The sequence below is a fragment of the Nesoenas mayeri genome (assembly GCF_963082525.1).
Source record: "Nesoenas mayeri genome assembly, chromosome: 22".
Lineage (NCBI taxonomy): Eukaryota > Metazoa > Chordata > Aves > Columbiformes > Columbidae > Nesoenas > Nesoenas mayeri.
The window spans coordinates 6,687,152-6,751,254 of NC_137572.1; the positions used below are offsets into that span (position 1 = coordinate 6,687,152).

The following is a 64,103-nucleotide window of genomic DNA, read 5'->3' on the forward strand; positions in this document are numbered from 1 at the left end:
GTTGTACCTGGGCTCAGGCAGGCCTGGGAGCTCTTCCCTTCTAACCTCAGTGGCGAGGATCCTGGCCAGCATGCCAAGCACGGCTTGCTGTCTGTGCCAGGAGGTCACATTGATTTTTATGGGCAATGAAAGTTTTGATGGAGCAGCTTTCTCGCAGGCGGTGGAGGCATCCCATGGCTTTTCAGGGGAACCCTGTCTGCCATGTCCATTAGGGCAGCGGTTCCCAGACCAGGTTCCAGACGGGCTGCAGGGGAAGCATGGGGCTGGCAGCAGCCCGTGGGGGCGAAGCCTTGCTCTGGGCCCTGGGCTGGGTTGGGGGGCTGTTGCTGCTGGGGCTGGGTCCCGGGTTGCACAGCCAGCATGTCTCTCAGTGGCTCTGGGACCCCTCAGCAGGGGGGCTTGTCCCAGGGGACCTGCAGGGGCAGAACTTGGGCTCTGCTGGTGCAAAGTGCAGCAGCTTTGGGCATACGGAAAAGTAACGGTGGCAGCTGGTGTGGCGGGTTCAGCCAGTGATCTCCCAGCCTCCCAAAGTGTTTTCCTCTGTGCTTTATTTAGTGGTAACAGATCTCTTCTGTCTTCCTGAGACCACAGCGTGATAGGAATAAGATCAGGCTCCATTTACCCCACACATTCAATTCAGATTACATTCATGGCTCTGTAACGGTGGCAGACAGGATTAAAAGTGTTAGAAGCTGCAAGGAATCGTCTTTCCTGTAAGCAGCTGTCCCCTTGCAGCACCCTGCCTGCTCAGGCGTTCCTGCGGAGCCAGGTAGCAGCGCGATTCCCCAGGGATTCCACAGCCCCTTCTGTAGCATCCCCAGGGCTGGTCTGTGAGCCTGACAACTGCAGGAGGCTTCCATATGGTGGAAACCACTCCCTGACGTTAGCTGAAGCCTCTCAGGCAAAACGAAAAGTGCTTCTTTGTAAAGTTAAGTAACTCCTTCCCTGCAGTGCTTGCAATGCAGCACTGCAGCAGGGCCCGCAGCCCAGGATGCAGGGCTCTCGGGCTTGGCTTGGGCTGCGGCGTGCCTGAGGAGCTGTTAGCACAGGCACGTGTGGGAGAATAAATCAGCGTCTGAAGCGGCTGCAGAGAGATGCAAATCTGAAGCTGAAGGCAGTGTATCCAATTTAAGGTGTCAGTGGAGCTGGGACCAGCTTGTAGCTGTGGGAAGAGCTGTGTCCCCTTGTTCTGGTTGTCAGAGTGTCCAGGGAAAGCTTTGTAGGGTTGTCTGTGTCTCTTCAGTGGCTGAGGTCTGGGAAGGGGGATTTCAGTGCTGGGTTGTATTGCATCTTGGCCGTACCACATCACACAGCGGGACAGGGCTCTGGTGGCATGGGGATGGCGCTGCGCCCCTGGCCTGGAGCAAAGTGTCCCCGTGCCCCCAAAAGGTCTGCATGGGCGCCGCTGGCCCAGCGCGGTGCACAGGAGTGCAGCGCTGGTCCTGGCGTGGGATGCGGGGCGCTTTCGGGCACGCCCTGGGCTCTTGCAGCCAGGCTCATGCCCGCTCCTCGGTGCGTTCCTCCCTGCTAGCGGGGAGGAGAGGAGCGAGGGAGCTGCGTTCTGCACTTTGAAGGTCATCTGCCAGCTCCAGCGGGAGGAGAAGCGCTCTGCCGCGAGAGCCCTTGGCCGGGGTGGGGGACGCACGGAGTGGCAGGCGGCCAGGACAGCCATGCTAATTAGTGCTGCAAATCGCTGCTTGAAGAACAGAGCTCTGTGCTTCGCTTTGGGCTTTTTTTTCCTCCCTTTAAGGTTTAGCTGAAGGCTTTATGGATAACGTGCAAATCAGGGCTTTCATTTGCATACTTTATTCGTGGTGATATTATGGTCCCCTTTGAATCAGTGCTGTGTCTGTGGGTGCCAGCCAGCCCCTGCCCTCCTCCAGGAGCAGGTCCCCTGGCTCTGCTGAGCTGTCCTGGGGCTCAGGACAGGCACGTTTGTTCCTGCCATGCCAAAGGGGACGAGGGGTGACAAGCTCTCCCTGCCCCGTCTGCTGCGAGGGTGCGCGTCCATACCAGCGCCATGTCCTCACTCTCCTCTCTCCCTGCCAGGTTTGCACATCTTCGCCATCGCCTTCGCCTTGGAAGTGACGGTGGGGAAGACCAACACTGTGACGGCTCTGAATAACTCCGATGTCCTGCTGCCCTGCAGCTTCACCACCTGCACAGGCTTTCAGGACCTGGTCTTCACATGGTATTTCAACTCGACAGAGATGGTGGGTGCCCCTCCAGGCTTTCCCTCAGTCTTTCTGGCAGGGCCTTTGCAGTGGAGACCAGCACTGCAGTTCTCATGGAGTTCTCGTTCTCCCCTTGCAGGATGCCCTCCTCCCGACTGTCTCCAGCCCTGGGGAGACGGGGCTGTGCAAACAGGGTGGCTCAAATATGCTGGCACGTCTGTGCTTTTGTCACAAAGCTGCTCTGGGCTTTCTGCTGCCCACAAGCTCGTTTATTTTCATAAACTGGCTGTGCAGGTGCAGGTGACATATAGTTAGTTTTCTCCTCCTGCACTTGCTCTGAAAAACTAAAGGTTTGCTTCCTGCTGGGAATATTCTGCTCTTTGAGTCCTTAGCAGGACGGCTGGTTCAGAGCAGATCTGCCCTCACAGGCTGACCAGCTCTGCGTGGCTGCAGAGCAAAGGGACTGTCTCTGCCCTGGGCTTCTCTCATCTTCTGTGTGCTCTGTGACAATGCTGCAGGGCAAGTCTGGTCAATCGGTTCCTTCCCCGGTGGGCTGTGCGTCGGGTCCCCGCCATGGCTATTCCTGCTTTAATAGGGGTGCTGGGACATTTGGCCATGCGTATCTGTGCGTGCAGAGGTGGGAGAACTTGAGACCCCATCCTGTGTTCCTGCCTCTGCAGATTTACCACGGCAAGATAAAGAGCAAAGCCTCGGAGCCCTTCCTCGTGGGACGCAACCCACGCGTGGAGTTTGTTGGCTCCACCACCGGGAAGGAAAACAACATCTCCATCGTCCTGAAGAACGTGGAGTTCAGCGATGCTGGGAAATACACCTGCCACGTCAAGAACCCCAAGGAGAAGAACGCGCAGCACAACGCCACCATCTTCCTTACGGTGGTCCAGAAGAGTAAGTGCTGGCTGGGGGTCCCGTGAGTGGCTCTGGGGCGGTGGAGATGCAAACTGGGGCTGACTCACCTTGGCTCAGGGTTGTGGTGCTGCACGGGCTGTCCTGGCTTCCTCGAGGTCGTTGGCATCCCTGAAGGGCAAGGCTTGGCCTGTGCCCCTCTGTGCTGTGGGGAAGGGGGGCGCTGCTTTTCGGGGGAGCCGTGCAGCTGGGAGCTCCGGCTCCCCTCCTGAGGCCCCTCAGCACCTTCTCTCCTGCAGTGGTGGAGACAGACAACACTCTGACGCTCATCATCGTGGGCGTGGCGGGGGGGCTCATCGGCCTCCTCATCCTCTTCATGCTCATCAAGAGGGTTGTCCTGTTCATCATCAAGAAGACCCAGGATGGGAAGTGAGTGCAGATGTCGGTCCTGGCACCCTTTGGTGGGTGCTGCCGCGGGGCAGGGCTGCGCAAGGTGATGGCGAGGGGGGCCGGGGGGGCCGGGGGCTGTCAGCTGGCCGTGTGCTCTCCCGCAGGAAGGAGTGTCTGGTGAGCTCGTCGGGGAACGACAACACCGAGAACGGCTTGGCCGGCTCCAAGGCGGAACAAAAAGCACCACCAAAGGCATGAAGCAGCGGCACCTCGAGCCCCAGCCCGCCCGGCAGCGGGGAGGGTGGGCAGGGGGACAAGCCTTTCCCTTTTCCTTTCTTTCCAAACTGCCAACGCTTGAGACATGTTTCTATTACACACGTGCCTGCAACCTGCGCCGCTTCTCAGAAAAGACTTCGGCTGCCATGGGGACTGGGAGCTTCTTGTGGACTCGTACTGGGACGCCGCTGAGACAGAGAGAGCTGCCTGCTCCATTGCAAGCAAAGGCAAGAAGGTGCTGGGCGGGCAAGGAAGGGGCCGGGTGCTGGCTGTACCCTGCTCTGCAGCCAGACGGGTGCTGTGCTGCCTGCGCTGCGCTCCGGGGGTGCAGGGTCCTGGTGTGCTGGGGAGGGTAGACCTGCGAGGAGCTGGGGGGTCTTGTCTGGTTTGGTGATGCGCAGCTGGGGCGGGCAGGAGCTGCCTGCCGCACGCAGATTTCTGGAGCAGAGCAGGGATGCACGGAACTCACTGCAGAGACAGAGGCTTCTGCCTTTGCTGCGTTGCTCGTGGGTCTGGCATGGGAGGGAGGAAGCACAGCTGTTGTGATGGGGCTCAGCTTCAGCTCTCCTGGTAAGCACACTCGAGAGCCAAAGCAGCGAAAGGCCTGTTGCTGTCAGGGCTGCTGTCTCTTGCCATCAGCGCACCATGCTCCCGTGGGCGGGCTGGCCCCGCGGTGCCTCGGTTGCTCCCGTGCAGGGCTAGGGGCCCAGCGGCCAGAGCTGGAATGTGCCAGGGCCACCGCTCCCCTGGGTATCTGCTGCTGCTCTTACTCCTCCTCCCCTCTTTTAAAGCTCGGCACGCAGAGCAGCGATGCTTTCGATGCTGACTCGCCAAGGCTTGACTCGTTACGTGGATAGTTTTTATATTAGACACCGGTGGGGAAAAACAGCTGATCGCGTTTTCCCTTCCAAGGAAAGCTGGCACTCCATCCGCGACGCGGGGCGGGACGCGGTGCAGCCCTGGCGAGGGGAGCAGGGGTGGGCTGTGCGCCCTGCTCCTGGGCCGGCCACCGGCCCACGAGTGACCTTGGGCAAGTCACTCTGCCGCTCCATGCCTCAGTTTCCCCATCTGTAAAATGGGGCTAATAATACTGCTCTACCTCACACGGGTTGTTGTGAGGCTTCCTTGGCTAACATCTGCAAAGTGCTTCAAGTTTCTCGGGGCCACAGAAAACCAGAGGGTCTTTGCAAAGGTACCCGCAGTGGGGACTCAGGCACGCCAGCCCCCTTCCCAAGGGCTGTAGCAGGACACGAGAATTAAGGGAATGAGCCGATCCTACAACTGAGCTTAACAATGTCCTTTATAATATGATTTGTTCCCCGTTTCTCCTTTATCTGTGGGTGTCTGTCCTCACTCGAAATCGGGAATCAGAGCTGAGCCCTGAGTTCCCTGGCTGCAGGGGCTTGCACCCCGACAGAGGTGCTGGATTAAATGTGGGTGAGGATTTGATGGGCAAGGCAAACAAGGAAAGGTTGGGTGCTGCCTTCCATGGAGACTGTTGTGGGAGAGCTTGGGTGCCACCTGCCTGCTTTGGGGCTGGTGGCACAGAGGGCACCTTACAGGGCTCAGAGGCACCCAATGGATTGGGACCCTGTGCTTGGAACAGGAGCCAAGTGACAAGTACCGGCATCTGGCGCCAGGCAGGGTTCCTTGGCTGCTGGTTAGACAGGCAAGTGGGAGCCGGGTCCCTGGGACCCTGGTCACCCGTCTGAGGATCTGTGGGACCCTCAGGGAAATCACTTGACTCCTCTGCGCTTCCATTTCCCCATCTTAGAAACAGGGACAGTAAATCTGAGCTACCTCACAGGAGGTGTGAGGCTCCCCGCATCGCTTTGTGAAATGCCCCAAGATGCCGGGCAAAAGGCACTCTGTAAACCAAAGTGCTGCTAACGTACCGTTGTCACACGTGAGAGCCTGGGCAGGAAGGCATGAGACCTCGCGGTTGCCCCAAGAGACCCCCAGCCCATCCTCGGACGAGACCTCCGGTGGGAGAGGACAGAGAGGGGAGGAAGGGAGTTTTTTAAATAACTATTTTTAGCTGTCCTAACCTGTTGGCCTTTTTTAGACTGTATCTGGACACGGTTCCACTTACCACAGGATATGCAATGCTGTACTATGCATGGATTACTCCTCTGGCTTGATGGAAAAAGTCAACATACCCAGTTTTTGGAATGTAACTCTATATGCATATGTGTGTGGGTGCTGTACGCAGCATGGGGGCCCTGGGGGAGCTTGTGCCAGCACTGGGGTCCCTGCTGTCACGGGGCCTTGGGGGTCTGCAGAGGCTTTCTGGGGCACGTGGGGAGAAACCCCTGACGGAGGCACGTGCTGTGACAGACACATATGTGTATAAGCATATACAATTACATGTAGGAGATACCTGTGAACAAACACAGGGTGTGTGCGACATGCTGTGTGATGACTGACAGCACATTTTTGCACTGTAGAGGTTTAGTTAGCTTTGCCCTGAATGAAATAAAGTTTATGTTTACTAGAGAAACTTGCTCTAGTTTGGGTTGCTGTGGGCGGCTGTTTAGCCGTGAAGCGGTGTGGGTGTGCGTGCTGCATTGCGAGAAGGAGCAGCAGTGTTTCGCTTGTGTGCCGAGCGTGGGCTGCGTCTGTTCTCTGCAGCTGCTTGTCTCGGCTCTGCTGTGTCCTGCCGCTCCCTCCCGGACACCCCGGGGCAGGGCTGGGCGCTGCTTGCCAGCACCCACGGGTGTGCATTGCCCCCTCCAGCCCAGGGGCTGTGGGTGGCTGGAGCCGGGAACCAGCCCATTCTGACCAGCTTGTCTGGCTGGGTGGCCGAGGTCCATGCAGCGCTCTCTTCTGTGTGCGCAGGAACAGCATGTTCACGGGAGCCAGCAAACAGAGCCTGCCTTGTGCTGGGAAAGCCGCCCTGGCACCGCACAGGGTATTGCGAAACATACCCCTGCAAGCAAGAGACAAAAAGCCCTCAGAGGCTGCATGAAAAAACATATACTTTCTTTTAATGGGGATACTCTACAGCACAAACATAGTTTCTCTCTGTATAACAGTAGTGAGTGAACAGCAGCTTAGCCCCACAGGAGCCTTCCTGCCGCGGCAGGGTCGGCACAGGGCAATAAATTAATCTCTCTCCGGAAGGGAGCTTGAGCTGGTCAGATTCCTTCACACTATCGGTGGCCGTCGCTCCGAGCTGCACTTTGCCTCCTTGGCTGTTCTCTGGCACACTAAATCACAGCCTGCCAGCCGCGGTTCGGGAGCCACCGCTCACCTTCCATGGCTTGAGATCCGTTTCCCAGCTGCTGCCAGAGCCGGGACAGCCAAGCGCGTATGGATGGGAGGGAGGCTCGGGGAGATGGACCTGTCCCAACAGGTCTCAGAGCTCCGACTGGAAGGATAGAGAAGGAGAGAAGAAATCACAAGCTTTGAAGGGCAGCTGAAAGCTTAGGGAGCTGGCTCAGCTCCTGCGCAGAGCCCAGGGGTCCCATCCCCGCAGCGCACCCTGCAGCGATGCTGCACCCCGCCGGGGCCGTTCCCTGCTGTGCAGAGCCAATGAGGGGGCCCTGAGCCACCCCCACTGCCCCCCAAAACCTGCGTGTTGCTGCAGCGGTGTCAGCAGGACGGCACTGACCCTCCGGACGGCGTAGATCCAGTTGAGGTAGGCACGGACGCTGGTGTAGACGCCGGGCGTGCTGGGGTCCCCGCAGCCCTGGCCCCAGCTGACGATGCCCACCACCTGCCAGTGCCCGCCCGAGTAGAGCAGGGGCCCGCCGCTGTCCCCCTGCCAAGGACAAACTGTCTGAGGGGGGCTCGGAGCCCCCAGCCCGCAGCACAGTGAGTGCCGGTGCTCACAGGTGCAGCTTGCAGCCGTTTCCCAGGAGGAGAACTCTTCCCTGAAAGGGACTATTTCATCCATAGGTGCAGCCCAACCCAGCCCCTCTTTCCACACCAGGCCCCCCCACCTGGCAGGTGTCCACCCCGCCTTGGGGCAGGCCGGCACACAGCATCTTCTCGGTGACTTCCCCGTGGTAGGCGGACAGGTTGCAGCTCTCCCTGTCTATGAGCTTCACCTCTGCCTGCTGCAGGATCTCCGACAGTTTTCCTGTACAAACGTGGTTGCTCAGAGCGGCCCCCAGAAGGCTGGGCAAGCAGGAACCCCAAAAGCCCCCACCTCAGGCACACAGCGCTTGTCCCGCTCACCGTGCTCCTGCGTGTAGCCCCAGCCTGTCACCCACAGGGATGTGCCAGGTACCAGCTCCTCATCAAAATAGGGCAGACAGATGGGCTTGCTTCTGTCTGCAAGGGAAAGGGGAGGTGGAGGTGTCTGGGGAGGCTCGCGGGTGCCACACCGCTGTCCGGGCACCCGCTCTCTGCTGCACCCTGGGTAAGGCACTGCTCGCATGTGGAGCGTTGCCTTCGTGAGATCTTGCTTCAAGGAGGCGCGTACCACGTCTCACCTGTGACATGCACCGGAGACCTCAGCTTCACCAGCGCGATGTCATTGACCTTGGCCGATGCGGATGTCGCCTCAGCCAGGAAGACCTTCTCCACAGCGAGGGTGGTGGTGCCCGAGAGGAGGTCGGAGCCGGCCTTCACGCTCCAGCTCTGGATGATGGGGTTGTTCCTGTGCACGGACATGTTTGCTACTGCTCTGCTCTTCCTCCCCCGTGCCCCTGCGGCGGGGACAGGCAGCAAAGCCCTGCCTGCACGCTGCCCTGCTCAGCATCACTCAGCTGCATCGGACACAGGGGCACAAAGCCCTGTGCAGGTGTGTGCATTACACAACATCTAGGCAAAGCGTGCCTTAAACCCGGAGTTTAAGGAGCACGTGGGTGCAGCGTGGGGAGATTGCCGACTCACTTGAAGCAGTGTGCTGCCGTGAGGACCCAGCTGGGGCCGATGATGCTGCCCCCGCAGATGTGCTCCTTCCTGTACTGCAGGCTGACCTGCCACGGCCAAGCCTCGATGGCGGCCGGGCTCCCGCCCAGCACGCGCGGCGCCCGGACGCTCTCCCCGCAGTCCTCTGCCAGGCGGCGGAGCAGCGACAAAGACACGCGTTAGCTGCAGCGATGGGGAGAGAAAGAGCACCCGCTCTGCCCTCCTCCGTCCTCAGGGTGAGCAGGGACAAGGCTCCCACACCTCCCAGGGAGAGGAGCATGGCCCGTGTGCCTCACCCCCCGCTCCGTGACATGTCACCCCTTCGTGGGACACTTGGCACACCCCCTTTGGTTCTCTGTTTGCACATCAGCCCCAGGTCTATTCCTTTCCTTCTCCAGTCCACCAGGCGGATTAGGTTAATTAGGGTGATTCATCAACAAAAGTAAACCCAACCAGGCAGCCAGCTAAGCCTCTCTTAGGTGCTTAATTTTTTGGAGGTTTACATTGGCTTAGCAAGAACGTTAGCAGTAATTAAATCTAACTTTTCTCATGCAGTGCAGGAACCGAGGCGGGGGGTATGCGGGGGGGGAGGGGGGAGAGGGGGCGGTGTGCGGGGGGAGGGGGGGGGGTGTGCGGGGCGGGGCTCAGACTCAGGGCCTGGGCCTGAGCCTGAGCCTGAGCCTGAGCCTGAGCCGAGCTCTTGCAGCTGCAATGCAGCACACGGGGCTGTGCCAGGAGCGGGGACCCGGAGCAGCACGAAGCCCTGCGTGCCGCAAGGTGCACACAGCCTCCTGACACTTACTGGAGCAAAAGAGCGAAACAACCCGTCCAGAGAGGCATTTCCTGCAAGAGGGAGGAAAAGGGCTGGTTTCGGTGGAGGAGACGCTCGTGCGAGGGGCACGGGGCCACTGCTGCACAGCCCCAGCACTCACCTGCCCGGCTCGGGCACCTGGAGGCTGCCATTGCTCAGCACGACCTCACGGGGAGGCAGGGGCTGCCCTGCGCCCACCTCCACCTCCCGGAACGTGGGAGTGCTGAAAGACACGGCGACACGGGTCAGCAAGAACAGCCATCCCGCACACTCCCAGCGCGGCACAGCTGCTGGGAGAGGACGGGCACTGGTGCCTCAGCACCTCCGGGAGCTGCAAACTCGGCAGTTTGGGCTCAGACTGAGCCAAAGGTGGTATAACCCAGTTCCAGAACTTCAGGACTGAAGCCTGACAGGTAGGTCCTAAATGTTTGTCTGTGGCCCCAAATTTGTGTGCCCTGTGGCTCCAGATTTGCCACTAGCTCGTGACAGCACACAGGTGGGTGACACGGAGCTTCATCACAGCTGCAAGGACTCAGCCCTGCCCACAGCTGAGCAGCATCCACACCCCCAGCCACCTCCTGGGGCTTTAAAGGGGGGTATGGGAAGCCCTGTGCCTCCCCAGCTGAGTTCCATTGATGGTGAGAGTCGGGCTGGGCTCTGCATGTGCTGCAGGAGGGGCTGCTCTGCTGAGCTGAGCACAGTGTGGCTGTGGGGACCTGCAGACCGGGATGTCCATGGGCTGGGGACGGAGCTCCTAGCACAGAGAGCAGCCAGTTCTGAGGGAGTCACTGAGCCCTCTGCACAGTGTGGGTGCACTGGAAACATTGCTGCCGAGCTCCGAGTGCTTTGTAGGAAAACAGAGCCCCACTCAAAAAGAGCTTTTATGGGAGAGGGATAGATAAAGCAGGTGAGAGAGGTGCAGAGAAAGGAGCCGTGTACCTCCTGTAGCCCATTTCCTCGCAGGCTGCTTTCGCCAGCGCCAGGTTGAAGTGGTCATGGCAGACGCAGAACCAGGCTCTGGTGTTTCTGTTAAGCACCTGCAGGATGGATCTGTCTTTGGAAACACGGGCTGGAGACAGACACCAAGTCAGCTGTGACACGGGTGAGTTTGGCAGGCTTGCTGCAGCAGCCCAGCCCCTCTGGGGTTCTAAGGGGGTGTCATGGACTCACCCCCAGCTGGTGGCCCTTCGCGGACCCACTGGGGACAGTTGGCCTCGTCCTCGCCCTGCAGACAGTCCACGTTCCCGTCGCACACCTGCTGCAGCGGCACCAGTTTCAGGGGCTGTTTGCAGAAGAAGTAGTGGTACTCCAGGTACACCTTGACTGGAGGGAAAGGGGGGCTCAGCACTGAGCTCCCACTGCCGGGCAGGCTCAGGGCTTGGGGTTCAGCAAGAAGGTGGCAGAGCGGTGCCAGCTGAGCCCTGGCTCCAGAGCTGTGTTTGCTGAGCCGTGGCTGTGCAAAAGGAGAGGGGAGAAGAGGAGCCGTACCCAGGAACCCTATTGAAACCAGGCAGGTGAGGGTGAGGACCGCTGCCAGGACGGGGACGCCGATCCGCTTGAAGGACTCCCACCTCGTGGGGGCTTTTCGTCTTGTGCTGGGACCTGCAACACAGAGGAGCGTGGCGCTGCATTGCCGGGTCCAGCCTGGCAGCACTCGCACCCTCAGCTCCCACGGGCATTACCTCCGCCATTCAGCCGTTCGGAGGCTAAATCCTGCAAACCAGAGGGGAAAAACAGTTACTGAGCTGAAACTGCAGCCAAAAATCAGGTGGGAAGGGTCTATAGCAGAGTGAGTGGCTGGCCCCGTGGTGATTCTCACACCAAGCACACAGCTAGAATGATCCTCCACCCCGGGAGGGCAGCCCTGAGAAAGCAGAGGGTTGTCTCAGCCTGGGCAGGTACAGAGGCTGTTGTGGTTTTGGCTTGAGTCCTGCCAGAAGCATTTTCAGGGAAACTGCCCCAGTTTGCATCTGAGGTAGCTTTAGAGATGCTGTGAAGGAGGTGGCAGCAGGGGTTCTGGCGTGACAACACTTGGCTGTGATTTTCCCATGGACACCACCTCTACAGTTCCAGTAAGTGCCTATTGATTACAGAGTTACCGTCATTAATGCACCAGAGGCTTAAAGTCACAGGCTTTATAAAAGAGGTGCTTTCTCATGTGCCAAGAAACCCTGAGTCAAAATACATATGCCTGCAGGGCTGTGGCACCCAGACATGTCACAATGGGGCTTATATCCTTCATCTGGCCCAGCGCAGGGTCAGAAACCGAGTGGTACAGCCCAAATCCTCCCAACAGACTGGCAGAGCCGCTGGAGAAAGCAGCCTGGCCCATGGGAACAAGTGCTCTCAAGGCAGGCGGGAGGGCTGTGCCGCTGCTAGGACACGCGGTAAACACAGCCCTGGTAGCAGTCAGCGCTGGGGCAAGTGATGAATAAGGCACTGATCCCTTTTGATAGCTTTGAGCTTATTTTCCTGCAGTAGCTTCTCATATGAGAGATGCCCAGCTGCAGTGGGAAGGGTCCTGGGGGCTGCACCAGCCAGACTTTTTGCAGGAGCCCCCCTTGTCCGTGGTGCGCAGATTGATGCTGGGCAAAGATCAGAACCCCTTCGGGGGAATTTCGGGTGGACGCTGTACGTTTCTTTTGCCATGTTTTGCAGCCACGCTTGTGCCACACTGCTGAGTGCTGCTTCCCATCGGGTTGCGGTTCCGAAGCTCCTGCCTTGCCAAGCCTATGGGAAGCGGCGCACTTGGGTGTCCCTTGAATTTGAATGCCCTTCAAGCCCCCAGCGACCTCTTTGCTGCTGCTTCTGAACTCTACGGACACAGGTAAGACTTGAGCTTTTCTGCACGACCCGTATCCAGCTTGAACAGAGGTTGGCAAGATTAAAAACACTGCAATAAACCCACAGATCCAGGAGTACAGTTCAGAACGCGTCCCAAACGAGAGCGGAGGCCCCTGTGCGACCTCGGGGTTGGGGTTTGACGATCAGTGTGCGGTGAGGGCAGTGATGCGGTAAGGCTGCAAAGGGGCTGTGCTCCAGCCCCAGGCTGGCGGGAGGGAGTGGCGCAGCCCTCCCTCGGCGGGTCACTGTGTTTGGGCATGTTTAGCCATGCACAAAGGCTCTACCAGCAGGCTTTTACAGTCCAGTGCCAAGTGATTCTTTCGTGGGTAAATACACAAAGATGGTTTGGATTTAGTGCTCTGCTAGCTCAGCCGTTGCCTCTTGCCCAGCCCAGCTGTGTGGCCCGGGCTGCTCCCCAGCCTGGCAACAAGAGGTGACCTGTGCAGGGAGGGATGGATGCCGTGGTGATGTGGCTGTGCCCCAGCATGCAGCCGTCTGGCTCTTTTGAGGAAATGCCAGGGGCTCTTTTCTGAACAGCCAGGCTCGTCTGGCACTGTTGCCCAGCATGGGCAAGTTGTGGTGAGCACCCAGCCCTTGGCTGGGCTCTGCATAGCCCCTTGGGGCTTTTTGCCTCCTGGGAGGGCACTGCAGAGCTGCCGGGGGACATGGAGCCTGGCTGCTGGGGGCAGGGAGCCAGGGACCTGCAGGGAGCAGGAGGACGGGATGGGGAGCATCTCCTGGACCTCCCATCTCAGCTGCCGTTCCCAAGCTGCCCGTCTGCAGTGCCCAGTGCCTGCAGGAGCCCTGGGGGTTTTGTAATGCTGGCCCAGCGTGCTCCCGAACGCCACCTGCATCCTCCAGCACAGCCAGCCGAGGGCACGCACAGCCAGTCCTTCCTCATGCTGACCTCTTGTGTCACTATGGGCTTGGGCCAGGCATGACCCAGATAATGGGATCCTAACGGTTCCCTGTGGGAGCGGTCCTGGGGCTGTGGGGCATGTCCAGGGCTCAGGCATGTACTTGTGCCCATCACGTTGCCAGGTGTTGGGCTCCTTTCTGACAGCAGATGGTGCAGATGCAGGTTTGAGGGATGATGCTGTGGTGCTGGTCACCTTCCCACATTGCGAAGGTGTTGCGTTTTCTTCAGTCCACAAAAGTCCTCAGTTTCAAACAGATTCAGAGCTTGGAGCGGCCCCGGGGGCTGCCTCTCCGTGATTGCCCACTTGCTCTCAAAACCACACGGCAAGCAGGAGCTGCACTGGTTAAACTCAAAGCAAGGCAAGAGCTGTGCCACCTCCTGCATGGAGTGCAAGCACATGATTTCCCGGAGAACTCAAGGCTACCGTAACTAATTGAGCTCCATTGATGTATTCTCTCGAAGCACGTTAATGCCACCATGGCCCGTCTGCACTCCAGCTGTGCAAATGCCAGCCCGCAAGCCGTGGACTCCCAAGGAACTTCTGCACCCACACCATTGGAGCAAGCTTGTGCATCCAGACTCGTGCCATTTGCCCTGCACAGCGTGGGGCTGGAAGCTGCTGTGATGCACTTCATAGCTGTGCCAGCTGCTCTGAATGACAGAAAGTGCAAAACTTCCTAGATACTGTGCAGACCCCAGCTTCAAAGGGTGCAGGGTGCTTGGATCCGTGGCTAACTCCTTGGCTGCAGGGGATTTAACCCACGGGTGAGTGGAGCCATTGCCGCCATACAGGGGATGAGTTCCCCACTCTGGAGGGGACGATGTCTCAGCGCGGTGCTGGTGGAGGGTTTTACGGTGCCCGGTGAGCTGGGCCGTGTGTGGCTGCCCCTGTTGAGGAAGCCTCCTTCTCCTAGGGAGGGACTGCATGCCAGGCTGGGGTTTGGTGGCCATGGCTTTGCTTGCAAAAGGCGCTGCAGGAAGCCGAGCGTGTCCCTTGTGCTGAGCAGATGAACAGGCAGTTCCGCAGTGGAAGCAGGGACGCCAGGCTCTTGCCCAGGCGCTGCCTGAGAACCAGCCCCTTCTCAGGGGTGATAAGATGTTCCACGAGGGCACATTCCCCTTGGCGAGCAGACTTGTGAGACACACTGCCTCACTCGTCTGTGTCCTGGTCTGGGAGAGGGCCAAGGCAAGCCACAGAGAAATGCGGCAGCGAGGGCTCGTGGGGACAGCCAAGCACCGTATCCAACAGCCACAATGGGGTGTTGAGGGAGACGGATACAGTCGTTCCCTGCCTGGGTGCTGAGGGGGGATAGGGGCAGGGAAATCAGCTCTTTTGACCCTGGGCTGCCCCATTGCCGGTAAACGGCTGCTGGCAGCCCCGGCACCAGCCGCGGGTGCGCGGGGTGCGCCTGCCTGCTCCCGGGGTGCGTGGATGGGGCTGAGGTGCGGGAAGGGGGCAGAGCGGTGGGCAAAGCTGTCAGCAACTCACCATGTTCATCGAGCTCTGGTGTGGTCTTGAGCCTGCAGAAACCTGGCGAATATCCTCCTGTTTGGCACACGGGGAGGCTGTGGGTGCCCTGGTGCCCCGGGAGCCCCGGGCTGGCGATGTTCCCACCTCCCCTGTGCCTGCGCGGCTCTGCCCGCTCTGCACTAGCACTGGGGCAGGACCGCCCAAGCACTCCTTAAAACCCACAACAGGAGTTGTGAAACAGGAATGATGATTTGTATTGTAATATAACACCGGTCTATCAGCAGCACCATCACCTTCCATAATCTCCTGAGCATCTGCCACTGGAGGGTGACTCACCTGCAGAGCTGCTGTCACAAATTAGCTTATCAGGAGTGAACTGACTGACAGAGCAGGATTTTTCCTGCCTCTCTCCTGATGATAAGAGGAACCACAGCCATTCCACTCTTTGTCCGGCTCTTCCGTGTTGCACCAGGTTGTTTTTAAGTGGAACCTTTAGCAGGTGGAGGAGGAAAGGGGAAGAGTTTACGCATGAGGTTACCGGGCCATTGCATGCTGCTGTGTCTCGGGTCACTCGGTCTGTGTCCCCGTGCAGCCCCAGGTCACAGCTGGCAGGTGCTCCTGGCAGTGCCAGGGTGAGGTTAATGGAAAATGAGTGGGTGCCCATGCCAGGTACGTGTGGGGCTGCCATGCAGGCTGGGGACATGCGCAGTGCTGGTAGGTGTGGGGCTGTGTGGGAGCAGCTGGTGTCCTGGGCAGGCTGTATGGAGCTGTTGCTGCCAGAGGTCTGAGCGTGGCCCCCCCAGACTGCCTTATGTGTCCCCTGGGAGAAACCTCCTCCTTTCTCAGTGCTGAGGCTGGGTCTGCAGGGCTGGGACCATGGTGTGAGCCTGTGCCACAGGGACCCCCTCAAGTGTGGGCTTGGAAGGGAGAGCAGCCAGGAGCATCCGCAGGGTGGGAGGTGGTGGGGAGCAGCTCTTCCTGCTCCGAGGTTAGGGGAAGGCTTTGAGGAAGCAGCTGAGGTTTGTAGCTGTTATGTCACAGCTCCGGGCACCTTTGGGGCTTTGCTTCCTGGAGTGCGGCTGCATCACCACCCTTCCCTGGCGTGACACAGGCTTCCAGGCACCCTGGCTCCGTCTGGGGTCAGGCAGAGGCCAGGCAGGGCTGGCCCGGGGCTCTGCGCAGCCGCCGGCCTCCCGGAGCCACATGGACACTCACCCTGTCCCTTGCCTCTCCACTACCCGGCGAGGAGCAGCCCCGACCTCTCTGTCTGAGGCAGCTGCTGCCAGAGCTTGGGGTCTGCAGTGTGCATCATCCAATGTGTGTCAGTCCCCCTGCATCCTGACCAGCGTCCCCACGGGTCCCCGCGTTGCCCCTGGGTCTCAGTGCCACGGTGCTGGCTCCCGGGAGGGCTGCCCAGCCGCTTGGCTCCTGCCCCGGCTGCTCGCTTTGGCATAGGCAGACGCTGTGCCTGTGCACGCACGAAGAGGAGGTTTCACGGGAGGGAGGGGTTTTGCCCTCGGATGCCCAGTTTCCAGGCTGCTAATGGTTATCCTGGTTTGCTACCTTCTACCTGCAGGCACAGGAGATGGTTTTCCTCTCTTTCTGCAAGCAGGCGGTGATCACCCCCTAACCTGGAGACTCCAGACTGAGTGATCAAATACAGCTGTAAGTATGTCATAGCAGGAGGTGGCGGTGACTGGGGCCAGCGGGTGGGTGATACCGTGTCACCCTGGGGTCGTGCCCCTGCCCTGCACAGGTCCATAACCTTTGTGAGCAACCCCAAACGCCCAAGCCCGGGCTCTCTGTGGGGCCTTGTCCCCCTTCTGGGTGCTTCTTTTTGCCAGGAGGTGGCAGTGGGAGGACACAGCCACTTGGGCACCTGGCCAGGGCTGGACACTCCCTGCCCCTTGGGCTCCCAGTGCTACCAGTTCAGCCTCTGCCGAGGCTGCGGGTGGGGAGGCCGGGCTGGGAGCAGCCGTCCATGTCCGGGGTGCAGGCGATGTCCGTCGTGTGAGGGGTGGCGTCTGCTGGATCTCCTCTGCTTTCTCCCCTGAAAACCAGTTGAACCGGTGGGCGAGGAGTGGTGCCCGGGCTTGCCGTGGCAGGGGCGGTGAGGCGGCTGTGTCACAGGGAGAGGAGGGGACAGGCAGGACGTGCCAGGCCCCAGCACACACCAGGGGCTGCTGCAGGAGCTCCCAGCCTGGGCTCGCCGTCAGCACCTCCTGCGGCACGACGCTGGCACCGGGACATGGACCATGGGGCAGGTGAGTAGGTGGCCTTTTTCTCTCCTTATGGAGCAGAGGTGGGGATGCTTTATGGCACTGACAGTGTCTTGGTGACCTTCACCTCCCCGTGCTCTCTGTGGAGCTGGGGCTTGGCTGCTGGTGCTGCGCGGAGGCATCTCGCTGGGACGCGAGGACGTCTGCCCCCTGGGTGCTGGGGCAGGGAGCGCCTCCCACACGGGGCAGGGCTGGGCACCAAGCCGTCATCCTCCCACCAGCGGTAGGCGTGGGATCAGGGCAGTTTCGGCAGCTGGCTCATCCAGGGAAGCTATTGCACCATGCTCCTGCTGCGTGAGTCACTCCTGCAGCTGCCTCCCGGACCTCACCCACGCCAGCCTGTGCCGGGGGCCGGGGTCCCGCGGTGCCCAGCTCACCCCTGGCCGAGCAGAAGCAGGGTGTGTTGGCTGTCTGCGGATCCCTCAAGCTCTGCCGTGAGGGCAGCAGAAGGCTGGTCCTGCTCGGCTGCCCTGCGGTTTGGGAGCTGGTGGTGTGATGATCCGCGGCTCCTCAGGCGTTTGCCGGATCCCATCAGGTAGAGCAAGTGCTGTGGGCTGCAGGATGACCTGGGACTTTGCTCACTATGTAAACACTGTGACCACAGGGGAAATGTTCTCACTCCACCGGCATCTGTCTAAATTTAGCTGCTGTTAGGTCATCCTTTTCCGCTGCCTCCTCCCTCCTGATGCTGCAAGGCACAGCACCCAGTCTCTGTGCCAGGCACCTGCCCAAACCCTATATGTTGGCAAGGCAGAGATGCAGGGCTGAGCATGTGCTGGGGCAGTGGCCAGACCCTGCTGTCCCCTCCTGGGCACAGCAGCCCCCAGAGCTGTGCCCACCGTCACCCCTCCTGCATTTTGCTAATGGGCCGCACTGGGAGTGATCGGGTACCTTGCTGGTCAGGGTGGCCCTGCGGGGCTGTGGGGATGCTGGGGTGCAGGTGGGTGTGCAAGATGCTGTGCTGCCCGAGAGGTGGGCTCACACTGGAGACAGTAGAGAAGGGTCTGGGGTGACGTTTCTGCAGCGGTTTGGGTGGCCAGGAGCCAGTAGTGGCTGGAGAGAGGTGTTATTAGCAGCCTGGTGCTGACCATGCCAGGAGCACTGGCTGGCGCTGGGCTTTGCTGGACCCCGTGGTGTGGACAGGGGATTTGGAGGGGCCCCAGGGGTGCTGCAGAAGTCCTGTGTGGCCCCGTCGTTTCCCCGTCGCAGCCCGGTGCTGGCGGCAGGAGGCTGCTCGCCCTGACAGATGCATCCTCTAGAGGGAACTGCCTGTCCAGAAATGGGTCTGTGCAGCTGCGGGACAAACCAGGGTATGGCACTGCAGGGCCACGGAGCACTGGGACAGCTCCAGTGCCACAGCTTTGGCGCCTTGCTGCTCTCCTGGCTCTTCCCAGCTCAGCCGGTGCTGCTGGGGCATGGCTGGCGGGAGGCACCACAGATTCAGGACACCCCAGCTGCAGGAGGTGACAGCAAGCGTCTCCTCAGCCCTGCTCTGCCACCTCCCTGCCCTGCCTGCACTTTTGTTGATGAAACTATAGCTAAATTGCATATCTAAACCCTGCTGAGAGCGCAGGTGATAGCTGTGCAACCAAGATCGAAAGTGTCCAGCACGGGGCTTTAGGGGTAACAAAAACCCCTGTTCCACAATGCCCAACAGCCTTGCGGAGCACAGTCCATCCACACCATAGGGACAGCACAGGGCACAGGGATGTGTCCTCAGCACCACAGCAGTCCTGTCCCTACCAGGGGGTCATCAGAACCCCCAGCCTCCCGGAGGTGTTTGTCTGCAGAACCTCTTTTCCCTCTGCTTTACAGGGCAAGAGCCCATCAAAGGGCTCGGGCTTGTCTTGGCTGTCGGGCTGGCCTTGCTGATCCTGGTGCTTCTCAGCTACACCATCGTCCGGTGGTACCGCAGGGGCCAGTGCTGGCGCCGTGAGTACAGGCAGAGCGGGGGACGGTGGCAGCAGGGCAGGGGGGCTGGAGAAAATAAAAAATAAATCAAGCAGGGATGTGGGGAGCATGTCTGACGTTTTCTGGTCCTGGGGTGGCTCTGGGACAAGCCGGCGGCGTGCAGGTGCTGGGGAGGGGGATGCAGTGATGTCCTGGTCCGGCTGGCTGTCCTGCACATCCCCACACCACGGCACAGACCTGAGGCAAAGTGAAGGCGAGTTCATGGCTCCACACAGCTCTGACACCCATTTTCCTGCCTCCCCAGGGCCCAACTTTGTCTTCAACCTCCACCACAACTGGTGAGTGAAGCTGCGGGGACCTGGGGCAGGCTGGGTGCTCTCTTTGCATGGTGCGAAGGTGTCGCAACCCTGGGCAGCCCCAAACCACGGGGCTCTGCTGTTTGCAGATGCCCTGGGCTCTCTGGGGACATCCGTCCCGCGGGTGTCGGGGCTGGGGAGGGCAGGCAGCTCGCTGACACCCCTGCCATCCCTGCAGCGGGCTGCGCTCGGTGGCGGTGGAGCTGGTGCCGCCATTCAGCATCAGCGGCTCGCTGAGCGGGGCCAAGGGCTACGTACCTTTCCAGGACCACGGGCCATGAGGCGGGAGCTGGGCTGGCATGCAGGTAGGACATCACCCCACTCCTCCCTGCCTGGGATGGGGGAGCAGATCCCTGGCCCTGTGTGTCCCCCCAGCAGTGCAGGTGGGGACCTCGTGGTGCCTGGAGCACGTGCTGTGTCCCAGAGCCTTCGTACCTCCTCGTAGTCCCTGGCCATCGCAGCTTTCCCTGGGATAGTCCCAAGGTCTTTCCTGCAGAAGTCATCCCCACATCTGTGGGTCATCAGGGGCTTTCCCTGGGCTTGGGTTTTGTTTCCCCCCATGCAGGTTTTGGTTTGTATTTCCTTCCCTGCGCCCGCTGTCCTTGTCTGGGAACTGGGTACGCGGTTGGGAGCGAAGGAGCTCAGGGCTGGGGCTGAGCCCGTGTGCTCCCCACATCACATCCCACTCTGCCTCACACCCGCCTTCGGCAGCCACAGAAACAGCAACCAAAACCAGCCATGGGGGAATTCCTCTGCTCTCGCTTCTTTAAAAAACAGCCCCTGAATAGGCTGGATTTCTATTGAAATTGGAACAGTGCAGTTTCTGTTTTTTCAAAAGAGCTTCTCGGTTTGCTCCCCCACAGCTGCGTGTGTCTCGCTGGCACTCCCTGGCCACGGGCAGCGCTGGAAGGTGCCCGGGACCGACTGCCACCCCCTCGCTTGAGACAGAGGAAGGTGCAGCTGCCTTATCTCAGCCTTCCTCAAGCACAGACCCCGGAGGGAAAAGCCGCCTTCCCCACGTGTCCCCATGGCTCAGAGACAGCCCAGCCCTGGGGACCAGCCAGCTGCATGTCCAGGAGACCCTGGGCAGGCTGTTGGTGAACAGGGCATGCAGGGAGCCAGCTAAAAAGCGTGACAATGAGCCACAGCATGGGATGGCTGGTTTTGTGCAATAGCGAAAATGCCATAAGGAAATGAGACTGCTTCGAACTTCCCTCATTGGCCAAATATCTGGACTGATGTGGAAATTGTTCTCTGCCCTGACAGTGCAAGCAAACACCTCAGAAAATCCCTGTTGGCTTTCTCGTGGCTTTCTTGTGCCCGCCGCCTTCAACCTCGGCACAGCAACCGACTGTGGCAGCACAAGAGCAGCCCCGGCACAGTCGCTGCAGCCCGTGGAGCGGGCTCCTGCTGCTGCTGGAGGCAGCAAAGGCATTTGCAAGGTGTTTGCACAGGCACAGCCCCCATGGGGGTGCCACGGTGCAAGGAGGAGCGGGAGGAGAGCGGCTTGCAAGGGGAGTCAGAGCGAGCGTCCTCTCTGCCTTACACTGTGACTTAATTCAGGAAAATGTCAGCATCTGGGACTTCCAGGGAGTCGCAGGGACCGTCCATGCTCTGGTTCTTGAAGCCAAACCACATGGTCTGTAGCTTTCTGGCAAACTCCTGGGGGTTTTGTTGAAAGGAGAGCCCTGGCTGTTTGCGGGGTGGGGGGGACGGCGCCTGGTTGGTCCGCGGTGCTGGCCCTGGACACCGCCGGCTGGAGCCTTGCATGGCGAGAAGGAACCGGCAGCACCCGCCACTGCGGGGGATCCAGGCACAGAGCTTGACGTCAGGAGGATTTAGATGAATTAAAAAAAAACCATAAATAGTTCCGCTTCGTTCTGTGACTGTTTTTCAGATGAAGTTTAAAAAAAGAAAGAAAACCCACGTCCCCTAAAACAGCCAGAAGCAGAAGAGATGGTGGATGCAGAAGGGCAGGAGGATGCCCGGCGATAGGAATGCGGCTGGCACCGGCGGTGCTGCTGCAACAGAGCACCCACCGTGGCCAAACCTTCCGCGTGATGCGGGGAGCACGTCTCCAGTGCGACGTCAGACGTGACGGAAGGAAACGTGGTAATGCATCAACAACCCTTCTCCCGACTGCAGTGATTCATGTTTTCACTTGAAAAAAAAAAGTACTCCCCGAGCTGGATTTCCACTGACAGTTTTAATGGGACAATCCCACCGTGAAGGTTCTTAGAAACTTGGTGACTTTTGGAAAGACTCTCTGGTGACTTGGCAGCAGTCAAATGTAGTCCACAGTAAGTCGTTTCCATTCTGACAGAAAATGTCCCCCCACCCCCCAGTTCCGACCTGCTCGCTCCTGGTCCTTCCCCGGTGTGTCCCCAGAGCTGCTGCCCTGTGGGACACGCTGTGTCCCAGTGCAGACCTGTGAAACCACCACCCAGGACCCTTCCCTGCTCCTCCGGTGTGTGCTCCCATGTCCTCAGGTGAGGCTGAAGCTCTGTTCTCCTTTGTCTCCAGCTGTGACGTGGGAACATCCTCCCGCGCATGAGGCAAAGGCACGTTGCCCTTTGCTGCAGGGGAACGTCTGTTTCCAAAAGTGGAAAGCGTAGCTTGACCTTAGAAGAGCAGTGTGGATGAATGGACCAAATAAATAACACCACATCCTTTGTGTATTTACAAATTAAATAGAATAAATAATGTCTGTATGCAACAGTGGAAGAACACAGGCCATAGAGCGGGCAGGGCTGCCCCGCTGGCGCAGGGCTCCAGGAGGCTGCTGCAGCACCCTGCGCTGTCAGAGGCGGCCAGCAGCCCAGGTCTGTGCCACGGGGTCTCTGTAGGGTCAGGAAAGTCCCTCACTCCGTCCCAGCGAGGCCAGGGTGGCAGCTCCCAGCAGCGGGATGCCTGACGCCAGGCTGCGCTTTGCTTTCGTTGTCAGTGTTGTGAAAGGTTTGGACAGCATCCGAGGCACGGATGTCAGCTGGAGGCGGCCAGTGCTCACCAGTGCAAGGGGGAAGTGGGGAGGGGAGGCGTGGGGCTGGCCCCAAGGGTGGCCCTGAGCCCGGGGGCTGCGAGCCCCACACTGGGCTGCTGGGAAGGGCAGACAAGGCAGGATCATCCCTTGGAAACGTCCCAGTGTGCATCCTTGGGCTTCGTGGTTGGGGGAAGTGGGGGTGAGCCCCTCATCCCTGTGTCTCACTAGCTTTACAGCAGATGGTTGCTGGAGGGAAGATGTGCTGGAGGCTTGCACAGCAGCACTGGGGCCAAAGCAGCCCCAGAAGTAGCTAAACTGGTGCTTCTTGGTGGGTCTTGGCTGGGGCACTGCTCAGTTCTGTGCACTAATATTCAAGGTTGGCCATAGCTTATCAGAGTAGCTGGTCCCCACAGGTGGTGGCTAGAAGAGGTAGTTGGGTGGTTGTGCGGGGCTGGCGGGCACCCGATCCCCAGCACGGGGTGCGTCACAGGCGGCTGTCGTTGCCGTCCTCGCTGAGCAGGCTCAGGGGCTTGATTTGCAGCATGAGATGCTGGTTGGTGCTGAGGCTGGAGACAAAAGGCAGCGTCCCCAGGAGGTCAGTGTTGAAGATGCTCAGGTCGAAGGGAGCTTTCAGGAACTCAGGGCCAGCTTTGGAGGCTGAGGCAGCTCCTGGAGCCCCATAGCTAAGCAGAGCAGGGGCTTGGGGTCCCAGCTGGCTGGAAAAGTCCCAGGCAGGGGGGTCCCGAGGGCTCCCCCATGGAGCAAGGTCCTGTGCGTGGCTGCAGGGGTGCTCAGGAGATGACTGCTTCAAATACCCTTTGGCCACAGCCAGCTTGGAGCACTCCACATCCAGCACAATGTCAGTGCTGCCCAGGCCCTGAGGGGATCCTGTGCAGCCCAAGAAGGGCACCTCCTTGGCTGGGTCCTCCCTTGGCTCCACGGTGCCCTTGGACTGCTGCAGGTACCCACGGAACTCGACGTCTTGTTGGCTGTCCTGGCTGGCGCTGGGGGAGGTGCTGAGCTCCCCCCCGCAGGGCTGCCTGGCCTCCGCAGGGCTGGTCCCGCTGCCAAGGGGGTACGTGGGGTGAGGGCAGGTGGTCCCCAAGCCCACGCCACTGTCATCGCCAGCAGGCAGCTGCTGCTTGTAGCCCTGGGACTCAAGGCTCGAGGAGCAGCTCAGTTCCGAGGAGGAGGAGGTTTGCAGGCAAATGCCACTGTCCGTGCTGGCGCAGCTGCTGTCTCCGCTTACCGTGGGCCCTATCCCCATCAGGCAAACGCGGTCCTCAGGCCATGCTGGGAGCTGCCAGCTCTTCTCCAGGGGCAGCTGGGCTGTGCTGGTGCTGCTGATGGGAGCACCGTCCTGCCAAGGCTCCTTTGGGCACAGGAACAGCTGCTGGACAGGGTCTGGGTCCCGGCTGCCCGAGGATGAGGACTCCGGCTCCCACCAGAGAGAGCTCTGCTTCATGAAAGACTTCTGGGAAGGAGACGAAAGAAAGGAGTGAGCTCTGCTGTGCCGCTGCCTGCTGCTTGCCTCTCCCGACAGCTACCCAAGCCTGCACCCTTGTGATGGCCACGAAGGGTGCCCAGCTGCCTTACCAGGACGGACGGCGGTCTCACGGGTTTCTTTATGTAGGTGCACACCAGCAGACACCCCAGGAGGCTCAAGAGGAACACAGTGATGAAGGAAGAGCTGATGATGCCCAGGGTGAGCTCTGAGGTCCCTGCAAGAGAGGACATGCCTGAGTGAGGCAGAGTCCTTGGTGCACGTAGCAGTGAGGGCATGGAGCGGCTGCCCTGGTGCAGACCCTCATTTCTCCAGGGCCAAGAGGCTGAGGAGGATCTACATCCCACCTGGCCGCCCTTTTCGCTGGCACCCCGGTACTTACGGTCCCTCTGGCCGATGGTGACGCACTGCTCGGCGGTGCGCACGGCGCGGGTGGGCCGGCTGGCCACTCTGGGTTCCACACTGAGGCAGTACTCCGTGTTCCAGAACAGGTTGGTGATGTTGAACTCTGGGGCAGTGTACTCCGCTTCATACTGAAAGGACCAGAGCACAGGCTGGTACCTGAGCCCCGTGCTTTCCTCCCTCCTCCATGTCCCCAGGGGAAAGTCCCCAGGGTGCTTAGCAGTATAGCTGGTGGCAGCTAGACCCAAAATCCCAGCAAGAGCTGGGGGATGTACTGCAGTAAAACACGCAGAGACATCTCTCTGCAATGTTGTGGCTGTGAGAAACCTCAATATTCAGCTTTGCAAAAGAGTGTACTTAACAAATGTTTTTGTTTTTAACTTGAGCAGCGGTGCGTGTGACAGGTGGAGACAGCATGAGACCAGCGACTCGTCTTACCGTCCGGTTGTCCTGAGCCCTTCTGATGTACACCCCGTATTTCCTGGCGTGCCTCTGTATGTCGTCGTACCTCACGGTGAGGTTCCCGGCGCTGAGGAGCAGCTGCAGCTGCACGTGGATGCTGTTGCCCCGCACAGAGATGCTCTGGCCCGACAGGCGCAGTGTGGCTGGAAAGAAACAGTGGGAAGAGCAGGTGAGGGTTTGCTCCTGTTTGCAGCAGTGGCCGGAGCTGTGACTGCCCCTTGCAGCTGGTGCCACCCGTCCTAGGTTAGTCCCGTCCCATCCTGCAGCCTGGCTGCCCCCCAGGAGGGTGTGGAGGGAGACATCCCTGCTCCCATCTGTCCCAAAGGTCTTCTCCGGCAGTTTGGCACCCTGACCTCTGCCATCCTCAAAGCCGCGGGGTGAAGGCAGACACCCCACCTACCTTCTTGTGGGGAGAAGGCGTTGGTCCTTTTCCATGGGGACGTACGGCTTCCAGACACGGCCCTGACCCGCGCGTAGTAGCGGTGAGAAGGATCCAGGGTGTAGTAGGTGAGGTCACAGGAGCACCCTGAGATCTTCGTGCAGTTTGGGACAGCTGTCCAGGAGATGTTTGTGCCATAGCTGTGGGGAAAGCGCCTGGCGTGAGGGTGGTGCGGGCAGGTGACAGGGACTCGGTTGTCACCGCTGCCAGTATCGGATCCCAGGCAGGGGACAAACCCCCGGCTGCCCCATCGCTGTACTCACACTTTGTGCTCCACTTCGTAGCGGACGTCGCCGGGGGGGCTGTGTCCCGGCTCCCAGCGCAGCAGGTGATGTGCCGTCTCCGCAGCAAAGCGCACGTGCCTGGGGCTCGCCAGCTTCTCACCTGCAGGGCCAATGGCGAGCGTTAGGCGATACTGCCTGGTGTCCTCCACAGCTTGCCTGCAGCTTGACCCCCGGTGCTCGGCAGTGACCACACACCCACCCACACAGAAGTCACGGGGAATTGCCCAGGTCTGTCTGCTTCCATGTTGCAGTGTTTGTTCATCCCCTTCTTTCCCTTTCTGTCTCTTCTAGGGGAGCTCATGTGAGCCGAGAGGATCTCGGTACTTTTGTGGCTCAAGAAAGGAGCCTTCTGTATCTAGAGCCCTGCCTGCCCCTGCCCTTCACCAGCAGCTGTTTGGATTCACCTTTCCTGTTTTGCTTTTCTGCTGTCTGGAAGAAACAGACTTTTTCACACCTCCTGCTTCTATTTCAGCATTGTCACCTGGCAGCCAAGCATCGATAGATAACATCTGTCACCCTTTCCCTGCTGGTTTCCTCAGCAGCTGCCATCTGATGGCAAACAGCGAGCCGCATCGCTGCCCGGGAGGCACGGCTGTCGGCAGAGCACCGCGCCAGTGACCGCGAGGCTTCACCGCGATACAGGGCACCGCGGACCACGCCGCTGGGCATGAGGCCAGCTGACGCCTGAGGACTAACGCAGCCTTTTGGCTCCCAAACGGCAAAGACAGGTGAGTGGCGAGCAGGGAACCGTGGCCGTATCCTGCTGTAAGCAGCCAGCAAAGGTGTCTGGGCTGCAGCTCCAAACCGCAGCAGCTCCGCTCGCCAACATCCCCGGTCTCGATCCCCATCCCAGTGCCGGGACCCGGGGCGCAGAGGGGAGCGGAGCTGTGGGGCTCAGCCACAGCGAGCGGGGCTGAAGGACAGCAAGGGGTGGGCAAGGGAAACTCACCGTCCGTGCGCCAGGCGAGGAGCAGTGCCAGGCACAGTGTCAGGGCTGTGGCGGAGGGGCCCATGCTGGCTCAGCATCCTCTGGGTGAGCAGGGTGCCGAGCTCTGCTCCGGCAGGCTGCCGAGCGCTTGTTTTTCCCCCGGGGGCTGGCTCAGTGACGTCTCGGAGGCGTTAGTGCAGCGGGAGGAAAGTAGACGTATAGCGACTTCCACTTTTCTGTACTGTCCACCCACTCACCCACAGCTAATCGCTCAGCCCAGGCCGGGCATTTCCTACATGCAGCCTTAAAGGAAAAGCTTTTTGGGGCTTTTCTGACCAAAACCGAACATTGCTGAGAAAGGGAAAATAGGAGTAAATCACGTGTTTGCCTTTGCTGCTTCGTTATTAAATGAGATGTTAAAAACACAGGGGATGAGGGTTAGCAGCTAGGTTGACCTGTGGCAGGGATTTTACTGAGCAGCAGTGTCCCCTTGGGCTGATGCCCTGTCCTGCCAGGGGCTAAAGCCACCCAGGCCATAGCCAGTCCTGGCAAGCCCCGGAGCTCCAGGAGCAGGTTCTTGCTTTCTCTGCCTTTGGGCTCAGCCTGTGCCCTCCTGCTTCAGTCTGCCATTTGTCATTCCCCATTTCTGGTGCCAAGTGACAACCTCTGGGCTACCATGAGTCTTGCAGCCATCTCTGCGCACGGGTGGCATTGCGAGCCCTGAAGCTGGGTGCAGCAAGGGGGTACAGCTGTCCCCAGGGCTCCAGCAGCTGTCAGCAAGACCGGGGCCCCAGTATGGCCACAGTGCACGTGGCTGCAGGGCGCTGGTTGTGTGGCCATGTCCTGCCTTTCTGGTGACACTGGCCTCAGGTGCTAGCACCCAAATTACCACAGAGCAGACTGTGAGCCCTCTGCTTTGCCTTCTGGCTGGCTGAGTTACAACAGGAGGTTGAGTGTGTGAAAAAGCCCTGCTTGAGGAATTTCCTGGGACATGTGCAAACCCAGGGTTCCTCATGTGATGGAGAGAAATTTGACTTGAGAAAAGAGGGATTTCCCCCTGGGGAATTAGTGAAAAGGATGTCGATTTAAAAAAAGCAAGAGAAACTGAGAGTGCTCTGGACAGTTCCAGAAAGCTGCAGAGAGTCCCTCGCTCTGCGTGCGCAGAGGTGCAGGACCTCGGGTCCCTTTGCTGCAGAGCGGCTCCTCAAAGAGCCGGCTTAAAGGCCCAAAGTGAGAGATCTCTGCTTTTGCCTCTGACTCTGAACTGAGTCTTCCCCTGATTCATCCTTCCTACTAAAAGCCAGAGGCTCCCACGAGCTCGCAGCCCTGCCAGAGCACCAGCGAATCCGCCAGCTGCAGGCTGGGTCCGGCAGTGCCACCGAGCTGTCCTCCAGTGCCTGGCGGCAGGACTGCGGGCATGGTGTCATGCCTGGCTCTCCTGACACCCAGGGACGTGCCGGCCTCAGTTCTGCTCTGTCGGAACCATGAGGAACGCGGACATGGGGCAGTGATGCTGAGGAGAGGCTCCCCGCCACCGACAGCCGTAGGGATGCGCAGGGAGGGCAGCTCCAGCAGCAGATCTCCCCGGCTTCACCCCAGCTTAGCTTTGGTGTCCCCTCTTTGGGAGCTGTTGTCCTCTCACTGCTGTCAGCTCCTGAGTCAGATCTGGCACCCACTGTACGTAGGAATCCTGAGATGAGGCATAGCCCATCCCACACAAAGCCACAGCTCATGTTTCATGTAAACAAGTGAAAATCAAAAGCGATGGGACCAAAAAATGAGGAAGGAGGGAGCCTTGTGGAAAAGAAACCGTAGGGCTGGTCCTGTGGGTGAGGTGGTTCAGCAGCTTGGGAAAGATGGTTGGCTATTCAGTGGAAAATGAAACAGGCTGAGGAGAAATGACAATTGGGCTGAGTGCCTAGTTTGTGAGCTGCTTTCCCAGCCCAAGACAGGGACACGGCATGTCCCGTGTCCCACGGCCACGTGCTGTGCTAAGGCAGTCCCAGCATGGGCAGGGGACCTGGCCATAACCACAGACGAGCTTTGCATCAGGCATTGCTGACCACTCGAAGCACCGCGTTAAACCCAAAGCATCACGGCAAAGGGCAGCTCCATGTTTTCAGGGCTGACAGGAGAGGTTTTGAGTTCATAGGTCAAACCAGTCCTCAAGAACACTGCTGAGTTTCCTTTTCACCTTCAAAATTATTGACTAATCTTTGAATAGGATTAGCTGTGTTTTTAATAACCTGGAAATCACCTGCGTCAGAACTGCACAGCACGTCTTTCCCCAGAGCCTGGGGTGCAGCGAGCGCTGGGAGCTCCCTGTGCCCGGCTCCTGCCGGGACCCTCCTGCTGGCCACTAGCCCTGGGCACCCGCCGTGTCTGCGGGGTGAAGCATGTCCTTGCTCCATCCCCGCTCCCTGGCTGCTGCTCCCTTGCCCTGTGCCCACATCCTGCAGCTGCTGCTCTGCATCCTCAGCAAAGCCGACAGCTTCAGCACGGGCAGGGCTGGAGTGGGGCTGGGATTCCCAGGGATGCCCGAGCCTCACGGGTGACACAACCAACCCTGGAATAGCCACTCGTGGGCTGCTGGGAAGTGTGACAGCACCGCAGGGAACCCTAACGCTGTCCTCCCTGGGGCTGGAGGGCTGGTCCTGCCCCAGGACAAAGAGCCGTGCCTGCAAGAGCAGAGTTCTCCCCATCCTAATTCCCTTATGCCTGGAGGTTGAGCAGAGAGCGGAGGAGCCGCTGGGCCCTCCTGGGCTGGTGGTGCCGGCTCTGGCTGTGTGTGCTATTGGCAGCTTGGTTTGCTGGCTGGGAGGGTGCAGTATGGCTTGTAGGAGCAGTTACCAGCAAGAAAGTGTGAGGATTTAACCCGAGAGGTGTTATGCGTGCGTGACATTTAACATCAGGTTGCTGGGGTCAAGCCCAGACACATGGTTCTGTCATTTGCTTTCCGTAGGTGGCTTTGCAGAAACACCAGCCAGCGATCGTTCTTGGAGCTGCTTTCTGAGAACCCTTTGTCAGAAGAGGATGTGGCAGTTTGTGCAGACACGGGGGTAAGGCAGCGCGGGGCTGGCTGGGGGGCTGTCCCTCCTTGGCCAGCCCCATGTCCCGCTGCCCTGCACCCGCGGAGGCACAGGGCAGCTGCAAAAGCTGCTTGTCTCCTGCTTTACTGATGAGCAGGTGTGGGTGGGGAGGTGGTGAATAAGGGACTTATGCTATGAATAATGCCAGGAGAAATGTGCCTGGAAAATGGAATGTCGGGACAGGGTTCACGGCAGGCAGCACGCTGCCACATGGAGCCTCCTGGGACAGGGGCATCAGAGGGGCTGCCCTCCTCTGTGTCGAGAACTGAGGGATGTGGGTCTGGGCATCAGAAAGCACATGATGGAGCTGGGATTTTTGCCTTTTAATCTGGATGCTTTTACTTGTTTCTCCAAAATGTGAGTTCTGGGTTAAGCAAAGCATCTCCCAGCTCATGCCCACAGAGGACGCAGGAGACCTGTGCTTTCTCCTTGCACAATGCAAGAACATCTCTCTGTTAGCAAAGGAGTGAAAAAGCCTCTAGGGAAACTAGAGGGAAACAGGATTTCCCCTCAAACAGGGCATTCTGGACTTCTCAGTCACCTGGGGCACAGGAGAGGGCTTTTGCTGGGGTTGGACATGGCTGTGCATCCCCTCCTCTCCCACCCTCAGCTAGCACAGGGGAGATGTGCACGGTGGGCATGCGGTGGAGAACGGGGGGTTTGGGCAGGCAGGCAGCCAAGAGAGCGATGAGGAGCCAGCAGAACCCTCGGCACCTGGGATGCTGCTGATGCTGCTCGCCCCCGGGCCAGACCTCACCTGCTCCGGCGCCTTTGGCCACAGCCGGGGCTCCTGCTGCCCCCGCCCAGCGTTCCCCATCGCCCGGCTGGGGTGGCCGGCAGAGAGGCAGGTGTTTTGCATGCTGTACCTGGAGCACTTGGGAAACAGGCAGCAGTGGAGCCGGGCGGCAGGTTGGACTGGTTTCCCTCTGCGCCCGGCGCTGGCACTGACGTACGAACCTGCTCGCCAAACAGATCCTGCCCCGTCCCCGTGAACCTGAGCTCGCGCTGCGCCGCGAAGGATGGCTGTGCCGGAGCTGTGAGCCCAGCCCAGCGCTGCAGCGGCCGATGGACGGCAAAACCACTCCGGTAAGGTGGGGGCAGCTCCCTCAGCTCTGAGGGTGGCTCGGTGGCTGTACGGATCTGTTTTCCTTGGGGCTTGTTGGAGGGCTGGGTTTCTCCCTCCTGCTCCCTGGGGTGTTGGTTTTGCTTGTGGCGGTTGGCGGTGAGAAGGACCTGGGGTGAGCTGACCGTGGGGTGCTGCCTCCAGCACCCCCTGGGCACATGGAGGGAGGAGGGCGGCTGCCAGCATCCCTGGTGTCGGCCCTGTGCCAGCAGAGGAGGGTCAGGGCCCCAGCACCACCGCTTTCCCATGCTGGAGCGGATCTGGGAACCAGGGGGACGGGCTGGTGCTGCCAGCAGGAGCTGCTGTCACTTGGCACCCATGGGAGCTGCAGGTTCCTGAGCCCTCTGGCAGCTCCTGCCAGCCCGTCGGGAGCAGCAGCAGCATGCTGGCGGCCTCAGCCCCTGCCGCTCTCCCTCACCTGCTCTCCTGACTGTTCTTGCCATACTCTTTTTGGGCTGGGACCTGCTTGGTGTCGGCTGTGGAGCCTCGCCGAACATCCTGTAATGAGGAAAACATCCATCCCCAGCTGGGCACGGGGCTCAGCCTGCCCGGGTGAGGCAGCGGGTAATTACCGTGCTGAACACTGCCGGCTGTGCCAGCGATGTCCGGAACGTGCAAAGCCGGCAGCGACGGGCTAGATGTGGCTCCAGGGGAGGCAGGGCCAGCTGTAATGCCACCTTCATCCTGCCCCGTGGCGTGTGGTGCCACGGAGCAGCCGGGGCCGGGCAGGGTGGGCTTGTGCCCCATCCTGGCTGGATGCGGAGGGAAGGGCAGCCGGTCCCCAGCACTGCTTTGCAGTGTGAACCCAGCTCTGGGCAGCCCTGAAAGCAGGCAGCAGCACTGCATCTTGGTGAAAACAGGGCAGAAATTGGGATGCCCACATAGGGAGACAATTACCCAATACTGGACATCCCCACTGTGCCACCTTGGCTTTGTCACTTGGATTAAATGGGCCATTAAGAGTCCCAGGTGCCACCCTCGGCTTTGCAACTGCAGGAGAGTCACTTCATCTTTCCGTGCCTCCATTTGCCCATCTGTGGAATGGGCTGAGCAGCGATTACTCACCTCCTGGAACATTTTCTGATCTCTGCCTGAAGAGCTGCTCGCACTGGCATAGGGCAACCTGTCCCTGGCCAGATGGGGCTGACTCAATTGGCACAGATTGTCACCTGTGCTTGCAAAATGGCCCTTGCATGCTTTGGGGCTTCTCTTCCCTGTGCCCCCTTTACGGCAGCTGGGTCTGGGCGGTGTCCTCCCGCAGCCCCTGCCTGGTTTGTCCTGGGGTCTGTCCCCTCCCAGGGACACGCCGCTTGGCTGCGGTACTCGAGCGGGGCAGGTGTCCTGGGAGGAAATGGGGGCTTTTGCAGGCTCAGGAGGGTTTTGTCCCAGGTGAGCGTGAGGACAATGTCGCCCTTGTGTGCTTGCTGAGCTAATCTGCTGCGGACAATCAGCGCTCCACAAACAGCTGAAGGAGCCGGTTCCCTGCCCCAGTCAAAGGGCTGCCGAGCTCAGCTGGGAAAGGTGATCACCTGTTTAGGCAGCTTCCTCCAGCTTATTTAAGCCAGGCCGCTTCCCTCCCATCTTGATGCTCCAAATCTTGGGTAGCTGCCATGCCCTTCTGCTCCTCCGAGACACGGCTGGGCCCCGGCTCTGGTTGCAACACCCCAGGTGTTGCCCGACTCCTTCCGCTGTGCCTCCCACTCCGAAACTGGGTGACTGGTGCCTGCTTTCGCTGCCGCCTTCCCTCTCCCGCGTGGATCTGAGGCTCCAGCCAGCTGGGCTGCCTTCGCTGCCACTGCCCTCGCTGGGGTGGGTTTGGTGGCCGTCTCTCTGCGGCAGGGAGCCGAGGGCTGCGCGCATGGCGGATCCAGGTGCAAAGGGATTGGGCTCCTCTGGTGCTGCTGTTTGTCCTTTAGGTGCTTTTCCCAGCTCTGCTCAAAGCCTCCGAGCAGAGCAAAGGAGTGAGGTGGTGTTTACGCTCATGACAGGTCTAGCAAAGGGCCCGTCTTGCAGACAGGTACAGTCCACTTGTCCCCTGTGTGTCCCCAGCACCGCTGTGCCCCATTGTCTGAGCATCAGCCCGGCACGGGGCTGTCCGTGCCCCCCCTCCCTACACATGACTTTCAAACATCAGCCCGCAGCAGCACTTAAAGCTCTTGCGGCTGGTGGGACCTTTGCAGAGAGAACGTCAGAGCAGAACAGGGCTCAAACCACAGGCGCATGTGAGCCAGGCTCCGCTCCGGCTCTGGCTATTACTCAAAAGCCAGCAAAGGATGAGCAAAGGTTTTGTGGGCAGAAGTCACAGCTCGCTTGCTGCTCCATGACAGAAATATCTTTGTAAAGCTGCTGCTGTTCGTTCTCAGCTCCACTGCCTGTACAACAGCAACCAGTTAATGCTGCTTACCGGAAGCCCATGGTAAAAGTTTTGTTAACTTCTGAGATAAACCTAAAAAGAATACACGTGGACTTTAGACTTTTAAGGAAATAAGTGGCTAAGGGTTCACCCAAGCTTAAGAAAGGACATGTGTTTCCTGCTAAGGAATAATAAGAGCAATTTAACCTATAGTGGGAAAGGTGATCTGTGATGCCATTCGCTTATAAGTTCACTTATAGTGAACTTACGTGTTAATGTGTAATATTTGTAGGCTGAAGGTAGAAGTGCATTAGCATCCAGCATCTCTGGCTTGCTGGTGGAGTTGGGCTGTGTTTTCTGATACACTGGACAGGTTTGTCCTTAACAGCATTGTAATTCTGCTGAGCCGATAACCGAAGGGTTATGCTTGCTTTCAGGAGGAGGCATGTGAAATACCAGACATGTGGAGATAGCATACAAATGCCAACGTAAATGATACTGTCTGGGTATTTACAAAAACCTCATTTATGCATAGACAGGAGAAATTCTTTTCCTAGGAAGGGTTCCTGGTATCTGTGTGTTGCTTTTATTCTGCAAAGCAGCGGTGCAGGATGTGCTGCAGCTCTTGCTGATCGCACACACTTTCTAACAACAAGCACTGAGGATACCCAGGGGTGTTTCACAGTGCGGGTGTGCAGTACTCTGGGGGAGCTGGCATCCCATCGCTGTGCCTGCGCACCCTGCAGCCCTGCTCCTCCCCATGCACACAGGACACCAAGGAGCTGCTCGCTTGGTCCTTGTCCCCTGAGGTGAGCAGGGAGGTGTCTCTCAAGAGCCAGGAGACGTTGGTGCCTGTGCCAAGGTTCCCCCGGGCAGCGGGAGGAGATCTGTGCCGGGGGTGGCCCTGCGCACCCCGCTGCTGGCCAGGGTGGGAGCCGCTGGTGCCCGTGGGCCACGAGCAGCCCCCGAGGCACGGTTCAAGGTGCGGCGTGTCCCCCGGGATGTGCCGTGGGGGGATGAGGCAGACCCCGTGCCAGGAGCGTGCGTGGCCGCGCCGGGCTGCGTGACTCACGGGATGCTGCTCAGGAAGTTACACCACCGCGTTGTGAGGAAGGGCACAGCCGTGTTTGCAAAGCATGAGCCTGAGCAGGCTCCCGACGTGCTCATTAGGGCTCCCGGTTCCCGGCAGGAAACACGAGGGTAGAGAAGATGCAGCTGGAAGGGGGTGACTCGGCGCAGCAGCTCCTGATGCTGCTCCTGATGCTGCTCCTGCTCTGCCCGTTCCGGAGCCGTGCGCCAGCCCTGGTGCTGCTCGCTGCCTTGGCAGGGAAAGGGATGTTTTCTGGTTACGGGGCAGTGTGGTCTCTAGCAGCTGCAGGGCCAAAAATCAGAAACAGGCTTCCGGAGAGGTGTGTTTGAGCCCCATGTGCAGGCTGGCAACACCCCTGCAGTTTCTCTAAGGCATGCAGTCGTTTCTTATTGCCGGAGCTGTATCTTAGTTTTACAAGTGGCAGAGGAAACAGCTTTATTTGTGGGCTTAATACACACGTCCTCTCTGAAGGAAAATGAGAGGCTTCTGTGGCTGATTGAAGCTGATGGAGCACTCAGAAGAATGTGTCTTGAGGAAAGGAAACAAATGCATATTCTTTTGTAAATTCACGGATTAGGAGTGGCACAACTGCAGAACAGCATTCCAGGGGGCAGGATGTTTCAGGGCTTGGAAAACACTGATTATTAAGTATTACTAAATAACAGCTGGAAATTGCACTGTATTTTTCAAATGGCTAATTAAGGATAGATGCATAAATTGGGGCACTAGCCCCATGGAACTGGGCCACAGTGTGACTGACGCGAGGCAAAGCAGCCGGCTGATTGCTCTGAGCCAAGCCATCGGTTTGGGAAATTTGGCCAGCGGCCACCTAAAGGGGAAAAGCTCTGTGGCAGAGATTTGCAGCTGTCCCAGCTGGGGCACAGCTGGGAAGAGGCACTGCAGCAGTAACTCTCCATGAGGTCCATGGTACTCTGGAGGAATAGCCACCACGTGCCAGGGACCTTGTCTCCATGTCACCTTTGCCCTCACGGCTGCCTGGGCAGCGAGGGGACAGCGAGGGGACTGTCCGGTGAGCAACGGTCATTGCCGGTGTCGATCTCCTCTGCTCACAGTCCACGGCATCACCCAGGAGCGTCCCTCCCAGCCTCCATGCCTCCACGGCCAGCAGCATCTTCAGTGTCCGAGCTCCGCAGCCTCGAGAAAGTGTCCTGGGCATCAGCTTCAAGCCCTACAGCCCCGAGTCCAGCCCGGCCCCGGCGCCCTGCACGACCTGTGAGAGCACACGTAAGAATGGTGCCGGTGGCCTCTGCCCGCCCTGGCCCCAGTCCCGGGGAGGGAGGTGGGGAATGGTCCCTGTGACTGGCACAGGCTCAGCCACAGGCTGGTGTTTCGCTGGGGGTGTGAGGGATGTGGGGGGCAATGGAGAGGCGGGTGACCATGGCGGGATGGGGGTACACCAGGGGCAGTGCAGGGAGTGCATGGCCCTGCTCTCCCACTTCTCAGGGGATCCCTGGGGAGCTCCTGGCACATGCTGATGGGCGGTGGGGTCTGGGCACCCTGGGGAGGCGGCTGCTCCCCCTGACCCTGCGTCCACCCTGCCGCCAGGATCCTCCATGTTCAGAGCTCCCTGCATGAGCCAGCGGCGGCTTGCGCTTATCTTCTGCGTCTCCATCCTCATCGTGCTGCTCGTCGCCCTCATCCTGCTGTGTGAGTGGGGTCCCAGCTGGGCCAGCTCGGGGCTCGCAGGGGGGACCTCGGAGAGGGGCTGGGAGGTCAGCAGAGTCTGGGGAGACCTGGGCAGGGAGGTGCCCCAGGGAAGCCCCGGGACAGCAGGCGATCAGGCAGAGACGTTGTTCCTTTTCCTGGGTGTTCCTGACATCTGGTGGACACTGGGAAAGCAGAGCTGCTGCTTGTGCTCCCTGCGCTCTCGGGGGGATCGCACTGCGCTTTCCTTCCCCTGGGCTTGCTTTGGTGGGTAGGGCCCCCCCAGCAGCACCCAGGTTCGCCCTCCCTGGGGTGCAGGCTTAGCAGGCAGTGCAGTCCATAGGCAGAACAAGCACTGGGGGAATCACTGTAATTTAATCTGCCTGACATCTAGCTGCTGGTTCTCCAGCTGCTGTAGCTGGTGGGCTTGAAGCATTTGTGGGGCGCAGTCCTTCTGCAGGAGCAAGTTAGAAGCAGGTGGAGTGAGGGAGGCTGGCAGCAGCCAGGCTGCTGCGCTGGCACGGGGGGATGCTCAGGCTGGCCAGCCATTCAGTCTGGGCTCGAAGGGCAGATCTGTTCCCAGCCTCACGCCTGGTGTTTGGGAGAGCCCCTGCGTGTGGCAGAGCTCCTCCAGACCCCGTCTGGGGGGGTCACAGCACCCTTGCCCAGGGTGAGCCCCTGCCACTGGCCCTGGCCTCATCACAGCGTGTACTTGCTTCTAGTTATGTTCTGGCGGTCGCAGACCGGCATCGTGTACAAGGAGCCTGCTGAGAGCTGCAAGCACAGCCCCGTGCGCTGTGACGGCGTGGTGGACTGCTCCCAGAGGAGCGACGAGCTGGGCTGCGGTGAGGCACGGGGAGCTGGGGCGGTGGGAATGAGGGGAGACCCTGGGCTCTGAGTCCCACTGACCCCCTGCTCCATCCCCACAGTGCGCTTCGTGTCCGACGAGTCCCTGCTCCACGTCTACTCCAGCACCGAGAGCCAGTGGCTGCCGGTGTGCAGCAGCACCTGGGATGATTCCTTCTCCAGAAAGACCTGCCAGCAACTGGGATTTCAGAAGTAATTCCCTGGGAGTGGGTTGTCCTGTTTGGCTGCCGGTGGTCCGCCCTCACTGCCTCTGTCCTCTCCCCTCCCAGTGCGTCACAGACTGAGTACATGCCCCTGCACTTCTCCGGCAAGAGCCTCAGCGTGACCGACGAGCGAGAGACCATCCAGCAGAGCCTCAACAGGTACCGGGCAGTGTCACCTTCTGCCCCTGCCCTGGTGCCACAGGGCTGGGGCTGAGCCTCCCTCCCTCTTCTCTCCGGCAGCTCACAGTGTCTCACGGGAAAGTACGTCTCCCTCCGATGCACAAGTAAGGGGGCTGGCTGGCAGGGCGCGTGGCCGAGGGCGGGAAGGGCCGAACGTTTGCTTGGGAGCACTTTCCTCCTTTCTTTGCACAGGGTTGGGCAAACAGGGCGTTTTCCAGCAAACAGCCTGGGTAATAGAAAGCTACAAAGATTTCATTCCCTCCGGCCCCGATGAACGTTCTGAGTGCCTGCGGGTGGTGGGGATGCTGTGCGTCCTGCTCCGGGCTTGCCCCCTCTCTGAGCCCTGCTCTCCCCCCCAGCCTGTGGACAGAGGATTTCAGGCCGGATCATCGGAGGAAAAGAAACCTCTGTGGCCAAATGGCCCTGGCAAGTCAGCGTGCAGTACGGGCCGATCCACATCTGCGGCGGCACCATCATCGGTGCGCAGTGGGTCCTCACTGCAGCGCACTGCTTCTTCATGTGAGTGCTGCCGCCCAGCCCGGGCGCAGGCTGCAGGAGCAGCGCCGGTGCCGCCCCAGCTGGCGTCTCACTCCTGTTGTCCCTGCCTCTCCCCACCCAGGAACAGCATGAAGATCCTGGACGACTGGAAGGTCTACAGCGGGGTCTCAGACCTGAAGCAGCACGCAGAGGGCATCTCCGTCTCCCAGGTCATCATCAACTCCAACTACAGCGATGATCATGATGACTACGACATCGCTCTCATGAAGCTCTCCAGGCCGCTGACGCTCTCAGGTGAGGTCTCTGAGCCTGGCTGGGGCTGGGGTTTGGGGGCACAGAGGGAGCCTAGGTGCTCCCCAGCCACAGGGCTGATGACTGCAGCAGCTATTTTGCTCCTGGGTGACTCATTCCTCTCTCCTCGCCTGCTATTCATCATGTCTCCCTCCAGCTCAGGTTCGCCCAGCCTGCCTCCCTATGTACGGCCAGCGGTTCCAGACTGGCAGGTCCTGCTTCATCACTGGTTTTGGGAAGACGAGGGAAAACGAAGGTGAGGAAGGATGCTGGCGCTCTGCAGGCAACACCCGAGAGGAGCAAGCGTGGTTCTGCTGCAGAACTCGAGGGCTGCTCTCACGGGGTGTCTCGCAGCGCTTGCTCCTCCTGCCTTGCAGATAACACATCCCCAAAGCTGCGGGAGGCCGAGGTGAAGCTGATCGACTACAAGATCTGCAACAGCGACAAGGTGTACGAAGGCTACCTGACCCCCCGGATGATGTGCGCTGGGTACCTGCAGGGAGGGAAGGATGCATGCCAGGTGAGGCAGAGGGACATGGTCCTGCCAGGCAAGGTGGCACGGCACCAGCAGGGCTTGGGTGCCAGCAGAGGGGCATCTCCTGTCCCCTCTCCTCACTGCTCTGCCCCTCTGTGCCAGGGTGACAGCGGAGGGCCCTTGGTCTGTGAGGACAATGGCCGCTGGTATGTGGCTGGGGTGACGAGCTGGGGGACAGGATGTGGCCAGAAGAACAAGCCTGGTGTTTATACACGTGTGACAAAGCTTCTCAACTGGATATACAGTAAAATGGAGGTGAGGCGGCACAGCAGGGCTGTGCTCGGGCAGGGAGACTCATAAGGTGGTCCCGTGTCCCCCCCAGCCCCTGGCACCTCACCCTTGCTCTCTCCTGTCTCCCTTGCAGAGCGAGAACGACTAAGACCGGGATGGACACTTGCCTGGGCTGTGCCCCTCTGGCTGGCACAGACCCCTGCCCTTGGTGGCCACAAGCCCACAATACCATCAGCAGATCCCCCACCTACCTCTGGACTGTCCATGCAGCCGGGGACCTGTCACTGCCCCAACCTCTGAAAATACATCACCTGCAAAGTGACTCTGCCCTTGCCCTGTGCAAGGGGGGTGGCTTGGAGGTGGCTGGGCAGGACACCCAGCCAGCCCTGGCCCAGCAGCACAGGGGACCGCTGCCCGTGCTGGCTGTGCCAGCCGGGAGCCACCTCCTCGCCCTGTGTCTGCGGTTCTCCTGTAAATAGACATGTCTGGATGGGGGTGTCGTCAGCGCATCCTGGCGGGACTGCGGCACGCTCGGCGGGCCAGGGGCTGCTGGCGCTGCCCGTCCATCCGGAGGAGGTTGCGGGTGGAAGCGAGGAGCAGGGAAGCCGTGGGGTGCCCACGGCTTGGGAGCCATCTCCTCCGCACGCTGCTGCCAGGTGGTGGCCGTGGCTGGCAACGTGGGCGCCCGTGGCGGGAGCAGAGGCTGGCTGTCCCGTGCCGAGGCTGCGCTCCTCTCCCCACGCATTTGCTCAGCTGCAGACGGGCCCTGGGGCACCCAGCCACCCCGCACACTTCTCAATAAATGGTTTGGTAGTGCTCTGCATGGAGGAGGCTCTTTTGGACAGGCTGGAAGGGAAGCCCAGTAACCCCTCTGGGTCAGTGGTCATGACTGGGAGAAAGGGGCTGCCCCTCCTCCTGGGGAAGGAGCTTGGTGTGGCATGGGGGGACAAACCCCCAGTGCTGTCGTGTCCAGCAGAGGAACTGGGAACGTCAGGTCCCCAAATGCTGTGAGTACCGGACTTTCCGTGGGCCAGGCAGCCCGGTTTCTAACCCGCATCACTTGCGGCACTTACACTTGGCTCTTTGTGGACTGGGAAGGCCCATTTCCCATAACAGTGCTGGAGATTGTCATCTCCAACTGTGCACGGGCTCCGGAGCTGCAGAGGCCACTGCAAAGTGAAGATGAGAGCTTCTCGGGGTGCGTGGGCTGCTGGAGGCACATCCCCTCCTCAGCTCCTGGGAGCATCCCCCGGGTTCCCAGAAAGGGTTATCTGCAGGCAGAGAGCTGCGGTTTGCACTTGAATTTTGGGATAGCAGGTTGAGTCTGGCGCTACGTGTGCAGAAAGCACCTGCCCCTCCCCGGGGCCGGCAGCAGGTCCCCGTGCGCAGGGCGGCGCTTGGCACCGGCTCCAGACCTGCACCGAAACAATTAGTGTTGTTGCCTTTTGGGAAACACTGAGTCAGCCTGACCTCAAACAGCTTTTCAAAGAAGCAACCCAGAAACCTCCCACGGTGTGTGCGAGCCTCTCGTGAAGGGGGTATGCAGAGGCCAAGGGACTGGTTTGGCTTTGCTTTAGGATGTCTTTGCGCTCTGCCTTCTGGTAACTTACTGAAATTCTCTGTGCCCTTTGGGCGCCCTGTGCGAGGGGCTCACTGGCACCCCTGCCCTGGCCACAGGACACGAGCCAGGGAGGAATGGGGGCTCCTGCTGACCGGCACATGGAGTCAGCGCATCTCTGCTGGCAGCGCTACAGCCCAGTGCCCCGCGCGTGCGCCGGGAAGGACTCGGGTCCTCTGGCCAACACAAGCAGCCAAGACAGGGTAAGAACAGGGGCCCTGTGTGCCTTCCCCCTTCTACATTGGCCTGATTAAACTGTGAATTCAATGGGTCTTAAGTTTCAGACACAGCTTACTTTGGTCCAAAGGCTCTCTGGGATCTTGGGGTTTCTGCTCATAAAAGCCATAGCGTGCACTTGCAGCAGCTCATAACATTTTATTGCTGTCTGAGATGGTATGCTGGAGAAACAGATCTTTTGAGAAAGAATAAAACAAAAATGGGAACTTAATAAGAGCTGATCTTTCTGGAATTATCTTCCTGGTAATTGCCATTTCAGCCCGCGGAGAACCTGCTGCTCTGTGGTGGCTTTCACCTCCTCAGAGGTTATTGCTCTTCTGTTCTCTGAAATAATCTCTCGAAGTAGAGAAAGTATTTCAGCCGCTAACACAAATTGAGCTTGTTTTTTCTAAGGCTGCCACCCAGCAGCCTCTCCTCCCGGGCCACACCAAGGTGTGCCGTGCTTTCCCAAGGGCTGAGTTTTTCTAACTGGATCAGAAGCAATGTGTTTCTCGGGAAGCTGCCTGGCCGCGGCTGCGGTGCCCTGCTGCTCCCAGAGACAGCCCCGCGCACATGAAGCAGACATCTCAGGCACCGCTCCCCCTCCGCTCCTGGAGCGCTCGAGCGTGAAGGTGCTGCTGCCTGTAGCCCCCGGGGAGCCCGGCTGTGGTGCCCGCCCAGAGAACCCCTGGGACCAGCGCAGGGCCTCGTCTGCAGCTCTTGCACAGCCCCTATGCTCAGGACCCTGCTTCCTCAGCTGTGTCCTGTGCTCAGTGCAGCTCCTTCCACATTCCTGTGTGCTTTGGAAATCATAGGCCAAGGAACATAACTTACAAAAATACAGTCTGGCGGGCACCATGTGAATTACTGACCATTAGCGGTGCTGTTCCCAAACTCTCCTTTTATAGCTCTCTGTTCTGTTGTGTTGAAGCTGATTTGTTTAAATGGTTTCAGAGATGATGTTTCTCTACAAAAATGTTTTTCCCCTAGTTTCAGATTGGTTCCCTCCCGCGGTCAGTAACATCATTACTTGGCACGGAGTCGCTGCAGGTCGGTTTGTGCAGTACCCACGCTGGCTGTGCTCAGCCACTGAATGTGCTCCGCAGCAGCTGCAGCTCACTCTGCTGCTTTGCCGTTTGCTCCGGGGGGAATTCAGAGCACCAGGAATGACTTAGGCCTGATGCAAGAAGATATTTTTGTGTTAAATGCAGCCGTATGGCTCTGCACAACTTTTGTCGCTGCCCGGTTCTCCCGTGCCCCTGAGCGGGCTGAGGGCTGTGTTGTTGCTGAACGGGCAGGCTGCAAGCTCGGCTCCCCAGAGAAGGGAAAGACCTTAAAACAAGAGGGGAAAGTTCTGGACAGCAAGCAGTTGCTTTCTTTGCCGGCTGCCCCAGGGAGGAGGCGTCTGCTCCAGTCAGAGAGGCACATCACGCCCTTGGTGAGCTACTGGCAGTGCTCCCATTGACTCAAACAGCGTGAGATCAGCCCAGCCCCTTCATCAGCATAAATCACCATCGCCTGCCTGGCCGCTGTGCCACTCGCCTGCCCTACGCCAGCGAATCTTGGTCCGGTTTCTCCAGGGAAGACGCTGTTGCTCGGTACGGTTCTGTCCAGAGGAGCAGGCGTTCACCGCCACCAACCGCCAGAGCTGCTCTCCCTTCATAGGAGTAGCACAGCAGGCACTTTGCTTCCTATGTTCACAACAGGGTCTCTGTTTTACCTGAGTTTGTACAGAAAAAAAAAATCTATGTTAAACATTTTTTATCCTACTTACTTTGGGCGGCACCCTCAAAACTGTTAACAGAGAACTAGAGGAAGGAGAGCATGAGGCACATCCAGCTGTGCGGACTGTGCGCTGTGTGTGCATCTGCAGAGACCCCCTGCAGCCCCAGGGCATCATCACAGCATCAGAATATTGTACTGTGTGCAGTGGATAATAACAGCTGAGAAGTAAGGTCAGAGAAGCCCAAAACTTGATTATAACTGCTTGATCCCTGCCTCATTCACTGCAGAGTAGCTGACAGCCTTATCATGTTATCCCTACGCATTAAGGAGACGTTGATGTTGTCCAGCTCCTCTGTGTTGGTCTGTATCTCTTGACCCTTCTGAATAATTGCCTTGAAATGCCACTGCTGCTTTATTTTCTTTTTATATTTTACTGGAAACTGGGAAATGAATGTCCAGTGGACTGTACGCCGTGATTGTCTGTGAGGCTGATTTCTATCTAAGATGCCTTTGAGTTCAGCGATGAGCAGCTCAGTGGTGACAGCATGGCTAAGGTGTTGTTTTGCAGAAGAAATGGCTCTCCAGGCCAGCAGCAGGAGCCAAGCGGGCGCGGGTGTGCCAGCCTGGCCACGAAGGCAGCAGAGCCCCTCCACCCTGGGCAGGCAGCAGCTGCCCGCGGTGCTTGCAGCAGCCTGGTGCCCATCTGACACGGTGCCCGGGCCGTGGGAAGCTCTGGGTTTGAGCGGATAGCAGCGAGCAGCTTTGGTGCTGTGTCTCGCACCGCTCTCAGGAGCGCAGGGCAAGCCCCTGGCTCACTGCTCTCCTGCTGCCGATGCCCACGGCCAGAGGGTGGCCCTGGCCAGAGCCCCCCAGCACTGAGGTGGCTCTGAGCAGCGCAGGGCCTCAGCTTCCCTCCCTGCTGTGGCTGCTCCCTGCTCACCAGCAGCTCGCCAGGCACAGGCTTTTCCTCTGGGGACTGTGCCACGCTATATTAAACACGTATCTCCTCTCAGATCTTGTTCCTCCCAAGGCAGCTGGCTGTCCGATGGGAATAAACCCGTCACTTGGCACAAAGCTCAGTGACAGGGCGTTTGTTCACAACAGCAGTGGATCCAGCTCTTCTCCTCCTGTTAGACAGGGTTTTGCATTGACTGGCTCAAGTATGTGCTGGTTCCTGACCTGCTCTGTGTAAAACCCAAAGGGACTTTTCCTGTAGCTGCTAAATCGTGGAGGATCTGGGGGAGTCAATGCAGGTCTTGAACGTGCCACGAACCAAACCAGGTGCTACTACTGCTGAGCCGGGCCAGGCTGGACGTGCCTCTGCTGTCCCCTGCCCTGTGCACTGGGCCACCTGGCCTGGCAGCGTGGCACCTCCTTTCCCAGCTACTCCCTTCTGCTCTCAGCAGGCTGCGAGCAAGCGACAAAGAAAAGCTTCAGCACCGTGTTTACCAATGTAGCTACACAGATGTTCTGTTGGTCCCAGAGCAGCTCCGGCAGCCTGTTGTGTGCTCAGTTTTCCCCGTTACCTGCACAGCAGGTGTGTGGCTCAGGGCAGAGTCCACGCTGCGCTCCGCTGCGGGCAGGGCTGTTTCAAAGCCTGGCAAGGGTTTCCCCTTCGGGGCTGCCCCTGCGTGCAGCCTGACTTTCGGGGAGGGGGGTGATGGGAGCACCCAGCAGAGCAAACCGCGCTTCACCACCACCCTATGAAGCGCGCACACGATTGGACCCCAGCTGAGGATGGGCAAAGGGGGCAGAGCTGTCTGAGCACGTCCCAGGGGGACGGCGGTGGGGGGCTGGGGGCCGGGCTCCCCCTCCGCTCCCAGCCCGCGCCGGCTCCGTGTCCCAGGGCGGTGTCCCGGTCCGTCGGGCGGGTCCTGGCAGACGCCATTCAGCTTTGGCGGTGCGGCGGCCCCAGCTGCGCTCGCCCTGAGCATCTCCCCCCGCCGGGGGCCGGGCTGGCCGCGCTCCGCCCGGCCGCTTCCAGCGCCGCCCCCGCCGCGCCCGCCCCGCTCCCCTTTGTGCGGCGGCCCCGCTCCGCGCACTCGCTGCCCGCTCCGCTCCGCTCCGCTCCTCTCGCACCGGCACCGCCCGGAGCCGCGGGTGCCACAGCCCAGCCCGCTCCGCGCCGGTACCGCCCGCCGCCCGGCCCGGCGAGCTCAGGTGGGTCCGGCCGTCGCGGAGCCTCCGGCGGGGCGGGCTGGGGAGGGGGCGGCGGGGCGGGGGTGCCCGCCTTCGGCTGTCGTGCCCGCACCGGGCGGCTCGGCGCTCCGGGTGCGGCGGTGTCCGCCGTGCCACAGCCCGCTGCTGGCGGGAGGCGGCGGGACACGGCCCGAACCCCGCCCCGCACTGCCCCGGGACATCGCCCTGCGCCGGGGGCCGCCCGCATCCCCGGCCCTGGCGGCTGCCATGGCAACGCGGGTACCATGGTTTCCCTCGTCCCACCGTTGCCTGGTTACCAGCCCCCCGTGCTGAGAAGGATGCTCCGGCGGTCCGGCCCGCCCCGCTGCAGACCCTGGGGCACGCCCTGCCTGCCCCGGCACTCCCCGGGCCGGCTCTGTGGGACACGGGGATCCCGGGGAACGGGGAGCTATCCTCCTCTCCCAGTGTTTGGCAGCATTCTGGCTTCTGTTGTTAAATATTGTACTAACACCGTAGCAATACATAAACAGTGGAGTGCTTTATCCTGGGAAAGCATAGTAGAGGCAGGGAAGAGCATGTCTCTCAGGGTGTGTAATTAATGCTTCCTGCAGAAACAGATATCGGAGTCCATGTGGTGGAACTCAGATCTTGCAGGAATATTTCTGTGGGTGGGAAAGTGACAGGTGGTTTGTGTGGATGTGAATAAGCTTTGCATCATGAAAGAGCAGCCTCTTGGGAAAAGCTGCATGTGGACTTGAAGCTGTCCCCTGCACCCATTTCAGCAAGCTCCCAGTGTTCTGAGGCACCCTTGGGTCCCGTTGGGACTTTTAGCCCTCCTGGGTGGTTTCATTCCCAGCTTGAAATGAAGTCAAGCCTGGAGAGTCCCTGCCTGCACGCAGAGGAGCGTGGCTCCGAGGTGGAGTGATGGGGAGCGCGCGAGGGAAAGCTGCCAGCAGAAAGTGCAGTCTCTGCAGAGCCTGGCCACCTGTTGGAGCGTTCGTGAGCCTGCTGGAGAACACCCCTGTGCCCAGGAGGCGTGGGGCTGGCTGTGCCTTTCTCTCGTCAGGCTCTTATTTCACGCTCGCCTTGGAATTTCAGCTGCCTCCTTGAAAGTTAGCCATTCAGGTGACACATCGTGGAGTCACGGTTTTGCTTGGAGTTTGGGCTTGGCTGCAGAGGACAACTCCCCAGCATAGCAAACCCGCATCTTTGTGTCTGGTTGTGCCCTGGTGTTTGCCTTTCGGGCTGTTGGTGTGTTTTCAGTGTGTAAAGCGGCCACCACGCTCTGCAGCTGTCGTGTCACTGTACCACCCCCGCCCGGAGCGGCACTGCTCACGCCAGGCAGCACGAAGGTGTCCGGCCGAGGGGCTGTGCCGCCCGGCTGTCCCTTCCCACAGCGTGCAGCCGCAGCGGTGCTGGCCGGAGCAACAGCCGTGCCCGGTGGGGACTGCTGTTTGCCTTGTGCTTGCTGGTGGTCGTGGCTGATGGCAACAGCGAAGGAGAGAACGGAGAAAATGTCCGCTCTTTGATGCTCTGCGGAGCGTGGCAGCATTGTGGTACCCCAGGACAGTCGGGAGCTTGAAACAGCTTCTCTTACGCTGCTGTTTCAGTGTTTTCTGGTGATCTGGATTTCCCTCGCCGCCAGGACCCGCCAGGTAACCTCTGCTTTTGACTGACCTGTTTGATTCCCGTTGTGCTGATGCCCGGGGTTCAGCCAGCGCGTGGCGAGGGCTGGGGACAGCTGGGTGTGGCGAGGGACGCAGCACCTGGGCGGATGCACTGGCCAGGTCTGCAGCGCCTGCTGATCTGCTGAACAAACGAGGAGGGATCTGGAGCAGCAGGCTCCTGATGGGAGATGCGGTGTTTACTGCCGCCCCAGAGCCAGGGGCTGGGATCCCTGCTGCTCTCCCGATGCCGGCGCTGCCGGGCAGCCATTAGCTCGGCAATCATTCTGCTGGAGGTTTGCTCAAATGAAGGGCTGGCCTCGCTGGTTCATGCCTGCCACTTCTCGTTTGGGGAAACGTGTATCGTCGGGGTGGGCTGGGGACTGCACGTCAGCCAGATATGGCTGCTTTGGCTAAGGCTTCCTGATGTTTTAGGGCTAATTGCCCAGGGCTGGAAGAAGCCCTGCAGTAGGCAAGTTTACTGCTGGGGTGCAGGTGAGGGGTGCAGCACAGGCTGCGCTCAGAGCCTCGTTCAGCTAGGTTCAGTGATTCCATGTGATCGTGGGTGCTTGCAGACATCGACCTGGTCAGGGCTGGTCTGTGGGGGTCTGTGTATGAGTCTTGTGTAGCAGAAACAGGGCTGATTGGGTTCCTGGGTCTCGTGAAGAGGGTTTCCTTTGAACATCCCCTGCCTTGGGGAGACACCACAAACCCGGTCTGCTCTCTGGCCAGCCTTTGAATAGGCACCATATTCGGGAAGTGCCGTCCACATCGGAATGGCAAGGGCTGGAAATCTCCCCTTCTCTCTCATTTAGGAACACGAGGCACAACAACGGGAACATTAATAGCCAGATTGATGCTGACGTGAAATGGCAGAAGAGCACATCTATGCAGAGCTGGAAATGTCCATTCACACATGCACACTCTTGAACGCTCCGGGCAACGGAGCGCGGCTGTCATGGTCTTGGGGGCTTTGCACAGAAACTAGAGATTTTAACTAGGTCTGATCTTCAGGAGATGCCCTGAGGACTCCTGACGGAAGGAGGAGGCTGCCCAGCATTACGCTGTGATGGCTGAGACTTGACAGGGCTAATCCAGGCAAAACAATGGAGAGGAAAATGGGCCTTCAAGATTCAGCCCCATTACGAATTTACCTGCCTTGCTCTGGCATGATTTGCCGTGCTACGGAGAGCTGAGCAGTGGGCGGCAGAGAGCAGGGCTGCCTGCCTGGGCCCTCCTGGCACCCACCCTGCCATGCAAATGGGCAAGGCGGGGGAAAGGTTTGGCTTTCTCTCTTAAAACTACAGACTGGGTCAAGGCGAGAGGGAAGGGGAGCTCTGGGCACCCCTGCCCCGCTTCCTGCGCTGCTCTGCCTCTCTCTGTATTGAGGCAGATCTCGCAGTTTTAACAGGAAAGAAAACATGTTTTGATCAAGTCTCCTGCAAAGCGCGCTGTGCTGCCCGTTCCCCGCGGTTTGCACGGGTGCGGGGCTGCTTGGTTTGCTGACTGCACCTTTGTGTCACTAGTGGGGAGGAAGCGGGGAGATTTCTGCCCAGCAGAGCAGCGCGGGTGCGGTCGGGCTGTGCAGCGTGGCCGGGCACGGCGCTCCATCGCTCGCCACACAGCTGATATTTTTCTGCCGCCTTTGTGCAAAGGCACATCTGGACTCAGTGTGAACGGAGGGCAGGGAGTGGCGCCTTCCTGTCTTGGAACATTGTGGTCTGGAGGCGCGAGCAGGGAAACCGGCAAACCCTTCGCAATGTTTGCTCTTCTCACTTTATTTCAGCTTCACGAAAAAGTGGGTGGGCCAGCTTGAAACAACCCAAAAAACCTGCGGCACTTCGCAAAGCATATGCTGCCTTGGAGGAGAACTGGGCTCAGTTTGCACTCCAGAATGCTGTGTTTGTTTTTCTAGCAAGGACACTGCCAATCCCCGTGGTTAACGCGCGCCGAGATGAGTTTTAGTGTGCGGAAGTGTGTCAGTTCTAAGAAGCAAGTTAGAAAAACAAAGAACATATGTGCGCTGTGCGCTTGCCTTGGCAAAAAGTGAACTTTACTGCGCTAAACTTGAGAAGCCAAACGCTGAGCAGAGGAACTGGAAACAACATCTGTGGGTGAGCGGGTCTCTGTGCTGGCCCGTGTCCTCGGTGGGTGCCGGAGCTGGGACACGTTGGTGCTGCCAAGGCACAGCCAGGCAGCTGGCAACGTGGCTCGTGTGTTTGCGAAGTGGCTCTGGGAGCCGTGCCCTGCGTGTCAGACCCTCTCAGCATTGCAGGCCTATGCTGTAAAGCACTTTTGCAGGTGTCAGCGGGAGCAGCCCGAAATAGAGAAGGTGTGAGGGTGTGTGGCTGGTGTGTGATGGGTGAGCGGGAGCGCGAGGGCTGCGGGCGCTGGGGAGAGCGCGGCTGTCGGGGCCCCGTGTGCTGGGGGTGCAGGGGCTCAGCGCGGGACGCTCGGTGGCACTGAGCTGCTGCCACAATAGTACTCAAATAACGGCAAAATAAGCAGTAAAAAGCTGATGAGTGATTTGTTCAAAAAATAAAAGGCACCATTAATACGCTACAAGAGCCAATTAATATCGTTCATCTAGCAATGGCATGTGCTGCGTTGCATCTCCTTGTGCACATACAACACCCTCATATCGGGTAATGACACTGATTTTTGTGCTGGCAGCCTCGGCAGTAAATAGATAAAGGACATAGGAAAATGTGCAACTAGAAGTTACTGTATCACCAGCTGTTGGGTTCTTTGTACACGTTTCTGAGACCTGGTAATTATCCAGAATTACGTGGCTCTGCAAATGAGGGGGCTTGTCTGGGCACCGGGAGCCAGCGGCACGCTCCAGCGCAGCCCCGCGCTGCACAATGGCAGCAGCAGCTGCAGGCGAGGGAAATTAAACCCTCCAGCGTTCAGATAAAGCACGTTTACTTCAAAATGACAAGACATGGAAGGGGAGGGAAGGACGTGAATTATCATGGGACGCAACTTGTTATGATGAATAAATTGGGTTCTGGAAACGTGCTCCCTGCACTGGTGGGGTGAGCGCAGTGCTGGAGGCACCTTCCTCCACAGGCGCAATGGGAGCAGCACCGGGGACCTGCCGCAGAGCCAAACACCATTCCCGGGCACCTTCACGGCACAAACTGGGACGGGGCCGCGGCAGGAAGGGTTCAATAGCTCCGTGCTGGGGATCTGCATCTGTCAGCTAGCGGAATTCCTGCTCTGTCGAGGGCCCCTTGCTTATCGGCACTAATCCAGCGCAGCAGCTGCAGCAGCTCTGTGACACTTGGTGCTATCAGGGCTGTGCAGGGTGCCCGATAACCCCGCCTTGCTCTCCTGCACTGGCAGCAAACCCGCACCATGTATGGCCACCGATCCCTGTGCTCGGGTGCTTCGTGCCCGCCCGGCGGCAGCGCGGCACGAACACACAGAGCCCTGCGGGCGGGCGGCACCAGCGCACCCCGCGCTCCCTCCCAGGAGACGCGTCTGCCAAGCCCTCTGTGCCTGGCAAGAGGTGTCCCCTGCATGCAGCCACCGCGGAGGGACGGCCGGGTCCCCAGTGCCAGCTGGCAGGACGGAGGGCAGCTGCTCCCCCGGCCCCTCGGGAGGAGGAGGAAGGACGATGGGGGGCAGTTCATAGGTACCGTGCGTGCCGGCAGGGCTGTCTCCTGCACCCTGTCAGAGCGGTGGTGCTGGGTGTTGGCTGGTCCCAGCAAGGGTATGTGTCCCACACGGGTGCAGCAGCAGCTCGGGGTGTGCGGACATGCGTGCCCGAGCTGGCAGGGAGCATCTCAGCCCGGCCAGAGCGTTGTTAAAGCAGGCTGGCCCCCCTGGGGAAGGGTCCGTGCTCCAGCCGGGTGTCCCCGCGTTGGTGCTTGTGAAGGGACAGGGACAGGGACAGGGACAGGCTCAGCTGGGAGGGGACGGGGAGGTTTATGGCCTCTCCTTGCTGCTGCAGGTGAGCGCAGGGAGCTGGGGGGGGCAAGTGTGGCTGCGAGCTCATGTCCCACCAGGGCCACTGACCTCGTTGTAGGAATGTGCCATAATTACCATGCTAATTGGGACAAATTCAAGCATGCTCTGGGTGAAGGGCACAGTACTGACCTTGATGGAGAGATCACAGCCCTTGTGCTGGCCCCGTTGGCTGCAGTGCAACCTTGAGGCTCCACCGAGAGCAAACCTAGCGGTGCAGAGGTGCTTGAACATATACCAGAGCCCTACAAAACGGTTGTCTGTCTGTCTGCTCAAACCCTTCTCCCACCACTGTGTCCCAGTCAGGCTGGGTGCAGATGTGGCACCAGGTATCATGGTTGGCTCCTGGGCGTTTCCGTGGCTCCTTCCCCCAGCGTGGGCTGCAAGGACACAGGCTGCCCGTGCTCCCCCCTGCACCCCAGCCCCATCGCGGTGCCCTCCAGCCAGCCAGCTGATGAGCCGCTTCTCCCCTCTCTCGCAGTGGCCATGGAGGCAGCGCTCATCTTCCTCTGCTCCCTGCTGGTGCCAGCAGCCGTGGCAGACGGTAGGTGACAAGAGCTTTCAGGGGCATGGGGACAGCTTGGGGGACAGCTGCTCCGATGCAGGGCGGCTGGAGCAGGGTGCGGGGCAGCACAGGGTGCCTGTGCCAGCAGGGGGGCTGTGGGGCTCAGCTGGGAGAGGAGCAAGGCACTCACCTCACCCTCCATGTCTACTTATCTGCAGTGGGCACCCAAGAGAAGGAGGAGGAGGAGGACCCCTTTAACTATGGTGAGCATCACGGTGCACGGGGATGGGTGTGCGTGGGCGGTGGGGAGCAATGGAGGCTGCACCCTCCCCCGAACCCAGCAGGAACCTCTGTGTGTCCTCCCCACAGATTACCAGAGCCTGAGGATCGGGGGGCTGGTGTTTGCTGTGGTCCTGTTCACCGTCGGAATTCTCCTTATACTCAGTAAGTTGTGGACCAGGCAGGTTCTGAGTGCGGGGGCCGTTCTCCTGGGGGCAGCCATCCGGAAAGGCCATGGCCCGTTCCCTCTTTGGCCACATTCACGGTGTTTCTCTTCCTTCACAGGCAGGAGGTGCCGGTGCAGTTTCAACCAGAAGCCCAGGTGAGTGAGGGCAGCCTGGTGGGAACACGTGTCTCCCTTGGACAGCCCCTCTTTCCCGGGCTCCCTCCCGTGCCAGCAGAGCGGCCGCGCTCTCTGAGCATCCCCTTGGGGTGCCTGGTGCCCGAGCAGAGGGACGCTGTGCCGCAGGGCTCCTGGGGGCAAAGCAGCTGTGCATGCTCCCAGGACACCCTTCTCTGCATTCCCCCGTGCTGTCGGGCGTCCCCCCCGGGATGGGGTGCAAGTCCCAGCCGCTCTCACTGTTCTCTTCTTGCAGAGCTCCGGGGGATGAGGAGGCTCAGGCGGAGAACCTGATCACTGCAAATGGTAAGGCCACCCGTCCCGCGTGCTCTGCTGCTGCTTCGGCACGGCACCAACCTGCAGCGGAGCTCGCGGCTCGGGACGGGGGGTTCGCCCTTGACTGGGTGCTGCAAACCGCTCTGCTCTTCCCTTTGCAGCCACGGGAGCGCCGAAAGCAGAGAACTGAACACGAGCCATGCGGTGAGTCCCAGGGCGGCCATGGACCAGCCCAGGCCAGCGTGGGTGGCGGCACCGGGGCTGGCACAGCCGCGGTGCTGGGAGGGAAGGGGGGAGCCTGTGGGGCTCCAAGTGGCCCAGTGTGCTGGGACTGGGCAGCTCTGCAGCCCGACGCTGCGGGGCTGAGCACCGGCAGGGGCTGTGGCAGGGAAACACACAGTGCTGGCCAGGTCCGAGGTGTCCTGCGCTCAGCAAGCCCCAGGCAGCCCAGCAGGAAAGGGAAGCATCTGTCCGGATTTTTGTGTGCATGATGTTTCCGTTCCCTGTGCTCCTCCACCCCAAAGTGGTTTTATTTTTAGGGCCCCTGGAGATCTGAGTACGAGTCCCCCGGGGCGTTTGGCTCCTCGCCGCAGCCAGCGCTCCCCGCGCTCCCGGGCTGTGCCCCGCGCACAAACCCTGTGCGGCCGGTGGACCAGCCCCGAGCCGGGCAAGCGGAGCTGCTGCTCCCAGCCTGACTCGCTGCTCTCCTTCCGCCAGACCCGCGGACAGACGCTCGGACCGCAGATGCCAGCGGCCTGCGAGGAAACTGAAATCGCAGCAACAGGTCCCTTTAAGGAGATGCGAAGCTGCTGTGTCTGTGTTACCCTCTGTACTCCAGCACCGGTTCTCTGTTTACTAACCCGACTAAACTCTGCTCTGCCTCCCGTGGTGTGTAACGTTGATGTGAGATGACCATTACCTCTAGGGCTAGTCGTTGCTGGTGTTGTAATCGTGAGTCTCTCTTCACCTCTGTCGTGCTGTGCGTGTGACTCGGGCTGTGTACGACGGGCAGGGGCTGCCCCCGGCTGCCCCAGCCCCAGGCAGGGGAGCTGCAGGCAGGGCGGCTCGCGGTGCTGCGGTTCACCCGGCTGGCTCTGGGCAGGGCTCAAGACCAGTCCCACGGCACTTCGGGGACCTGCCCAGCGTGACTCTGGGCCGCACGTTGCCATTTCAGCAATAACCCCCCTGCATGCCCCCAGCCCCAAGGCAGCCATGGTGGGGGGCTAGTTGGGCAGGGACACCCCGTGCCTCGACTTCCCTCAGTGGCGGCACCTGGGTGCTGGATTTGAGGCTGAAGGGAGCTCCCATTTCTTTGCTCAGCACTCTCTGTTTGTGTCCCTGGCTAAAGTCAAGCCCTTGTTTATGTGGGATGCTGTTCTAAATGTGAGGAAATACTGTGGTGGCAGAGGAGCCCGTGAAGTCCCCCAGCACGGTGACACTGTGAAAGAGGGCAGCTGTGCGGCGGTGACCCTGCCAACTGGCACACAGCGGCTCCTCACCAACGCTCTGCCTGCCCGAGAGACGGAGGCGAGCAGGTTAAATAGCCTCTGAGGGCTAAAGAGAAACACGCGCTGAAATAACGATCCTGCTTGTCTCTAGCAGGGAAGGGGCAGTGGCGTTCCCTCCCTGCTCCGTGTCCTTCCTGATGCCCTGTTGCTCCCTGTGCTGTGGCCCAGGACACGGCCACCTGTGTCCATGCTGCGTGTTGTCCCGTGGCGGTTCCGTGTCATCAGCCCTCGATGCCAACTGCCCGTTCTCCCCGCGGAGCAGCAATGAGCGATGCTCAGGCTTTGCACGTCTGAGCTCGCACAGTGCCGGTGCGGAGGAGCTGAGCCCTGAGTCCATTGTCACCTTGTGTCTGCTGGTGGATTGGAGGCAAACCTGCGCGTCTGGCCCCTTCCCCAAGGCCATGGGCGTGCGGAACTGTGGGCACTTGCCAAGGCATGGTCAGCAGCAGGAGATCCCCAGGGCTGCATTGAAATGTCAGAGTGCCGTCCTTGCGCTGGGAAGAGGTTCTTGTCCTCCCGGGTGGTTTTGAGAGGAGTTTCTGCCATGTGCACCCCACCATAGCGGCCCTGCCTGCAGCGTGGGCTGTGTCACCGTGTGCTTTGCACCCCTTGGTGGGGCTGGCAGCACGCTCTGTGTCAGGCAGAGGGACCACGTCTGCTGCACTGTGCCCCTTCCCCTCCTCCTGGCCATTGCACGGAGCCGTGCTGGGCGCCTGCTCCGCAGCAGAGCAGACCCCGCGCAGCCCAGCCCCTGTGTGCGTCCCGCATCGCGGTGCCCGTGCTGTCTGTAGTGTGCGCTCGGTGTTAACACGGAACAAAGAAATCCCTGTGGTGTGTAGAAATGGCAAAAATCCTGACTGTTGTAAAATAAACTGAGCTATTGTGTTTCCTTTTAAATAGGCGAGTGTGCTGCTGTGCTGAAGGACTGGTGTGTTCTGTGCTGTGACCTAAGGGGGGAAAGGAATAAAATGTCGTTTTTATTGGTGCCTGGCTGCGTCGTCTCAGAGGCCGGGGCCGTTCAGGTCTGGGGGAAGCGGGACCAGGGCTCCAGCCCTGTGTGGACACTGGCTGGGCAGGCTGGCGAGCAGCTTCCCACGCCATCCCCTGTGCCGGCAGCGCCGGCAGCCAGGCTGGGGCGGAGGGGAGCGATGGCAGCGCGTCCCCCCAGCAGCACAGACGGGCTTTGTGCTGCCCGCGGCAGGCTGGGCGAGCCCCCTCCCCACCGCACTCTTTTCTGCAGCCAGCAGCACTTTCAACAATGGCCAGAGACTGTGTGAAGGGAGCAGTCAGCCCGGCTGCACATCCCTGAGGGCTGCGGGCACAGAGCCCCCTTGTCCCTCAGCCATGGGCACACCGACCCAGGGGCTGCTGGGCAGTGTCTGGGCTCCGTGACAGCAGGGTGGCCCCATGCAGCAGCCTCCCAGGGCTTGGCTTGACCCACTGGCACTGGAGCTGAGCTGTCCTGAGCACCAGGCGCCCGCACTCCTCGAGCCCTGGGCATTGCGAGGGGAGCACACCCCTGCGCTGGTTTCCCCCAGCCACCGCAGCCATAATCGGCTTGGGCGCGTGACTCCCGCTCCCTGATTGCCAGATTAGAGCAAACTGGATTGAACAGCCCGCCTGGCAGCTCACCTCGCTGCCCAGGACCAGCGCAGCCCCGCGGGGTGCAGCATCCTGGTACCCACTGCCAGGCAGGGATGCAGCACAGATGTGGCCGTGCCGGGGTGCTGCAGGGGCCCCCAGATGGGTCAGCTCTGGGCTGGGAGGCACCGACCAGCCGTGGGGGACCCGCAGTGCCAGGCTGTGGGGACGGAGTGTGCCAGCTGCTTCTCTCCAGCAAAATGCAGTCGCAGCCTGTACCCGAGCCCATCCCTCTGCCCCCCGCCTCGGGCTCGCCTCCGCAGCGGGGGGTGAAGCAGGGTTGGCCTGATGTTTGGAAAGCAAGGGAGGGCGTGCTGACCCCCTCCCAGCTGGGACAGGGCCACCCGCAGCTCTCCCCGCTGGCTGGCATGGTGGGTGCACACCCTGCCCTCCCCTCCCAGGCCTCCTTCCCAAAGGCGGGCGGGAGCCCTGCGCCTCCCCGCGTGACTGCGATAAACATTACACCGAGGCCATTAATGTTTAATGAGGTTTGCCTCTCAATTAATGTGCTTTCCCGTGGGCGCGGGCTGCCAGAGCAAGACGCCCGCCGGACGCCACACCGACGCGATGGGTGACGGTAAGGTGCTCAGGGCAACGGGGTGCTACTGCTCAGCCCACCCCAAAGGGGCTTCTCTGGGAGGGCAGACACTTTCATGGGGGCATCTCTGTGCGAGGAACAGGGCTGGTGGCTCCTGCGTGGCAGGAGGGAAAGCTCTCACGGAGGATTCGGGGGAGACACGGGGATGAATCCCCAGAGCTCTGAGCCCGCTGGCGCTTTGGTGCTGGCTGGCATTCGGCTTCTCAGGGGGATCGCTCCTTCCAAGTGGCTCCTGGCAGAGGGATGCTCCATCAGGTAAGGTGGCTCCATCCTGCCTGTGTGGAGGGAGGCTGCCGGGACGCACAGTAGTGCCAGGTGTCTGCCCGAGGGCTTGTTGGGTGCTCTGTGCCACCAGAGCAGGGTCATCGCTGCCCCACTGAGTCCTGTGGGCAGCGGCACTGCCCAGGGCACCACCGAGGCTGCTCTGCCCGTGGCGCAGCCGTAGCAAATAGCAACCAGCTGCTCGACGCAATTGAGCTGGGTGCCTGTCTGCAGCTTCACCTGGAGCTCGACTGCTGAGCATCCTGTGGACGCATCCTGCGAAACTTTAAACTTCCTGGGGTGAAAAACAGGAATTTGGGAATCCTTTATTGTCTCAGCTAGACCCTGAGGAAATTGGAGCCTGCGTTCCTGATCTTCCTCACCTCGTCTCTTTATCCAGGTGCCCACCATGAGCCCAGCACCCAGGCCCTGGTTCTCACTTTGATTTCTCTTTTCCAGAGCAAGTGCCCGAGCAGGGCCCGGACAGGTTCAGCTACGGTGAGTGTGTGCCCCGTGCAGCCCGGGGCTGCGGGACGGGCTGGGGGCGGCGGGACGGGCAGCGCACCCCGCGGCTCAGCCCCACAGCCTGGCCGCGCTGACACCGCTCGCCTCTCCTCCCCAGACTATGAGACCGTCCGCAATGGGGGCCTGATCTTTGCTGTTGTGGCTTTTGTCATCGGGCTCCTCGTCATCCTCAGTGAGTGTCCCCGGTGGGCCGGTGCCCCCGGGTTCTGTTCCCCGTGCCAGGCGCTGGCCGGGCGCCGGGGCAGGGGGGCTGCCAACCCTGCCCTGCACAGGAGGGGTGGGCACTGCCTGCCGCTGGGCTGCCTGGGAAAATTCCCTCTAGGCAAGCTCCCAACAGACAGCGAGTTGGGAAGGAGACCACATAAATATTTAGCGTTGCCCTGTCAGCGTCAAGGCTTCAGAGAGAAGGTCACTAATTAAAAATAGCAGAGAAAACTCTGACATTTCCAGAGTGAGAAACCAGCTTTCCCAGAGCCCTCAGACCTCGGCAGCTCCCAGAAAGACCCAGTGCTGAGGGTGCAGGGCACCCTGCGACCCTGCCCATGCATACGGGTGCTGACCGCCCCGCTCCGTGGGGCTGGGGACAGCCACAGCGTGGGAGCTGCACACAGCGACATTGCCCACCAGTTTTAGGGAGAAAGATAAGAAAACCACCTCCATTTGCGGGGGCAGCTTAGGAAAATAGGCAGACATCTGAGCAGGATCTCGTGGCTGGTGCTTTGCTGGGCAGTGCCAGGGGCTTCAGCTTTGGGGCTCAGGGCGGTGCAGGGGGGGTCCCACAGGAGCCAAACCTGGTAGTCCCCACTGGGGGACCAGCCTGCGAGCAGGACTGCTTCACCGGAGCACAGAGGGGCAGGTGAGATGGGGCAGGGGGGGAGGCTTCATCCACAAGAGGCCTCAGTTGCTGCTCTTGCCCCCAGGCCAGCGGTTCCACTGCGGGGGGAAGAAGAAGAGGAGGTGGGTATTGCACGGTTTGGGGTCAGCCTCACCTCTCCTCCCTGTCCCAGTCCCGCGAGCTGAAGGGGCTCAAGTCTCAGCTCGTGCTTCGTCCCATCTCAGACATAACACACCTCCCCTTGCTTTCTGCTCCACAGACAAGGAAAGGAGGAGGACCTGTAGCTGCAGGTAGGTTGCAGGAGGATGCACCCGGATGGCAGCCAGACTGCCTGGCTCTGCCTCTGCCAGGCAGCGATGCTTCCAGGCACCCTGCTTCAGAGAAGTATCCTCTTGGGGGTGTATGTCAGGGAACAGGAGCTAGGACATGCTGGCCCTGCCCGTGTAACCCTCTGTAACCCTGTCTGATTTCAGAGCCGCCATGGAACCAGAACTTCATCCAAAGCAGAGAAGTCCTTGCCAAGGGCCACCCCTTGCCCCGCTCCAGTGGATCCATTACCCCGCTAACCCCAGGCCGGGCCAGAACGCAAATTGCCCACGTGCTTTCCCCTCGGTTAGATCCAGCAAGAGTTTCTTGGCTAATAAAGTTCAAGCTGAGAGAGGTTAAACTTTGTGCCTGAGGCATTTGAATCACCCACCCTCCTGGCCCAGCACCAATGTTTTTTGTGCCCTGCAGATATATTCCAACACAGACCCAGAAAAGGTTTCCGCTCACTCCTTCACACAGCCGCAGCACGGAGCAGCTGTCCCCAACGGGCTTTGCACCAGGGCCTGCAGAGGAACATTCCTGCTCCTGGACACCCTGGCTGCTCGGAAGAAACACCCCTCTGACCCAGCATGAACCCCGGCTAATGGTGCCCAAATCCTGCAGCACGTTCCGTTCCCCTGGGATTCACAGCCAGGGCTTTGCAGCACCGCCCTGCACTGTGCAGCCTGCAGGCCGTGTCCGCTGCAGAAATGGTTGTGCGGGGCTGCTGGTGTGCTTGTCTTCTCGCAGTGCTTGAGCCAGGGGTCACTATTGGTAAGAACAGGTTTGGGGTGGTGCATCCGGCTCCCTGCTTTCACAGCCTCTCTCGTCTTTGAACACAGACGGAAACACCACTTTAAATTAAAAAAAAAAAAAAGGAGGAACAAAACTCTCCCGCAATTGGGCGGCGAGCGGGAGGAGGGAGGGTCCCGAGGGAGGGTCCCGCGGGAGCGCCGCGGCGCTGGGCCGACACGGCCACCCAGCGAGCTGCGCGGTGGCCCCGGTGGCACTTCCGCTGGGCCCGCCGCTGCCGGGATCCCCCGGCACCCCGAGCCCTGCCCGGCACCCCGAGCACCCGCGGCTGCAGCGCCGGGCACAGCGCGGAGCTCGATGCGCTCCCGGTGCCGCTCCCGGTGCCGCTCCCGGTGCCGCGGCCGCGCTGCTGCTGCCGCCTGGCGCCCGCCGCGCTGCGCACACGCGGGAGCGGGCCGGGCTGCGAGCGCCTCCTGCCCGGCTCGGAGTGGCCCCGCTTTTGGGAAGGCTCTGCTGGGTCCTCGGACCTGCGTGGCCCCGCGTTCTGGGAGCCCCAGCGTCTCGGCGCCGCTGGCGGAGGAGAAACCGGCTCACCTGGTCCCTTTGGGCTTCGATTGAGGTCAGGCATTGACAGTAAAATAGGATTAGCCGAGGGAAGGTTATTAGACAAAATCCGTGCAATTTGTCTAATCTGAGGTGCTTATTTAACACAGTAAGGAGATTATTTTGAAATATAATTTTGACTTGACACTGACCCACTAACAAAGATTCGTTGCAGCTCTGCACAGCTCCAAGTCACAGCGTCTGTGGGCAGGAGAAGAAAAGCTCCTGTTGAACAGCACAGACAAGCTGAAGGGTTTGCTTGCAGCACAGGCCTGCCTGCTTCCCGCTTTGAGCCTGGTCCTTGCCAGCAAGGAGCGCAGTGTGGTTGTGTCCCCCTAAAGACAGAGCTAAAGGACACAGCAGCCAGCGGACTAAATGAGCCCCAGCCGCAGTGGGCTCTCACATTCTTGAGGCCCAGGGCTCCCCATCTTCCGCAGTGCCCAGCCATGCCAGGGCTCGGGGCACAGGCGTGCCCTTCAGGGCACACGTCCCCTGGCACCGGCCCCCCAGGGAGCCCTGCAGACTGAGCCCTGCAGCTCCGAGGGAGGAGATTAAGGGGAACGAAAAGCCGTGTCTGGCTCCCTGCACGGGGAGATCTCTGTCTCGGCACCAGATGGCATTAATAGCATTATTCTGCACGGCTTGCGGACACGGACGTGTGCACGCACACTCGCACAGCCCTTCACACCTCCAGCTGGGGCTTGGGGGCTGTGCCACGGGTCAGAGATGCTGGCAGGGCGTGGAGCAGCAGAGCAGGACGTGCTGCTGGCACCTGAGACTTGCCCTGGGGGTTACATCTGGAGGCCAGGCTCTTAGAGCCACACTGCGAGCAGCCTAGCTCGGTGCCCCTCCAGGCTGGCACCTGGGAACCAGGAACAGAGGAAAGCCGTGAGCAAACGGTATGATGTGTGGTGAATGTGGTGCTGCTGTGGCAGGGCAGGTGTGCTGCCAGCAGCCCCTGCTCACCAGGGCAGCACAGAGGCACGAGCCACTTCTGCGGCAAGGCTCTGCGCCTCGCCACACTCCACGGGCCTGTGCTTTGGACACTGAGCCTGGGAGCTGTGGGTGGGGGTGGCCATGGTCCCAAGCAGAGGACAAGCCCTGTCCCTGCAGCCCGTTCCCCGTGCCCGCAGCCCCACGGGTCAGCCAGGAGCTGCCGGCCTCGGTGACGAGCGTTCGTCTTCTCCCCTGAACCAGGCAATCTTGGAGGATTTATCTCACAGTCCCTTGAGCCATTAATCTTCTCAAAGTAAATCTTTTCTGTGACACAAAGGGGATTGGGTAAATAATACAGTGGACAACTGGAGTGTCCTTTTCCTCTGGGAAGACTTCCAGTTTTGAACAGCTTCCCCTTGGCACTGGCTATTCCCTATTTGCTTCACCAGCCTCTGGACAGACAGGTACGAGATGGGGGGCTCTGACTGGCTGTGCCTTGGCCAGTATTTGTGTCTGATCCCCAGCTGGAGGGGAGGAGATGAGGCACGGGGGCAGGAGCAGGAGGAGCAGCAGCCGGGGAGGATGGCTGCTCAGCTCGCCCAGCCTGGAGCTCGCCAGCACCGCTCCGCCATCTCCGCCGTGCTAGGGGCGCGCTTGGTCCGCGAGCGCAAAATGTCTCCTCATCAGTTAAAGCAGGAGGGCAGCAAATGGTGGCTAGTGGAGCCAAAGAGGACCAGTTGTTGGAGACATGGGGCCGGGCTGGCGAGGAGCCAGCCACACGCCTCGTTCTCCCTTTGTTCTGCTCCCAGGAAGGTGGCGCATCCATCAACAGCAACGTGTCTGCCAAAACAGCAGTGCTCCACAGTCTTAAATTATCCTCCCAGCCAAAGCAAACAGCATCTCAGGCCTCATTTCCGAGTCGCACATGCCCCAAAGCACTGGTTATTAGGAAATGACTGCCCACACCGGGATGGACGGCTGTCCTGGAGCCGGGCCCGTGGAACGGCCACGCGGCAGCGATGTGGTGAGAGCACAGCCCCAGCACCCCAGCTTCGGCACCGCCAGCCCAGGGGTGGCTCCCAAATCACTTGGGCGACAGGGAAATCCAGCCCTTGGCTGCGCGTTGGGATGGCAAGAGCCAGCCAGGATGCTGTGACACGGCAACACTAGGGGGAAGCAAAAATCAAGCATTTTGCCTGGAAAATGCCTTCCCTGGGAAGCGGGAGCACAGTCCGGTCCTGGCACATCCCAGCTGCCCGCCCCAGCAAAGCCCGGCTCTGGGCACCGGGTCCCGCTTGGCCCCGGGGCGACTGGAGCCCGTCACAACCCGCAGGGGACTCGAGTCTCATCCCTTATGGTAATGTGGCTGATTCCGTGGTGCAAGTGACCAAGGGGCTCAAGGAGGATCCAGTTTGTGGGCATGTTGACCTGTGGGCACCTGCCTGGCCAAGGGCTTGCTGGCCTCATTTGGCCAGGTACAAGCCCCTCATCACCTCCAGGGCATTTATCTTTGCACCTCCCCATGTGGCAGCTGCTGCTGCTGGGGAAACTGAGGCACAGAGTGGGGTGCAACATGGTTACAGCAAGGTGGGGGGTGTTTCCCCCCTCCGCAGCATGCTGTGCGGCCCCTGCACAGTGCCAGCCTTGGGAAGGGAGCAGGGGGCAGGACAGGCATTGCACACAGCTGGCCCTTTCGCATCCAGGTGTGGCCAGCATCAGTCCAGCTGCAGCCCATCTGCAATTACCCACAAAGCCTTTTTCTTCCTCCACCTTGAAGGCTCATGTTTCTTGTGTGGAGTTACAGGTGGGGCTGAGCTGGCAGAGCACCCCACAGCCTGTAGCCTGGCCCCATGGAGCAGGGTGGCCGGCGAGGGGTCACCATGCGCTGGCTCTGATGCTGGAGAGGTGCTGTGAGGCTAAGTTCGTGGCTGCGTGGGAAGTGCTTTGTGGAAATCGGCTCACACCAGGTAAGTAGCCCTGTTGTTTTAATGACTGCTTCCTCCGGGGGATTTGTCTGGGAGGGCAGCCGGGGGCACAGGGCTGGGGGCTGGTGGGAGGCAAGCTGTGCCCCGGCTGGACAGACAGGGCGCGAGGGATGCTCCCTGCAGTGCTGTGTGTCCCGCAGTGCTGCATGTCCTGCAGCGCCTGGTCCCTGACCCGAGGCAAAACCGTGGGCTGCAGCTGACCCTGGGAGCTGGGGGGGACCCTCCTTTTGGCTGCTTTCCTCTATGACCCTCTGCATGCTTGTATGGAGGCTGTTTTTAATGTATTAGAGGAAGAAATATCTGTGGGGGAAAGCAGCTGGTGGACTAACAGGGTATGTGCGCACGGATACCCCTGTGACCCCTAGAGATCTGCACTTTGGGTGTCCTGGAGCTGAGTGTAAGTGCTGCCCAGAGCTGGAACAAGTGCTGGGGATGGGGGTAAAAGGAGGCTGGTCAGGTTGGAGTGGTTGTGGCAACACTGCTCCTTGCCCAAGGGGAGAGGCAAAAGCATGAGGGAAAGACCCCGATGTACACGTTCTGCTGTGATGAAATGCAGAGGGTCCCTTCTCCCAAAGTGGGAAAACAGGGCTCAGAACTGCGCGTGGACATGTGTTGCTGTAATTTCTTATGTGTCTTGTGTAGAGTTTGGGCCAGGGAAATGATTCTTTAGGATGAGCTCTTTGGCCGTGCAGCCGGGCTTGCTGCTGGCTCTGCCAGGCTGCTCGCTCTGTTAGCAGCTCGGTGGCTGCAGGAGTGTGGGAAGTACTTCTCCAGGGTGTTAGTACTGGCATCGCCTCCCGGGAGCCTCTGCTGTGCTGCCAAAGCGCAGGTCAGCGCTGCCCAGATAACTGATGGGATGAGTTTCAGCCCGTCCTGCTCACAGCTGCCTGATGGGATGGATGTTAGCAGGATACCAGCTTTCCGGGCTGAACACTCGTGCAAAGGCGATGTGCAAATACTTGCTGTGCATTTCAAATACGGGAGCTGCGGGCAGGGCAGTGTCCCTAAATGGTGGCGAGGGGAAGGAGGCGAGTCCCAGGTGTGGGCGTGCAGGAGGCAGCTCTGGCTGTTTGCCCTCTGCTGCCAGACCCACACGTGCGCCTGGGAGGCTGACAAAAGCCTGGGCTGAGCCATCAATGGAGGAGCAAAACAGGCTGTAATAAATGGTGCACGCAGCTCAAGGGTTCGCCATGGCTCCCCAAGTGCGACCGGAGGCTGCTCGTTCACCCTGTCAGCCTTTTGCAGTTCTCTTCTTGTCTTGCCAGCAGATGCTGCCCTGTCCTGGAGGAGGGAGCTCTTGGCAGGGGGAGGTTAGTGCTCTTGGTGCAGGCTGATTTTTCTGAGCTGCAGATGATGAGGAAACTCACTGGAGATGCTGAACAGTCAAGGGAACTAAAAATGAACTAGTGAGTAGTGTTTACTCCCCTTGCACAAGCCTCAAATGGAGATCTGTGGGGCTCTGCGGGTGCTGTGGCAGTGGGTGCCCTGCCAACCGCCCCTCTCCCTCCTGCCACCCCTTGTGCCCTCCTGCCGTTCACTGCTGAGGGCAGGAACTGCAACCGACCCCAACGCGTTGTGTGCCGGAGAGCTAAATGCTGTAGCAGATAATGCTGTAGCAGATTTTGCGGCTGTGCTGCCATCCTGCAGCAGCTGCTGGGGAGGAGGAAGGGGGCAGGTGCCTGGCATGCGGCTGAGGCTCCCCAGAGCCGGGGCTTTGCTTATTGCCTTGGGTGTGGGTCTGAATACCAATTTCCTTGCGAAGTATCGGCTAACATCTGTATGTGGATGTAGGTGGCGATTGAAATGCACCTCGATTCCTAGAGGGATGTGTGGGCACCGTGTGTGCATCAGCTGCCGCTTCATCGCCTCTCGGGACGCCGGTGGCGCGGCCGCGGTACGAATGAGCCAGCAGCGAGCGGCGTGGGGCCGGGGAGCAGCACGTGCACGCGTGGGAGGGCTGTGTGCCGGGGACACCCACGCGCTGTGACGGAGCGGAGCTGCCGAGGCGGCCTGGGAACGGGCCGAGCGGGGGGTGGTGACGGAGCTCGGCAGCACCGAGCAACGGGAGGCAGATCATCGGAGAGGAGGAGGAGGGAAGTCCACGGGGTGTCAGACCCACGCAGCACGGGCACGGTGTTTGCTCCCACCTCTGCTCTGGGCTTCTTGGCACGGGGGTCTGGGCGGGTGCGTGTCCATGGGTGAGGTGCCAGCTGCCCTTGGTGCGCTCGTCAATAAAAGGAGGGTATCTCTGGTGTGGATGGCCCGGAGTAGGGAGGGCATGCGGGGGTGTGCGGGAGCCTTAGCCCTGCCAGCTTCTCCACGTCCTTTGGCTGCGTCCCTCCTCTCTGAAACGGGAATCGCTCACGCACGCTGTGCAAGTACCACCTCAGCGAGAGGGTGGGCACTCTGGCTCTCCCAGGGGACTCCCAAGTATGGAGAATTGCCATGAACCACCGTGAGCTGAAAATGGCCAAGGAGCTCGTTTTTCTAATTTTTTTTTTTTTTTTTTTTTTTTTACTGGGTGATTGTGGTTAGGTTTTCAACTACATGTAACCAGTGTTTTTTTAAAAAAATCAGACCATAATGTTTTTTCTATCTGTTGTTTTGTTTGAAATTAGAATGCTTCAGCCTTTCGGTTTATTTTCCAACAAATTTGGGTTGGAAAGCAAAGAAAACCTGCTATAATCACTTCAATAGAAGACATTCTGAACTGCTCTAATGGTCTAGACAAATTTGCTTTGGTGCAACTAAGTCTTTGGGAGTAAGATCCTAGGCTTGAATTAAGCCTTAGATAAATACACCTCAAAGTAAAGCATTAACTAGTATTTATTTGTTGTTTGCTGGCTAGAGGGATGCATGTGTAATGAAGTCTGCTAGGCCCTGTATTGCGTGTGTCCCCTCTTTGGGGAGCTGTCTGGTCTGGGGCTGTTTGTGTGGTGGGAACTTCATTTTTGCCCTCAAGCTGCTACAAAGTGTCCGGGGGCCCGGGCAGGAGGAGCGCTCCAGCTGCAAGCTCGGGGTGTCCCGGCTGTGCTGCTGTATCCCCGGCTCTGTGGCCGGGGAACAGCTCATCCCGGGAAAATCCGCCTTTGTGCAGCCGAGGTGCGGGTCTGCGGAGGATGGAGAGCGCGCTCGCTGC

The 64,103-nt window shown here is 60.0% G+C and overlaps 5 protein-coding genes across 10 annotated transcripts in view; 3 read left to right on the forward strand and 2 right to left on the reverse strand.

Moving 5' to 3' along the window:
• Window positions 1–3,686, forward strand: part of SCN4B (sodium voltage-gated channel beta subunit 4) — a gene marked incomplete at both ends in the record, with an annotated part of 5,168 nt that extends 1,482 nt beyond the window's left edge. Inside the window, 4 exons of the mRNA XM_080357942.1 lie at window positions 2,050–2,213; window positions 2,855–3,080; window positions 3,338–3,467; window positions 3,593–3,686. Coding sequence (XP_080214068.1) covers window positions 2,050–2,213; window positions 2,855–3,080; window positions 3,338–3,467; window positions 3,593–3,686 — 614 coding nt within the window. The remainder of the gene's footprint in view (window positions 1–2,049; window positions 2,214–2,854; window positions 3,081–3,337; window positions 3,468–3,592) is intronic.
• A 576-nt stretch (window positions 3,687–4,262) lies between these two features.
• TMPRSS4 (transmembrane serine protease 4) lies at window positions 4,263–11,480 on the reverse strand (the record flags this gene model as incomplete). The annotated part of the gene is made up of 13 exons (XM_080358001.1): window positions 4,263–4,402; window positions 7,278–7,467; window positions 7,649–7,788; window positions 7,887–7,982; window positions 8,144–8,310; window positions 8,547–8,709; window positions 9,367–9,407; window positions 9,497–9,598; window positions 10,315–10,444; window positions 10,546–10,698; window positions 10,864–10,977; window positions 11,058–11,088; window positions 11,475–11,480. The coding sequence occupies 13 exons, from the start codon at window positions 11,478–11,480 to the stop codon at window positions 4,263–4,265; spliced, it is 1,473 nt and encodes a 490-aa protein (XP_080214127.1).
• Window positions 11,481–22,619: 11,139 nt separating this feature from the next.
• On the reverse strand, window positions 22,620–26,239 carry IL10RA (interleukin 10 receptor subunit alpha; the record flags this gene model as incomplete). Its single annotated transcript, XM_080357965.1, has 7 exons — window positions 22,620–23,609; window positions 23,732–23,856; window positions 24,022–24,172; window positions 24,480–24,646; window positions 24,904–25,082; window positions 25,206–25,326; window positions 26,176–26,239. 7 exons carry the CDS (start codon window positions 26,237–26,239, stop codon window positions 22,620–22,622), a joined length of 1,797 nt encoding a protein of 598 aa, XP_080214091.1.
• A 4,069-nt stretch (window positions 26,240–30,308) lies between these two features.
• On the forward strand, window positions 30,309–38,348 carry TMPRSS13 (transmembrane serine protease 13; the record flags this gene model as incomplete). The annotated part of the gene is made up of 12 exons (XM_080358002.1): window positions 30,309–30,329; window positions 34,883–35,054; window positions 35,376–35,477; window positions 36,197–36,319; window positions 36,404–36,533; window positions 36,611–36,703; window positions 36,785–36,828; window positions 37,084–37,243; window positions 37,344–37,516; window positions 37,671–37,769; window positions 37,891–38,033; window positions 38,151–38,348. The coding sequence occupies 12 exons, from the start codon at window positions 30,309–30,311 to the stop codon at window positions 38,346–38,348; spliced, it is 1,458 nt and encodes a 485-aa protein (XP_080214128.1).
• A 5,518-nt stretch (window positions 38,349–43,866) lies between these two features.
• On the forward strand, window positions 43,867–53,472 carry LOC308048739 (FXYD domain-containing ion transport regulator 6-like). Of its 6 annotated transcripts, XM_080358021.1 has the most exons (9): window positions 49,006–49,359; window positions 50,095–50,157; window positions 50,337–50,381; window positions 50,488–50,562; window positions 50,683–50,719; window positions 50,994–51,043; window positions 51,175–51,217; window positions 51,553–51,569; window positions 51,731–53,472. In XM_080358021.1, the coding sequence occupies exons 1-7, from the start codon at window positions 49,167–49,169 to the stop codon at window positions 51,201–51,203; spliced, it is 492 nt and encodes a 163-aa protein (XP_080214147.1). In that variant the 5' UTR covers window positions 49,006–49,166; the 3' UTR covers window positions 51,204–51,217; window positions 51,553–51,569; window positions 51,731–53,472. The 6 variants fall into 6 exon arrangements, with proteins under 6 accessions (XP_080214149.1, XP_080214150.1, XP_080214151.1 ...); XM_080358023.1 differs by lacking the exons at window positions 49,006–49,359; window positions 51,553–51,569 and adding an exon at window positions 43,867–43,998; XM_080358024.1 differs by lacking the exons at window positions 49,006–49,359; window positions 51,553–51,569 and adding an exon at window positions 47,429–47,755.
• The last annotated feature ends 10,631 nt before the right edge of the window (window positions 53,473–64,103 follow it).

Coding starts and splice junctions, on each gene's coding strand:
- LOC308048739 (XM_080358021.1), top strand. CDS start 49,167: ATGCAGCCACCGCGGAGGGACGGCCGGGTCCCCAGTGCCAGCTGGCAG. Junction 50,563..50,682: donor CGGAATTCTCCTTATACTCA/GTAAGTTGTGGA, acceptor CTTCCTTCACAG/GCAGGAGGTGCCGGTGCAGT. Junction 50,720..50,993: donor AGTTTCAACCAGAAGCCCAG/GTGAGTGAGGGC, acceptor CTCTTCTTGCAG/AGCTCCGGGGGATGAGGAGG.